This window comes from Miscanthus floridulus, chromosome 2 (assembly GCF_019320115.1).
Source record: "Miscanthus floridulus cultivar M001 chromosome 2, ASM1932011v1, whole genome shotgun sequence".
Classification (NCBI taxonomy): domain Eukaryota; kingdom Viridiplantae; phylum Streptophyta; class Magnoliopsida; order Poales; family Poaceae; genus Miscanthus; species Miscanthus floridulus.
In genome coordinates this window covers 173,357,400-173,426,824 of record NC_089581.1, presented here as the reverse complement: position 1 = coordinate 173,426,824, position 69,425 = coordinate 173,357,400, and the positions used below count along the sequence as shown (strand labels likewise).

Below are 69,425 nucleotides of genomic sequence, written 5' to 3'. Positions count from 1 at the left end.
CAAGTAAAGTTAATTTGCCTTATATCTAAAAGTGTACTTATTTTAGATAAATTTTAAACTCTAAAAATGTACTCGTTACGGGACGGAGGAGTATCTTGAATCCACGATGAAGTAACCATGATTGCTTTAAAAATAGCGTCCTTACTGACTTTTTTCCACTTGACGCTCGACAAGCGGGTGGTGGCCTATTGGCTGATGGATACACGGACCGGGAGTTTTGCAATCATGACGCGTTCGTTCGTTCGCCTCGCGTGCGGCGTCTGCTCGGTCCGTAGGTCTCGTACTTGGCGTCTTTCCCGTGCCCGTAAGGATTTTTTTTATACTTTTAACATTTTTTGAAACTATTTTTAAATATAACACTGTTTATTTTTTTCTTAAAAATAACACTTTTGGCCACGCCTACTCGTATGGTACGGTGAAATCACGTTGACGCGCCATGTATGGGGGTGCGGTAGGAGCGATGACGTGGCAGCGACCAGAACCGCTGAACACTGACGTGATCGGGGCTGCCTAGGCGCGGCAATGATGATTTCGCATCATTTTATACCGCACACCCATGCATAGCGCGCCAACATAATTTCATCGCGCCATATAAATAGGTACGGCTAAAAGTGTTAGTTAAAAAATGTTAAAAAATCCATATGAGCCGTACCGTAGTGCCGTGGTTGTGGTGGCCCTGGCGGCCGCTGTTGTGCCCATCAATCAATCAATCAATCAACGGAACACGATGCTTCCCATCATCGCATCGTCGTACGCAGTACTCTAGGATCAGAACAGGCGTGGCAGGAAGCAGGTAAACTCGGTTGCATTGGGAGGAAGACCGCAAGGGGAGGAAATGGCCTCGGAAACACTGTTGAATTTGGATCCGAGCCAAGACACAGGAGAAACGTTTCGAGGAGAAGCAAAGGCGGTCGTTGGCTTGCACGTCACTTGTCTGCCGGACGGAGCTGTTTCTTTTTCCCCCGACTGAGAGAGCGAGAGCCCCAGAGATAACGTGGCGGAGCAAGCGGTCGGCGGCTCAACCCCTCTCAAATACCTGTTTTCGAACGAGATAATATGCTGATCATACAGTACAATATCATTTACGTCGGAGCTAGAGGCCTATGAGAAGCTCTTCAGCAATGATCTGACTGTGTCTGAGGCCGAAGCGCTTGACGAGCTCTTCCAGGCTGTTCGGCCTAGGCAACCGTGAAGACGTAAGGCCACGTCCTATGTCGCACCGTTGTGTAGGTATTGGTTGCTTCTTTTAATGTAATATCGAATCTGAAGGTCTCTTGTTAGGACGGTCCAGCTATGACTGTGTTAGGTTGACCTCATGTGACGCTTAATATAAGTATATTGTATATTTGTCTAAATTCTCCTACTTAATATAATGATACGTAAATTTTTTGTGTATTCAAAAGAAAAGGAAAAAGTCAGAGAGGAGCCAAGTCGATAGGGAGGGGTCTTCGTCGGGGCTAAGCGGCTAGCATTGTCGTGTACTAAGGCCCTGTTTAGTTTTTAAAAAATTTTGTCTCCTACAGTAAAAGAGTATGTTTGGACACATGCATGGAGTACTAAACGTAGACGAAAAAAACTAATTACATAGTTCTCGGTAAAATCGCGAGACAAATCTTTTAAGCCTAATTAGTCCATGAAAAGCCTTAAGTGCTACAGTACCCACATGTGCTAATGACCGATTAATTAGTATCATTAGATTCATGTCGTAGTTTTCTGATGGGTTCTATAATTTATTTTTTTATTAGTATTCAAAAACCTTTCCCAACATCCTTTCAACATATCTGATATGACACGTAAAAGTGTTCACCTCACCAGCTAAACGCACCCTAATCATGTGGGCCGTGGGCGTACGTAAAGAAGTTCGGAGCATCCCGTAACCTGCACTGCTTTTTTCTCGGCTAACAGTGATCGTCTTCTAGACTTGATCACTGATGGACAGGCACTACTACTTGGCTAATCCTTTGCGAACTTTCCTGAAAGCTTTTCATGGGACGAATGATTATGCTACGCAAGGTACAGATGCTGGTGTAGCAGTAAATACATAGGATCATGTCCCATGGGAGATAGGATTGGGGGTGGGGGGGACGCATGAATTGGACATGAACGCATATGCAAACCGAAGAAATAAAAAACATATGAATTTTGCAGGAATATGCTTTTGTATGAGCAGTAGGAAAAACATAGAAGCAGAAACAAAAATGAGGTTGGAATCAGTGGCGGATGCAGTATGGAAACAAAAAGGGCTAAATAATGATGATTTAGGGCTAGTACTAAAAATTAATAGTGATTTAAAACTAAGTAACCGTGGTCTAATGAAGAAATCAGGCTCACTAGGAGAGGCCGTAGCCCCAGCAGTCCCCTTTGGATTCGCCCCAGGTTGGAATGGATCAAATCAAACACAAGAGAAGTTTTCTAGCTTTTTCCTACAAGTGATTCCTACGAACCAAAGATAGATACAAAGGACACCACGATTCGATTCTTATATAGGCCCGTTCGCTTTACTGAAAAAACAAGCCGAAACATTGTTCTAGCTGATATGTTGTGAGAAGAAAACATTATTTCGGTTGAAAAAACAAACTGAAAAAAACATATTATAAGAGAAGCAAACAGGGTCATAAACCAAAACACACTACAGAAACTCAATCATAGAATTGTGACCGGTACATTTTTCCTTTGTTTTTTCCTATAATCCAAGTGGAGGATTAAAATTTGAACCTAGTACCATGCACTTGGTAAAGCAAAGGGTAGGTCTCAAAAAAAGTGAAGGAAAGCAAAAACTATTATTCTCTTCACCAAATCAAGATCCCACATCACAGGGTTTCGTTGTAGGTCACGAAAAGAGAACCAACAAACCGCTTATTGTTGCTCTTTACATGTGGTCCCAAAGCTTCGTGAGTGCAAGCAGTGTAATCCTGCCAAAAGGCAAACCCTGTCCAGTCTAAAAAATGTGAAGCAAGCACCTCTTTAGCATCAAACCTAGCTGAGCTCCACAAACAAGTATTACTCACTATCTTAGCGACAGTTACAGGTGCAAATGCACCACTGAACAGGGTATCTAAAGCAATTCTCAGCTAAAACTTTTCCAACTAAGGATTCACACATTCAGTCCAAAAGATGAAGGTTTCCTGTGATATTGTTATCAAATGCAAAATTTAGTCAGCTCAGAAGGATTACAGTGATTATCATGTTACATGGTCATTGCAACTTCCAGCCCTCAACTGGGAAACTAAGATGGTTACCGACACAATCTCTGTGTAGTAGATTTCAATATTGGGGTAAACCATAACCCAGCAAAGACCCTAATCGCTAAAGATGTATCACGCCACAGCAGCACTCATTCGCTCAAATCTCACTAATATACTCTAAAAGAGATTCAACCTCCTGCCTCAGGGCAGCAATTTTCTGCTGCTGCGAAGCAATCCTGTTCTCTACATCTTGCCCACGCAGCTTCTTCTCAAAGCAATCGACAACGGTGGAATGCCTTGTCATGAGCTTCTCCTGCATCTCTCTCTCCTTTGCAATCAAGTCCTCTACCTGCATCACCCCAAAGCACAGTAACCAAAATGGAAGATTTGCAATTAATGTAAATGCAGAAAGGAAGTTCAGAACAAGTTTCTCAACTTGCTTTCTTCGTATGCCTGACAGGAGATAGTGTTTGGATGATGATGATGATGATATACAACAACAACAACAACAACAACAAACCTTTGGCCATATCTGATAAGACTGGGGAGATGACTGTAGAGTCGTCAACAGCAGCTTCAGATCTTTCGATAGCTCCTTAAACTGTGCGTCAGCAGCTTTACGAGCTGCCTTGCAAGACTGAATGTCTCCTGTCCTAGACAAATCACGCAACGAGGCCTCCAGTTTATCATGAACTGCTAAGCATTGCTCAAAGATGCCCTGGATTTTCTGAACAGTGGCTTGCACCTACACCATAAAGAGTAAAATGGCCAGCAAAATATTAGCACTATAGAAAATAACAGGTAGTTGCCATAATATCAAAACAACAAGCTTGTACTGCAGCAATTCAAGATTTGTTTTTCAAAACTCAGGCCAAACATGGCTTCCTTAGCAAGGCATGCTTAGTCTAAAATTAATTCATATTTACAATGAGTTGCAATGGTTAACTTAAGCCCTCACTTATGCAAATTCTCTTGTTAGTTTTTAACCAAACTCTGCACGCGTTAGTGCAAGTAGAATAGACAGAATTATTATTTGAGGACATCCAAGGTTTTCCTAGTTAGAATATCCTTCTATAAGTAATTTCAGTCCCAATTGACATATAAAGCAGGGGGGCAGACCCAGTGCCGGAGGCTCCCACATGAGTGGGATCTGGGGAAGGGAAAAACCGATGCAAGCCTTACCCCCGCAAAATCTGCGGAGAGGCTGCTTCGAATTGACATATAAAGCAACAAAGGATAAATGATTCGCCAGTTCATGTTATATATTACATCCGCAGATCTACTCCTGCCAATAAATATCTATTTAAAACCCTGTGTAATTAGGTGCTGAAACTAATCATCAGTATGCCCAGGGCCCCACAATTAATGCGACACGTCATATAGGAAAAATATAATAGTAAAAGATAACAAAAGGGGAAATATTTGCAGGCTTCTAAAACAGTTTTCAGCAAGCCCATTGACTCATGATGTGTGTGTGTGTGTGTGTATTCAAGTAATCGCGTACCTCATCCCATTGCAGCTTGGCCAAGTAGGAAGGAGAGCTCTTGGATATTGACATATCAGTACGCATGTAAACAATACAGGCCACAAACAGGAGGAAGAAACCAGTAATCAGCATCAACGGCTCTCTGAGCAAGGATATGTTGTTGAATTTGTAGTAAACCTGCATATTGCAAATGATTCATCAAATAAGTTTGCTCCAGTTCATATGTATCTATAAACAAACAATTTAACTCACTAGAAGTAGCTCAAGTAAGCATTTCATACTGCAGCTTTTAGTGCTGTTATGTGTGTTGGGAACCAATACTTCATCAAATGATTATTTGGTCCGACCAACAGTTGAAGCACAAATTACCCTTTTTCATAGAACCGTTATCCAAGCAAATTACCCGAAAATGAATTTAGTGACAAACCTGGAAATATAAATTATGCTCTGGAATAACATCAGGTTTCTCCAAGACAACAACTGGCCTTCCAACAATGTCAAGATGTGAATACTTAACCTGCACCAAAAATCACTGCTTTTAGAAACAATGAATAGGATAACTATTTAGCTCACTACACCATAGTGAGAAATAACCTCTTGCCGCTGCTGTGTTGGAAAGGGAGCTGAAACTTCGATATCCTTTGACCCTTCAGGTAGAACAACCTGTTCAACAAAGATACTTATACAAGGAGCAAAGACAACTAATGCAAAGGCATGGAATATGAAAAATAATAGTACATAATACCCTGTCATTATTCTTGCTATCCACATTCCTATGATCACAACAGAAATAAAGAAGGCAGTTTATAATGAATACCAAACACATAATGGCCACATAATCTGCAAATTGTGTCATGTAGGCTTAAACTACAACAACAACAACAAAGTCTTTAAGTCCAAAACAAGTTGGGGTAGGCTCGAGTTGAAACCCAGCAGAAGCAATCAAGGTTCAAGCACGTGAATAGCTGTTTTCCAAGCACTCCTATCTAAGGCTAAGTCTTTGGGTATATTTCATACTTTCAAGTCTCCTTTTATTGCCTCTACCCAAGTCAACTTCAGTCTTCCTCTGCCTCTCTTCACGTTACTATCCTGGCTTAGGATTCCACTATGCACCGGTGCCTCTGGAGGTCTCCGTTGGACATGTCCAAACCATCTCAACCGGTGTTGGACAAGTTTTTCTTCAATTGGTGCTACCCCTAATCTATCACATATATCATCGTTCCAAACTCAATCCCTTCTTGTATGGCCGCAAATCCAATTCCCGCGACACTTATCTGTTAACATGTCGTCTTTTCGTAAGCCAACATTCTGCACCATACAACATAGCAGGTCTAATCGCCGTCCTATTAAACTTGCCTTTTAGCTTCTGTGATACCCTTTTGTCACATAGGACACCAGATGCTTGGCGCCACTTCATCCACCCTGCTTTGATTCTATGGCTGACATCTTCATCAATATCCCCGTCTCTCTGTAGCATTGATCATAAATATCGAAAGATATCCTTCCTAGGCACTATTTGACCTTCCAAACTAATATCTTCCTCTTCCCGGGTAGTAGTGCCGAAGTCACATCTCATATACTCAGTTTTAGTTCTATTGAGTCTAAAACCTTTGGACTCCAAAGTCTCCCGCCATAACTCCAGTTTCTGATTCACTCATGTCCGGCTTTCATCAACTAGCACTACATCGTCCGCGAAAAGCATACACCAAGGGATGTCCCCTTGTATGTCCCTTGTGACCTCATCCATCACTAAGGCAAACAGATAAGGGCTCAAAGCTAACCCTTGATGTAGTCATATTCTAATCGGAAAGTCATCCGTGTCTCCATCACTTGTTCGAACACTAGTCACAGCATTATTGTACATGCCCTTAATAAGCCCGACGTACTTTGTTGGGACTTTATGTTTGTCCAAAGCCCACCACATAACATTCCTTGGTATTTTATCATAAGCCTTCTCCAAGTCAATAAAAACCATATGTAGGTCCTTCTTCTCCCTATACCGCTCCATAACTTGTCTTATTAAGAAAATGGCTTCCATGATTGACCTTCCGGGCATGAAACCAAATTGGTTCATAAAGACCCACGTTATTGCTCTCAAGCGATGCTCGATAACTCTCTCCCATAGCTTCATAGTATGGCTCATCAACTTAATTCTCCGGTAATTAGTACAACTTTGAATCTCCTTTATTCTTGTAGATCGGTACCAATATACTTCTCCACTCGTCAGGCATCTTGTTCGATCGAAAAATATAGTTGAACAGCTTGGTTAGCCATACTATAGCTATGTCCCTGAGGCATCTCCACACCTCGATTGGGATACCATCCAGTCCCATCGTCTTACCTCCTTTCATCCTTTTCAACGCCTCTCTGACCTCAGATTCTTGGATTCTCCGCACAAAGCGCCTATTGGTGTCATGAAAAGAGTCATCCAACTGAAAGGTTGTGTCCGTATTCTCACCATTGAACAATTTGTCAAAATACTCTTGCCATCGATGTCGGATCTCATCCTACTTCACCAAGAGATGCTCCCTTTCATCCTTAATGCACTTAACTTGGTTGAAGTCTCTTGTCTTTCTCTCACGAACCCTAGTCATCCTATAAATGTCCTTCTTTCCTTCCTTTGTACTCAAATGTTGGTAAAGATCCTCATACGCTCTACCCTTTGCCACACAGCTCGCTTTGCAGTTTTCTTTGCCACCTTGTACTTCTCTATGTTGTCCACACTCCTGTCATGGTACAAGCGTCTATAACATTCTTTCTTCTCCTTAATAGCCCTTTAGACTTCCTCGTTCCACCACCAAGTATCTTTAGCCTCGCCTCCACATCCTTTGGTTACTCCACACACCTTCTGAATGTTGGTTGCCATCTTCTCCCACATGTTGTTTATGCCCTCTTCTTCCTTCCAAGAGCCCCATTTGATAACCTTTTTCCTGAATACCTCTAACGTCTCCCCTTTTAGTTTCCACCACTTTGTTCTTTCAATCTTAGCTTGTTTATCCCTACGGGCACGCACCTGAAAACGAAAGACTACCACCAAAAGCTTATGTTGAGAAACAACACACTCCCCTGATATCACCTTGCAACCCAAGCATGCTCGTTTGTCCTTTCTTCCTGTGAGGACAAAGTCAATCTGGCTAGAGTGTTGTCCGCCTGAAGGTCACTAGATGAGATTATCTCTTTCTAAAGAAAGCGTTGGCTATCATCAGGTCAAAAGCTACCGCGAAGTCCAAAACTTCCTCCCCCTCCTGATTCCTACTACCATACCCAAAACCTCCATGAACTGCCTCGAAACCTACGCTTGTAGTACCTACATGCCCATTAAGATCTCCTATAAAAAGCTTCTCACTACTAGGTACAGCTCTAATAAGGTCATTTTAGTCTTTCCAGAACTGTCTCTTAGCACTCTCGTCGAGGCCTACTTGGAGGGCATACGCACTAATTACGTTCAAGACCATATCACCAACGACAAGCTTGACTAAGATAATCCTATCTCCTTGCCTTCTTACTCCCACCACACCATTCTTGAGGCTCTTATCAATCAAAACTCCTACTCAATTTCTATTCGCGACTGTCCCTGTGTACCAAAGCTTGAAACCTGTATTGTCCACCTCCTTCGCCTTCTGACCCTTCCATTTAGTCTCTTGAATGCATAATATATTTACACGCCTCCTAGTCGCGGTATCAACTAATTCTCTTAACTTATAGGCTTAAACTAAAAGAGCAGACCTAGTGCCGGAGGCTCCCACATGAGTGGGGTCTGGGGAAGGGAAAAACCGAGGCAAGCCTTCTCCCCGCAAAATCTGCGGAGAGGCTGCTTCGAACCCGCGATCCGGTAACTTATAGGCTTAAACTAATGAAATATAATTTATTTGTTCGATGCACATTCACACGTACCTTTACAATAAGCTTTTCAATGAGAATTTCCTCCAATGGAGAACCAAATGTGATATTGAGAAATCTCTTTCCAGCAGAATAGAAAACAAAGTCTTTAAGTGGTAAACCATAACCAACAGTGAAGGTTGTTTGCCACCCACCAAACAATGGAAACCTTGGTTCAATTTCCAGTTGGGTCTGAAATAAGAAAGCTTGATCTTTGAAACTGGTGTTGAAACCTTGATGACTGAGACAGCTAACAAGATTACCTTCATAGAATCACTCCACAAATGTGATGTTGAAATATTACCGATCTCATCTCTGTAATAAATAGAGTGTGCCCTTGGGGGCAGTTTTGCAATAAGATGCCTAAAAGATGAAACACCCCTTACATAAGGTCTAGATTGATAATCGATCCTGCAAAGGAGGCAAATAATTAGTTACTTCTGAACATAACTTATCTCTCGAGTTACAAATTTATTTAGCTACTTAAAAATTGCAATCAAAACTCAGAAAGGAGAATAACCTGGAAAATTCACCCTTGAGTCTGGCACCACCATGGGCAATGTTGTAGTGTTCTGTAATCTGTACATTCCCCCAGTGAGATATTTCAATCTCCCTTATAACTTCCTTTGCGACTGCAAAAGGATTGTTGTTCTCAAAATGCACAATCACAGGTAAGTAGGAAAACGGGGGAAGATCGTGAAATGGTCCATATTTCAGTTCTGAATCCACAAGTTTTGCGTTTGGATGCCTTGTGTATGATTCAACCCTCCCGCCAGGCAATCTGATAGCAAGTGTCTGTGCCTTAACAGGGTAAGGTGACAGATAGTGAGCACTATCCTGATAGACAACAAGCTGTGCTTCGGCTTGAGTGATTTCTTCTGGGAATGGTTGAAGAGAGTGCGTGAACACAGTCAGGACATCCAAGTACAGAGTCTTTCCCTTTTCCAAAGGTTTGGGCAACAATGCTGAAAAGAACATCAGCTCCGGGGGAGCTCCAGAAGGTTGAACAACTTCGATTGGCAGAACAGTACCTTGACCCTTCACTTTTCCTTCACTGCCGAATGCTCTAATAGCTGCCAAGTTCTTGGCTTGGATATTGGGAAAAGCCAGTAAAACTTGAGAGACAGGGTCCGGTCCAACATTTTCAACCTAAACAAAGGGGGAACCATGTAACATTTAGAGCAACAAAGCAAGGCTATATTCCACCTAGAGTCCTAGACATGAGCACTTTGAAGAGAGATGTTATTCTATATCAAAAACAAAAAAGTTTCAAAGAATGTTAAGGATTTCAGAGCTGACACATACACTAAAAAGCATAAACATGATTAAAATATGGAAATATAAATACCTATACATAAAACAGAACTCAACAAACATCACTAGAAACTGGTTTAGAAAGCATATGGCTGATTCGTGGGGCAGAGATATATCGAAATTTTGACAGTAGTAATTTGGGCAGTGGTGAATAGATCAGCAGTCAGACATTGCAACTGGATTTCAGACTGATAGTGAGCAGTGCTGATCTAGTGAGATGGGCCAACCCGCTTCATAATTATGTAATATATGGATGTTAGACGCAAAAACTGAGTTCAACAAGCATCATCCACTAGAAATTGGTTCAAACAATGCTGACAAAATTTCACGGGACAGATAATTAGGCATATTTAAATTTTGGGAGCAGCAATTTGACACCGCTGAATAGACCTTTAGCGATGAATTTAGTATAGAAGAATTCACTGTATGAAACTGCTAGCTTCATCGACACATGGCACTATGGCAGAGTTCTAATCAAGCTGACGAGGCAACAGTGACATTTCAGACTACTAAGAGATGCGGAGTTGGACAGGCAGGAACGATTCATAAAAACACGAGAGAGACAGAACCAAGCAGCAAACCTTGAGGGAAGCGAGGACGCGAACGATATGCGAGGTCAGATCAACCTGCGAGGAGAGAGGGGGAAAACGGACACGTTAGATCCGAGAGCGCTGAGGCGGGAGAGGTGGGCGCTGGGCTCCGAGATCTGGGCAGCGAGGACTGTACTGACCCTCCGATCTGCCTTGGAGATGACGAGATCGGCGCGCGCGGTGGAGGCGAGGACGCCGGCGAGGACGACAAGGAGGAGCGCGGCGATGCGGCGGAGGGGCGCTGGCGTAGTTGCCATCTTCCCGCGGCCAGATCGCGTCGGGGACCGCTTGGCTTCGCGGCGGAGATGTGAAGAAGAGCTGGGCTTTAAACCCTCGGGGCCTTTCGGGCGTGTGCGCCTGCCTGCGAAGGCCGAGGAGGAGACGCTGCGCTGCCGCTGCGGCCGGACGGGTCAGGTCAGTCGTTTCGGGGGTTTTGGTGCGACCTGGACTTGTTCCTGCAGTCTTTGCGTCGTGCATTCCGCATTTGGGCAAGTTTTGGGTAGGTTTTGCCAGGTGGTTATTTTCTACGTAGCTGTATGACATGTTAAGAGAACCACGAGGTTAAATCTTTTGCCATTCAAATTTTACATCTTGGTATTTGATACATGGCAAAATAATATGTTCGTTTGGCTGTGGCTTGTCGTAAACGATCGTAAATTTTCAGTCGGAACAGTATTTTTCTCTCACACAAACCAGCTAGCAGTACTTCTTCACGAACCAGCAACGATACGAATCAGCCAACCGAACAGCCTTATTAGCACTATATCAAACAAAGACTGATTTACCTCCATTTAATGCATGATTTGGTTCATTAATTGTCACTCATGCAAAGTCACGCATGCTGTATGCTGGGCTTGTTGCTGCTGCTCGCCCTTCCTGCTGCTACTAGCACTGCTGCTCGCCATTGCTGCTGCTAGCACTTTTGCATGCCCGGCAGTGTTTACAAACAATCAAATATTACACTTTATTGTACAATTATTGAATAGTTCAAGTACACAACTCAATTGTCCCCAACTATACAAATCACTCACACACGTTACATTTGAAGTACACCATTCTAATTGTCATGATTGATTTAACAAACAAAGGGCAATCGAGTCACGGAAAGCATTCATCATTATATATTTGTCCCTTGCCAGCGTTTGACGAGTACGTGGTTGAGAGGTCGATGCTTCAGGTGAAACATAGTTCTCATCACGATCACAACGATCAAAGTCCCTATCCACTATTCCACTCGTTCTAATGAAGTTATAGAGTGCCATGCATGCAACAATAATTTGGCTTTTGCTTATGAGGTGCATAACTTGGCATTTGCAACAAAATCCTTCACTTTATCTTCAAAACTCCAAACGACCTCTCGATGATATTTTCTAAGAGATGAATGCGTGTAGTTAAAGATCTCTTTTTTTATCTTGTGACTCCGGGCCGTTTCGATACTCCGGAAGATGGTACTTGGTTCCCTTGTAGGGCGTAAGGTAACCTGGACAGTTTGGGTAGCCGATGTCCACCAGGTAAATTTTTTCTACACAATGGAACAGTTGTAAATTTCACCCAGTTTAAGTAGAAGCTTCAAATGCAACAGCAGCAAGGTGTTTACCTGTGGGTGGATGTGGAAAGACGTGGTTGTACTTGGTCATAGCATCAGTAAACACTCTCATGTCGTGTACAGAACCAGGCCATTCAGCAAGAACAAATGTGAACCTCATGTCGAAGTCACAAATAGCCAACACATTTTGTGTTGTCATGCCCTTACGGCACATGTGCTGAACCAGTTTATCACTTGGCACCACACATGATATGTGAGTGCCATCTATTGCTCCTATACAATTGTTGAAAAAGGGATGGAACCTAGGGTTTCTCAATTTAGGATGAATTATTTTGAATTCTAGGTCGATTGGCTTAATGATGTCTGCAACTAGCTTAACCATACTTTGCAAAACTTTCTCAAAGTTATTGTGAATTGTGCCTAGTGATCTCTCAAATATATCCTCAGTTTGCCTAACTGACTGTGGTGCTCCAAGCATCCAGAGAAACATTCCTAAAGCCTCAATTGAGGTACTCTTAGTACTAGATTTCAGGCCATACGACTCTACAGGAGATCATGAAGTCGATGGAACATAGTTGGACTCATTATAAACATGTTATAGCAGCTATTTCTATCTCATGGCTTTCTCTCTACCCATTCTAGTTCAGTTAGCATTGGTTTCCTTCTCTTAGTCCTATTGTAGTATTTGTCATGGTGAATAGCATACAGAAGCATACCGTTCATAAAATCGTTGTCATCATCCCCAAGAGCAAGTCTGAATATTTTCTCATCACTTGACTCGTCAGAATTGTCCCCATCCCTTGCTGAATTACCATCCTGACACATAAATACATCACAAACTCAGTTACATATGCCAGTAAAAAGTGAACATGCTCACATCACAATTATAATTGAAATGCATCACACAGTACAACTGACATAGTTTAGACACAACTAACATAGTGCAAATGCCAAACATAGTTCAAATGACATAGTGCAAATACAACAGACATAGTTCAAATGACACCCTTACTACAATGACAGACAAAGTTCACATGACATGAATTGTGAAAAAGGCAGACATAGTTAAGATAAGAGGATCTAGTTGTTGACCTCGGCATAATGCTCAATGAAGGCTAGCCTTCCTGCAGGTGTAGATGTGCCAATGAAGAACTCTATATTGTCCTCATCTCTAGTGATCTTATCCACATCATACCACAACTGTCGGTTTGTCTCCTCTACACCACACTCTCTAGCCAACTGCTGCACATACCTAATCTTTTCATGTCGATAATCTCCTTCTACTAGGCCATCTGCTGCTTGTTTTCCAAATGTTTGTGGATCATCACATTCCTCTCAGCTTGAATCCTGGCATTCTCGCTCATGAACTTGTTCATGCTCCTAACTGCTGGGCTCTTAGGCTGCTTGCGTGGACTAGAGCAAGTGCTGCTTGTGTTGCTTGCTCTCTTGTGGCTAGTGATGCTAAATGGGGTCTGTACATCAGGGTCCTCGGGTGGGTCCTCCTCGTCTTCCTCATCTATAGTCATACTTTCTCTAGCAACAAATGAGGTGGAGCCATCAACAGCTACACCATGGAACATTTGGTCCAATTCATCGATGTAATTTGGCCACCCCCACTTGCATTTCTTCCAGTCTGGGTGGCCCTACAGAACTTATCATTGTGAGTAAGTATACAACTTACTAGATGCAAAACAACAAACAAGCAGTTTGGCAATTATCTCAGTGTTGTCTTCCCACCATTCATTAGTGGCATCAATAGTGCCATTACTTCTATGGCCTAAGCCCATGTCATTGCGTAGTCTTTGTATGAATTGCCAATATCCCTTCAGACGCCTAATCCTATTAGCGATCTGGGTTCTATTATGGACCAAATTGGTTGATGCATAATACCTTCATATGACCTTCCTCATCCATGTCTTGTTCATGACTCCCTTTACGCAGTTACCCTTATTAATTTAGTCAACCCAAATTTCACACAGTTTCCTAGTATTTGGATCCGACCAATTTCCCCTGTCGACTCTAGCCTAATCCATGCAGCAAGAATACGTACATACATTATGAAAACGGAAACAATTGAACACATAACATATTTTTCTAGGTTTAAAAATATACCGGGACTGCGTTCGGAAAGATCTCGTCATCTTTAGCTACATTGTGATTGTTGACATCGAAGTTATCTTTCGCAATAGCTACCGTCGTGGGTCATCAATGTTCACCGTGGCTCCTAGATCCAGCAAGCATGTCGGATGCAGATCCTATGGCAGAACTGCCCGAAATAACACACTTACAAAGGCGCTCATCTTCTACCAGACACTAAGCATCCCGAAAGCAAGCTACAGCGGGCGGTATTCGTCGGGCACACCCCAAGGGAGAGCCTGAAAGATCCACATTTTTCCCAAGGATTCAATAATGAGAACAAGTTATAATACTTAGTACATTTCATACATCTAGAGTGCTTAGAAATTCATTATTACATTGTCAAATTTAGAGTGCGGAATATTAAACAGCGGAATGATAATAAACATCTATTGATAAGAGCAAGGATCCATCTGTGCCCACTAGAAGAATCCTTCACACAACAGTACTCCTCAAGCATTACCTACAACAGGGGTAAATAAACCCTGAGTACACAATGTACTCGCAAGACTTATCCGACTAGTGAGAATAGTTTCCTGACTCCAAGGGATATGCAAAGATTTATGGTTTGTTGTTTCCCTTTTTACAGAAAGCAATACTAATAATGAGTCCGTATTTATGTTATTATTATCAGCCATAATTAATTTATTATCTAGCCATTCTATGTAAGCACCCGTTCTACTTTTAAGCAAGAGTTGAGCAATCAGTTCCATTTCATCACCTTTCATCTTTCAGTTCTTACTACGGTGCTAGACCCCAAATAAGCCGTATCGGATTGCCCGGTGATTCGTGAATCAATGCCCCCAGCTGGGTACCCAAAAACACATGCCCCGCTTGTACCCTAGGCACAAGTAGGACCAACCCATCACCCTCCTGTTATGGGATCTAGGTCCCCATCCAAACTTGGACTTCAAGCCCCCGCTCCTGAGTTCTGGGCTCAGTGCGGTGCAAGGACCTCCACCATCCCTACCTTCGATTAGTTAGTCCGAAAATATCCGGAACACATGACAAGAGAGCAACAAGTCTTCCCTGCGTCTATACCTAAGTATGTGCTCGGGATAATAAATCTGTGACTTGCCTAGAGACTTATGCGACGGCCGGTCCTTAACTGACACAGACAGGGAAAAAGTATAACCAAGCTATGCCCTGTTAGCCGTAGGACAACCTCTTACACCCACCAATACCCAACCATATCCCTGTCCGATCACCATTTTCCTTTTCCACCGTTTTATCATAAGTGATCATAATTATCACCTATTGTGAGTAACGACATGTTACTCATGCTACCAAAATCTTGAGCATAGCAGCTACTCGACCTATACTAGTAGGACTCATAGATAGATATATTTATACATGTAGTTTTCATTAAATGCCTGTAACATAAATGCACATCATATATATATTCAGTAATCCTTCAAAAATAGGGGTTATGCACTAGGGCTTGCTTTGAGCAAGCAGTGGGTCAACAAAGTCAGCATCAAAAGGCTTCGGGGCTCCTTCCTGCATGAGGATCTCCTCCTCGTACTCCTCAATGACCTTCTCATAGTCCTGTTTGTCCACGAGCATGAACTCTACCAACTCATGATCTACATGCATGAAATGATGATGCAACACTTAGTAATACGACAACAATAACTCTTCAAATAAAATACGTCTATCAAGCTACTAAGCGAGTTCTACTGACTAAGGTGCTAAGTTACCTACTGTTACCACTAACAAGCATAAAGCATGACATATATTATCTTAGCAACTAAGGTATTCTTACTCTTAATACAGGTTTACTCTATATATGATTAAACAAGGAGTACTAGCTACTCTATTTATCAATCTACTCTAGGGCTATAAAAATTACAGTGAGTATATAATAATCTAATGAACCTACTGTAAATTTTTTGTGGCTAAAACTATCATCAATTTGCCACAAAAATTCCTACAAATATTAAGCTACATAATACTAAGCTTTCTAAATTGAATTTATGAACCTATCATTATCATAGCTAACTATAAACTAATTACACCAACAGATAGATAGCATTTTTATGAACTTAACAAATTTTGTTTCACTATTTTTGGATACCTACAACATTTACTATTATTTTTCAAAGTTCAACTCAAAACTGAATTGAATAAATATTTGCTAAGTCAGTGGAAAATGAAAAACCAAATTCCTCAGTGCGGCCCCACGAGCGAACGGCTCGGCCCACTCCAGCGCCGCACGCGCGCATGTGCAGCACACCATCGCGGCCCACGTGGCTCGGCCCACACACGATAGCGGCCCAACACGAGTAGACCCACGCGCGCGCTGACAATTATGCAAAATAGACCCCAGCTTCCAACTAAATGAACCCGCAGTCCTTACCACTATTTCACTCTCTCTCTGACGCTTGCACTTAAGCCCCCAATTCACTATGAATTCTCATTTCAAGGTCCCTGGTCGGAATTTAACAGAGGCCACGGCATCTCTGGCCAAACGCCGACAAGCATGGACCTCCTCGGCAGTAATACTCACCACCGTGACACTCCTCATCACAAGCGCAGTTGATAGAGGTAATAAACACCACGATTGGTGCCGCACAGAGGCATAGCCATGCACCACAGCGGGGTTTGGCCGCGGTGACGCCGACGTCAATGAATTAACCTAGCCCAACTGAAAGGTCCTTGTTTGGTTTTGGTAATTGAGTGACAACTTAGGTGGACTAATTATGTTTATGTGAGATACACAGGTGATTAGTCCATAGGTACATGTGTATGAGCAACATATGCCATGGAGGTGAAAATGGCTTGGAGATGTTGCAAAGCTCACACATGTGATGATGAAGGAGCTTATTGCACATGAGACATGACATTGAGTCATGTGATCAAGGTGGAGAAGATCAAGACAAGACTTGGCTTGATGGATCGGTTGCAAGCGTGAAGGGCAAGTCGAAGGCTTTGGAGTGATGGACCGTGTGGCGGTGAAGCTTGAGCAAGACTTGGCACCAATGGACGATGGCAACGGTGAAGAGCAAGTAGAGTTAAGATCGATGAACCAATATGATCATGTGATGATATGAAGTGGATCATATCATTATTGATCGTGTTAGTGCATGTGTTGCATCGACATTAGAGGAGATGGAATGGAATACGCAAGGCAAAGGTATAACCTAGGGCATTTCATTTCACCGGTCATAGATGTGTAGAGAAGTTTATGACCGGGTTTAGGATAAATGGCCGTACTATCAAGAGGGGCAAACTTGTTTGCATATCGGTCATCTAGTGCCACTCGAGTGATCTAACTTTGCATTGTCGCTAGGATCGAGTGGCGTGGCAAGTTGAGTGGCTAACATCCTTTGGGAAATGATTGTGAAAATACTAACACACATACATATGGTGGTGTACACTTGGTGGTGTTGGCACATTTACAAAGGAGGTGGTGTTTATAGGGGTGAGATGGGTTTGGGTCCCGGATGCAAATTCTAACACACATACACATCGGCGCTTTCGAGAAAATGGAATGTCTATTTTCTATTGCGCCGGATGCAAATTCTGGTGGTTAGCACATTGGTGCAAGGGTAAAGAAGTTAGAAGTGAAAACGAGTTGGTTGCGAAGATGCCGGCGTCGGTCAACTAACCGGACGCTGGATCTGAATGCACCGGACGCTGGAAGGCTACGTCCGGTCAGGCTGACGTATGGTGACGTAGTAGCTGGAGTGTGACTGGACGCTGGCTGCGTCCGATCACGTTCGACCAGACGTGTCCGGTCATGCTCGGGAGCTTACTGGAAACGACTGGACGCTGAGGGTCCAGCATTCGGTCAGTTGAGTGCTGCTGCGTCCGGTCAAGTCAAGTGACCGTTGGAACCAGGACACGTGGTCGTCTACGGGTGACCGGACGCTGAGGTCCAGCGTCCGGTCAACACGACCGGAGCGTCCGGTCGGCCCGACCGTTGCCCAGTGAAGGGGTAACGGCTAGTTTAGCCCTTGGGGCTATAAATAGAAGTGGCCTTCGGCCATGGTTGAGGAGGAGCACCTCAAGGGACTTAGTGTCCATGCTTGTGAGTGCTTGGGAGCCCTCCATCACATATATACTTGATAGTGATCATTCGATTGTGTGAGTGAGTGATTCTAGTATGATTGCATCGTGAGGTTGCATCGAGGGGCACTAGGTGATCGAGTTGCAAGCCAGTGGTGCTTGTTACTCTTGGAGGTTGCCACCTCCTAGATGGCTTGGTGGTGGTCTCCGTCGAAGCGCGCAAGAAGCTTGTACGACGCTCCGGAGAAGTGCTTGTGAGGGGCATTGTGCTCGCCCCACGGGAGTCGCGAAGAGCAACTCTAGTAAAGCGTGTCATTGAGCTACCCTCACTCAAGGGGTAGGTTCTTGCGGCGCCCGACGTGCGGGCTTAGCGGGTGATGCTAATTAGCCGCCGAACCACCAAGTGAGCGGTCGACACAATGGGGACTAGCGTGTTGGCAAACACGTGAACCTCGGGAGAAAAAACATCGTGTCAACCTTGTTCTTTCCATTGGTTTGCATCCCCATTACATAAGCTTGCAATTACTTTTATACATATTAAGCTTGTGTAGTTGCTCTTGTAATTAGATAGCTTGTGTAGCTTGCTAATTACCTTCTTGCTTGTGTAGCATAGAAGTAGCTCCCTTGCGTGGCTAATTTGGTTTTAGTAACCTTGTTAGTCACATTGCTTAGTTTGTGTAACTAAGTATTTGCGCTCTCTAATTAGGCATTGGTTGCCTTATTATTGAGCATTGCTAGTGAGCTTAGTTAGCTTTGTGCTTTTGCTTACTAGCATGTGTAGGAGCTCCCTTGTTGTTTAAAGTATTAGTGGCATAGGTTTGTGTAACCTTGCTCCTAGAATTGTTTAGGAGAGCTCTAGCTAGCTCGGCACCTTTATTGCATAATTGTTATCTTTGCAAGGTGCTAGTGAACACATATAGTGGAGTATAGTCTCGGCTAGACCGATAGTCTTAATTCCGCATTTATATCGGTTAGCCAACGCGATTAAGTTTTAGAAAAGACTATTCACCCCCTCCCCTCTCTAGTCGCCATCTTGACCCTTCACCAACGCCTCTACCACTACTCTAGGAGCAAAGGTGCCTCAGCAGATACTATGGCAGAACCTCCTAAGTTATAGGACCCACATACACCTGTCGCTGTCCGACGACCTTTGACATCTATGCATATGTTTCCATTAACTTAAAAAGACTATTGGGTGTCCTCAGGGAACCCCGAATCATCCACGATTTCTGAGCAGGATCACGTTACAGAGTCAATGCAGTATTACAACATTTATTCAAATATCAATACCAGAGTAAAAACAGCGGAAGTCTTACGATAACATAGTTTACAAACCAGTTGTTTCAAACCTTACAAACTAAGTTCGATAATTATTACAAACCATAATAGTAATGGAGTGGCATAATTAACATATACATAACACACAAAATAAACATCCTGCCCAAGGATCACACATTTACTTCTCATCGTTAGAACGAACGATAGTCATGCAGCACGATCCAAAACAGATCTGCTCATGAGGCTCACCTGCAACAAGGGTCAACAAACCCTGAGTACAAAAGTACTCAACAAGACTTAACCAAAATAAGAACTGATAAACTCAAGAATGCAGGCTCAGGGTTTCAAGGTATGGCTTTAGCAATAATCAAAGTTCTTTTGCATAAAAGCTCTTTCAACAAAATTCTTTATATAGAAAACTTCATAAGAATTATATACAAAGCTGACACGATCCGCGCTGAGATCATGAAACTTCATATCTAACACCTTCACAAGCCTTATTCGAGTTCCAGTTATTAGTACTACGATGATGAACAGTGAGTTGAGTCTCCATAACCGAGGAGCAACGATGATTCGAACCGATTATAAACCCAGCTGGGAATTCCAGACCACACGACATATGCAGGTCCCCGACCTACATATACCAACCAACCCTTGGATCCTCTAAAACAAGAACGGGTCCGCGCCACCCGAGAATACAGTACTCCACCAATCCAGCCCATTACCGCGTGGGTACACGCTATTCCCGCCATCTCTCCACTCCTAGTGCACGAGTAGCCCTTCTCGTAATAGAATTGCTAAGCTCAGGCTTACCGGAGTATGTGGTTAGTACTACAAATTCTCACCTCATGCAATTCAACAACGGACGTGCCTTAATCGACACAGGCGGAAAGAACCCGCTCACAAGACCTCCATGTCTGGTGGCTCACACTCACCGAGTCCGCCCGGTCTAGATTTATTACTCCACATTTCCATATCACATGCTAACATAATTAACCAATATTCCATTTAAAACTTGTAGGTGGCAGGTAGTCACCTGACTTTTATCGTTCTACGCATAGCTAAGCAAAACTAGGCATATACGAGTTTAAAACTGGTAATTTGGTAAATATGGAATAACAAGGGTGGTAATGCACCAATTAGGCTCTTACTTAACTCCTAACCACTTAATGCAGTAACGGAAAGCAAAAGCAAAATTAATTTATAAAACATAAGGTAGGGTTGTATGCATCCGGGGCTTACCTTCGTTGACAGAAAAATCCGGCTCCTGCGACGTTTCACAAGTATTCGATCTGACCTCAACAAACGGATTAACCTCCTCAACAACTTGATTAACTACAACGTGTTCACCTTCATTCACTACACGTAATAACAATACCATATTTAACATGATGTGGAATACGAAATATAATGCTCGATAATGGATGCAAAAATTAACAATTTGAATACAACTTTCCTTCGCGGTACAGTTGCAAGTCAAACAACTAAATCTTTTTCATAACACATACATCAATTGCCAAGGATCATTATCAACTAATGACCCAAGGTCATCACTCAATCCAAAATTTCAAACAAAACCTAAATCATCAAAGGTTGATATTTGCTTTTATGAATTAATTATTTAATTCACAATTATGAAATAAATCAACTTGTTCTAATTGACCTCAAAATTTTTGTAAACATTCATCACATGATAACTAAGTGGTAAAACAAATCTCATAATTTTTGGATAATTAATTGAGCCTAGAAAAATCATGGAAATCCATTTATTAATTAATTGAGCAATTTTTATTACATTCAAAAAGTTCTGTAAATCAATATTTCATATTTTTACTAAATAATATTCATCACAGAGAGGTCACACAAAAATTTTCATAATTTTTGGAGCTATAAATAAATCTACACAAAAATAACAAATTACAGCACTATTCAATCATTTCTGAAAAAGGACAAATTCATTTTCAAATCACCCGCTCACACAAACAACTCGGGAAGAACCAGGAGCTCACACAAACAACTCGAAAAGAACCAGAAGCTCACACAAACAACTCGGAAAGAACCAGAAGCTCACACAAACAACTCGGAAAGAACCAGGAGCTCACACAAACAACTCGGAAAGAATCAGGAGCTCATACAAACAACTCGGAAAGAACCAGGAGCTCACATAAACAACTCGAAAAGAATTAGGAGCTCACACAAACAACTCGGAAAGAACTAGGAGCTCACATAAACAACTCAGAAAGAATCAGGAGCTCACATAAACAACTCGGAAAGAATCAGGAGCTCACACAAACAACTCGGAAAGAATCAGGAGCTCACCCCGAACGCACTGGAGCATAAAGTTGGATCAGAAGAGCAATGGATGAGTGGTTCGACGTGCACAGGAAGCACTAGTAGCTCACCCCGAACTCGATGGAGCAAAGAATGGGGCTGGAGAAGCAACGGTGAAGCAGGTCAACGACCCGAGCAACCACGGCGGAGCAAAACGTCGACAGTGGTGGTGCTCCAGCGACTACGGTGGACAAAACTATCAAGCAACAAGGTATTAAGCACCACGGCATCAAGGCGAAGCTAGAGGTACACTGAGCAAGAGCAACGGCTCACTGGAAAGTGCTGGCCACGACGGCGCAAGCACGACGGTGAGGTTGCCGGCCAAGAGGAAGAAAGGCGCGCACAACGGGTTCCCGGTGGAATTAGGCACCAAGACTCAGTTGGCTAGGTGCGCTAGGAGTAGGTGGAGCTGGAACAAGCTTTGCTGAAACGGTGGAGGCACTACAGCGATGGCAAACGCACGACGGAGCAGCGGCAATGACGACTGGAAAACAGAGGAGGATAGTGGAGAAAAACGGCGACGGTGAAGTCCTTATAGAGCGGCTCAGAAGCAAGGGGAAGCCACGCAGGAGCCTTTCCCGTGCCAGCGCGAAGCCAAGGGCGGCCACCGTCGCGTCTGGAAGCAGAAGGAAGACCGTAGACGGTGAGTTGGCTTCCATGGTTACTGTTCATCAAAATTACCAAACTGCCATTCGATTTAAAAATCTAAATTACTCCCAAATTTATGTAACAACTCAAAAATCTCCAAAAATAAAAGTTGTTCAAAATCAAAAGTTCTACAACTTTGCTTTTATAACCACCCCCTAATTCGGTCTATATTTTGAAATGCAAATTTGGATTCAAAAAGGAAACATTTAAAGAATTATGCCTTTTCAAATTACTTCAAATTTTACATAACAACTTTAAAAACTCTAAAAACAAACTTTGTATAACTTGACAAGCTCTACACTTTTGCTTTTAGGCTCAACCCCAAAATATACTTAGATTTTGAAATGGGTTTTCAGGGTAGAATTTAAATACTGAAAATCAGAGTTTTCAGAAATTCAATTCAATACAAAGAATTTTAACTCAATTCAAGCCATACAAGTCAACACATGTAACATAAAGGTAAACTTGTTTTAGTGTATGCATATCAAAAATTTTACTAACACATAAATGATGTACTATGCATATGATGACATGGCATGTTTTAGTATTTAAACACCCGAGGTGTTACAGATACGCGAAGGACAGCATGGATGAAGTTGCAGGACTCGACAAGGTGGTTGGCCACGAGCGTGAGGTTGTTTTGGTTCACGGCAAGCACGGCGACGGCGTCCCCGGTGGCCTGCTGCTCCGCTGATGAGACTGTTACACGGGTGAGGCAACCAAGTCAACACGACGCAAGGCACCGCTCAATTGAGACAAAGAATCAAGGAGCGATGCCCTGGCTGAGCACCCACCTCGATGGCCATGGCAGACTGCCGTGGGGAAAACGCTTTGCATTACCTCACTTGAGGATGACGGCACGTCGGAACGACTCTAATCATGAGCTAACTACCAGAGCTAGTTGAGTGCTCGGTTAATTGGATGGAGGTGGACTACGCAAGGCTAATTAGATGGACGACGACGTTTGGACTTAAGGGGGTCGTCGGCGGGGGAAAACTCCAATTGAAGCCCTGACACCATACGACTACAACAGTAGCAAGCTTGGCACGAAGCTGGACTCCAACTCGACCTCTAGACGCGCGCAATTATAAGGATGGGGCCTGCTTTGTGGGTTTTGCCTTGACGCGGCTCAGCCGGTGCGATGCCATTGAAGGCGATGTGATGGAGGGTTTGATGTGGAGCAATTACTAATTGGGAGAGGACAGTAGCGCGACGGTGATGGCTCCATGTGAGCGTATGAGTCCGGCACGACGATGTGCGACCGTAGCGCCACGACTCACAAGGCGACGATGGCTCGGTACTGCGCACTATAGAAGCTGACACCGGTCTGGGGAGGCAATAGCGTGGCAACGCACGAACGTGAATGTGATGGCGAAGGTAGACGGGTAGGCCTACACGTGTGCAGCCATGAAGGGTCAACGACAGCAGTGACTGGGCGAGCGGCAGTCGGAGCACAACGCGACCGAGGGCGCAGCTCGACACGACGGCGAGCAGCGTGGCCTAGGTAGATGCGATGGTGGGTAGAGCAGCCAAGCTCGCTGGACCCGGCATGTGCGTGTACGTGCTAGTTGTGTGCCAGGGCACGGTAATGACGGTACAGACCCATGCGGCGGTGCGCGTGTGCACGCCAGTGCAGCGCGCCAAGCCAAACCAAAGCCTAGTGGCCATGGTCAGATGCTGGCACCATTCAAAAACGTGACTTGCACGCTTTTTAAAGCTACTTAAAAATCCAACTCGATGATCCAGTAGCTACACCGCCTATTTTACGCTCGAGATAGTATGTCAAACTACTAAAACCAACCATGAAATTATGCTACTTCTTAATCCAATCCGCCTACAAAAATTCCGAAACCTAGCTTCGTCAAAGCGTTGCCCAACTTAGGAATTTCAGCTAAGTCTTAAACGGTTTCGCGTCGAATGCGATTTTCAAGCTATTAAGTAAGCTATCTAGCGAATCCCATTCACGACCGTCAGTATTTCACCGTCACCTACAAAGTTTGTACTACAACTTTATTAAAGTCCCGCATGTGTGTTCTATAGTATTCTTGCTCAATAAAAATTAGTTGAGAACCCTAAGTAATAAAACGTGACATGAAATGTAACATTCGTTTCACGTTTCCAATGAACGTTTCAAGTTATGTGGATTACTTCGCACCCTATATTACACACATTTACACATAAGTATGATGCTCATGCAGTGTTTTAGCAAAAGACTGTATAGTGTAACACCGAGAGTGTTATAGATCCACGCGAGCTGCGCACGCCGACGATCACAAGAGGCAAGGGAGGGCCACGGCCACCACCGGAGGATGATGACAAGGCACGAGCAGCCGTGGCGCCTCCACCGCCACTGCGAGCCACGCATAAGTCGAAGGTATGGCTACCTAGTTTTTGCCTAATTTTGGGCCTCTTGTCTCCCAAATTCCAAAAGTTTTGCAGCCCAAGTTTTACTATTTTTTGTCTATGGTGTTTAGATCCATTTTGTCAAAAGATGGGATAAAACAACAAAAGTTTTGGCAAAAGTGGAGAACTAAACATGCCCTAATTTTGATGATAAAGGTCTGTTTGAATGCCTCCTTAGCTCTTTATACACGCTCCCACAGTGCAATTCGTCCCTGTTTGGTTACTGCACACGGTGCTCAAAGCAACCCGAGCTTGCATCCCATAATTCAGCCAAATTCTGCGTATCTAGCTATGCACCTTTTCTCCTGCACCCGCTCTGCAGTTAAGTCATAGTCTAGCCACTTATGCAAGAAACCAGTCACACGCATAACACTGCATAGCTTCCTATCCAGGCGAACCAAACAACAACAAATTGCATTGCTTGTCCAGGTTAAGAGTATATTGCATAACCTCTAATGCAATGTAATACTAATGCGAGTAACCAATCAGACCTAAAGTGTAGACAGGTAGTGTCATTTAGATAAGTCAAACTCTCCTGTTGGCTAGCCTATCCATCTTGATATTATTTTTAGTTATTAGTAAGACGTATCCTGTGTTTTAATATAATTGAAGTATTGAACTACATATGTTCTTCAAATAGTTATGCACATGCTTTTGATGCTATACAATTTTTTCATTATAGAAGTTCCTCTCCTATACAGGTCGTTTTTTCTATAGAGAAGTGTTACATTTTTCTTCCGAGAGAGGAACTTGAAGAATATAGCATCAGTTTTCATCTTGATGCTTTTTAGCTTTACTCTATAGGAAGAAAACAACCCTCAATACAAGAAAAATGTATAACACATGCTATACATTTTTTGGTTATAGAAAAATGTAACACTTCTCTATGAGAGAAATTATCTGTATGGCCCTATGAAACTCAGTTATTCCTTGTATGGCCCTACAAACTTCGAAATTCTTTGTATGGTCCTGTCTTCGAATTTTAATGACCCATATGACACTACCGTCAGTTTTAGACCCTAACACCGTTAAGTGCCATGCGAATTGTCCATAATACCCCTGTTGTAGAAAAATGCGCTGATTCCTTGTATGGACCTGCTTCATCTGATGTTTACAATATTACCTCTATGACACTGAGTATTTGTATGGTTTGTTTTGACATTAAAATTCATCCACATTATATTATAATTTAGAAATATTTTTGTTATGATAATATGCATTATCTAAGCTTTGTAATTCATCTATATTATCTCTTATCTACCGTGGTTCATACATCTTAAAGGGGTCACAATATGCAACGAACATATGCACAACCTTTGTCTTATGGTGTTTTTCAAACATAAACATTAAATCTTGGTCACATTTCACTTCTGGGAAGGTTTTCAAAGCATCATCATAATACTGGACATGTGCAACTTCTAAATAGCCAGGAGGATACTGTTGAACAATTGATTCAACTAAATCCATATAATTTGTCAAGTTTGAATCAAGAACCTTAAAGTTAAAACATCTAACATCTTTTCTTGCTTTTTTGGGTTACCAAGCAACTTAATTTTGAGACAAAAAGTTGAATTTGGATCCAACCTATACATGAAGTCAGGAACGTACATTTAGCATAAGGCGCATAGGTACTGCAAAAATTTGGTACTATTAGCTTTGGCGAACTAGAGCACAGGCATGTAAAACTCACCCTTCCTGCGATTTGTTGCTTCTTCCTAGGATGTTGCCTCCATCGGACCTTCTCCAATTTGAGGGCTGTCGTTCGCAGCCTTAGCCTGTACGTCGACCATGGTTGTGTCCCACCCGGTGCCCTACGGTGGGAGGCCGCGCGCCCCTACCGTGGCAGCCAGCAGGAGGCGGTGCGCCCCTGCCCTGGTCCGACCGCAGGAGGGCCGGCTGCCCTGGAGCAGCGCGCCCTCAGCCGCGCGAGCCACGTGCCCTCACCTCTCTCTCCTGCCACGTCCTGGAGTTGGGCCGTTCCCTCCCACGCCTCACCTCTCTCCCGTGCTGGAAGCGCCTCTAGCCCCTCTCCCCTGCTTGTCGCGTCCCTGCGAAGCCGATCTAGTGTTTGGGTAGGGAAGACGACGCCATGGATGCATAGCAGGGTCAGAACTCGAAGAGGATTCACGGAGTCGAGTTTCTACCGTCTTTCAACGAGAGGGGTATTTTGGTCACTTGCGGATTGGTCTAACAAGGACGACCCACATTTTTTGCGGTGATCTCTAATAGAAGTGATGGTAGTGTCATGTAGCCATGTAGGTCGCTGGAAAACGAACACAGCGCCATACAAGGAATTTCAAATTTTATAGGGGCATACAAAAAATAACTGAGTTTCGCAGAGCCATACAGATAATTTTCTCCTTCTCTATAGGGAGAAAACAACCCTCTATCCGAGAGGAGCTTGAAGATCAAAAGAACTTCTTTTCTTTATAACATATGAAAATGTCAAAACTTAAGTGCTTTGTTCACTTGGCTGATAAGTCATGGCTAAAAGTACTGTTTGTTGATTTGTTGTGAAAGAAAATTACTGTTCGTTGACTGAAAAAATATAACTTATAAGTCAAGCGAACATGATATCTTTAATCACTTATATGAAACCAATTTTCAAGTTACGAGATGTTGCCGCGGTGATCTCTTACTTCTTGTAAATATATTGTCTATTCCTATGAATAAATAAATCTCAGTGAACTGAAAAACGGTTGCCGTTGTTTTTTTCCTAAAAAACTTGGTGGGAGGATCTGCATCCGACCCAAACCGGCTGCATCAAGCTCCACCAGTGGAGACAGGGCCGCCGGCGGCCGCGGACGCGCGACTACACCACCGCGGTTTCCACCTCAGGGCGCCTTCCCGTAACCTACCCAAGCGCGGCCCCGCCATGCGCGCGGAGTCCACCCAGATCGGCGCCTTAACCGCCGGGGCCGCGCACCTGCTCTGCTTTGCGGGCCTCGCTGCCGCCCACGCCCTCGCTGGCCGCGGCGCGCTCGTCTCCGACCCCGCGCTCGCCCTCCGCCTTCTCGTGGTATTTTCACTCACCTCGCCGCCGCGGGTGCCGGTGTAAACGTATCTTCGGTCTCCCCCTTCTCTCTTCCGATCCGAACTGAGTATTTTTCTCCTTCACTTAGGTCTGTGAAGCGCCCATAGTCATCGCAGTGTTCAGCTACCTCCGGCGTGATGCCAAAAGCTGCTCGGTATGGCGCGAGTGCAACCTGTTCGATGAATTGTCGCTTTAAATTTTTGGTTCAGCGATGGAGTCATCGGGTTCTCCTTACTTTCAGTTTTTCAAGGCTGTTGCGAGAGGATTGATCGGCTTGCCCGTGGGTTGGTTCTATACCTTGACTTGGATTGCATTCTTACTTTGATACATTGCTGTATGAATATGAAGCCCAAAACGAACAGCTCCATGCTGCAGATCTGAACCGGCAGTTAGTATTATCAGCCCGTTGGACTAACTGTAAAAATGCTGGTTCGGTTTCATGGAACAAGAACTACAGTCAAACTGTTAGTTATGAATTATTCAGCACTACTTTTCAGTTTCAGCATAAGCGAACAGGGTGTAGGATCTGTTTATTTAACACGTTTCATTTCTTTGATCTTACTGCACATCTTTTCCTCACCCATGCCAGGAGCTTTCCTTAATGCATTTGGGGCAATCGTTCTTGGTGCACCTGTTGGAATCAAGTAAGTTAGATTCAGAAAGGATTTAGCCTGTCTTTTAATGGATGAGTAGGAATCATGACTAGGATTGGTGTCTTTAGTGCTTTGCACTATATTCTGTCTTGCATCTGATTTTAGTAAAGTAAACCATGATATTTCAATTTACAAGTACTAACAGTTCCTTATTTGATTGAATTATGCATTTGCAGATATTGGATAGCTACTCTATATTGGTCACTTGTCATGTCCCTGTTCACAGTAAGTGCCATTTTTCGCTGATTTTCTGGTATAAAACTGAGCAACTGAGCACTTGACACTTGAGTACTGTTGAGACTGGCAACAACCAGCAATGTCTTGTGCTGATAATCCTGTACTCATAAGTTACCACTTTGCATTTACTGCATAACTTCAGCAACTGAGGTGAGACTAATTTTATTATCTTTCAGTTTGTTCCCGCGGCATGTGTCTTTGGAGCATCCAAGATTGATTGGCTGAATGTGCTTTCTCACTCCATGTAAGTTCCGGACTCGTAAACTTTTGAATGGTAGAGGTTCATCCAGTGGACATATTTCTTTCTTTTGTATCATCCAGCAACTGTGCCATGATATTTCATTGTCTTTGTACATGTCAGTTATTTCACGCCAACTGATGTTGAGAACTACATGATATCTGCACCTTGTCATGGAGCTGTGCTAGGAGCATGGCTCAGTGCTTGGCCTATGCCCCTTGACTGGGAGAGACCCTGGCAGGTACCATCTTTGAATCTTAAGTATGTTGCCAAATTCTAGGCATGGGAAAGCTGGATCATATGGATATGTTTGTGCACACTTGGTGGTTAACATGACACTAAATAGCTCTATGGAACATACTTATGTTTATGGTCTAACTGGGGTAAACATATGGGGATCACAGACATGGCCAGACATTAAAATAGGGGAAGTACCTGCCACAATTCGTTTATTCCCATGGGAGTTGGGTGATTTATGATCCTCATTTCCTGACTGAATTTTTTGAGAGCTACAGGGCCACCACATGAAATTCATTGGTTTGCCTGATGTTCTGTTGAGTGTTTTTGCTTTTGAAACTCTCAATATCCTGATGCCCCTTTTATCCCATCTCATATACTTAATGATAGATCTTACCTTCAAGTGTCACATTAATGATGATTCCTTTGCTGGGCCTTATGACTGATTACTATTATTCTGTTTCTTTGATCTTTCGTAGGAATGGCCAATCTGTGTCACTTACGGTGCAGTTGCTGGGTATATGGTTGGAATGGTGGTGTCATTGGTCCTAATAGCTGTTCACAAGAGAAGGGTTCGTGCAAAAGCTGACTAGCCTGTGGATGATGAGTGCACCAGTGCTTTTCTCTCTCCATTTTTCCTGGTTAGATATGACTATTGACTAATCCAAGAGTCCTGTAGTGTTCGACTGTTCTTCCCACAAAGCAATGCATTTTCTGATGTCCTTTCTTGTTAGTGTGAGTACTGATTGTTTTCAATAGCTTCATCCAGGTTCACATTGTTCTATTCTTTCGAAGCCTTTTTTGCAGCTGTACATTGTTTTGTTGAATGTAATGAGAAGGATTGCAGTACAGTTTTTCCATAGAGAGGAGGGAGGTTTATTATTACTGTAAAATGCTCGTTTGCACGTTTGTTCAGAGAGGGTCTGTTGCACAAAGTTACCCACTTTATTGCGTATTCTATCTTATGATGAATAAACGAAACTTCCCTAACGTGCCATTGTATTCTTCATCTATGTTTTTCCCTATACAAAAGTAAACACAAAACACGCTGCACAAAATTCGTTCAAAATCACCGCATGCTAAACGAAAAATCGGCATCAGCGATGTCAATGTCGATGGCGGTGGACGAGGCGGTCCTCTTCCTCTCGGTGGGCGAGGCGGCCCTGTGCAGCCGCTGCTGGTCGGGCACCGGGTACATGTCCCCGAGCTCCCGCCCCTGACCCCTTCCCGGAGACGACGGGGCGCTCTGCGGCTCCTCCGACCGGCCCTTGTACTTGTGGAGCAGGTGCACCGGCGAGTTGCCCCGGCTCGGCGACGTCGCGCGGCTGTGGCTCGGCGTCGTGTCGGCGCTCATCAGCCCGTCGAGGTAGCCTCCCGCCTCCCGCTGCCTCACCTTGTCCTTGGCCGTCTTGCGCCACTTCATCACCGCCTTGGCCGTCTGCTCCTCGAAGATGGTCTTCTTCATGTGAGACCCCATCTGCAAACGCGAGGTTGGGTTTGGACGACGTTACCCCATTGTCCATGCATGGAGGGTTTTTTTTTTCTTTCAACGAGTTCATGCAAGTTTTTCTTATTCTTCTTCATATATGTGGTTCTCTTTATTTAGTACGTACCTGTGTGACGAGCGCGTAGAGCGGGAAGGTGATGTAGCTGCAGATGAACTGAAGAGCCACTCCCACTACAACTTTCATGATGCTCAGGCCCATCCGCTGATGGTAGCATTTCTTCAATTCTGGGGTGAGCTGTGCGTGCAACAGCCAAAAGGAGTCGTTAGACAGTTAGCCTCTGCTCATTCTGCTGCAGTGACAGGATGAACAAAACACTCGAGGATCTTTAAACAAAGGAAAGGCAAGGCAACCCTACCAGTGTCCAAACGAAATGCGCCATCTGGAAGGCGTTCTGGAAGAGCGTGAGGTGGATGAGGAAGAGGACCCAGCCAGGGCGGTTGAACCAGAAGAACCTGTCACTTGGCTCCACCGCAGGCGCCCCCTTGATCACCGTCGCCTTGTCCTGTATCTCGCTGGCCATCTCCATGATGACAACCTCCAGCTTGGTCCCAACCAACAAGAGTATCTGAAACAGCGACGTGTTCGCTTATATACTGTACGTAGTATATTCAAAGGCAGTTTCAATTGGCTCTTTGTTTATTTTTTTGGAATGACCAAGTGGCTCTTTGTTGCTCCAACTGAAAGGGAGGGAATTTGCTCTAAAAAAACAACAGAGAGGGAGTCAACACTTACAACGAGCGGGACAAAAGAGATCCAGATAAGCGTGCCGATTCCTGCGCATATGACAAGATGTTTTAAATTTGCAGAATGATGGTGGTTATTACAAGACCAAATCAAAGCCTGTGGTTTGAACATAACAACTATGATTAGGATGACAAGTACCGTCGATATCGAGGAAGAGTGTGAAGATGGCGACGAACCACAGCGGGAGACTGCACATAGAGGAAGCCAGCCAAATGTCAAGGTCACCCAGGGACGAACATCATAACATGCAGAAGCAGAACCCTACACGAATTAGGTAGTATTCCCTCGTTCTAAATTGTAAGTTCATTGCTTTGGCTTTTCTATAAGTATAGTTATGTATCTAGACATACAAACTACCCTATGTAACTACAAAAAGCCAAAACGACTTGTAATTTGGAACAGGGAGAATACCAAAGAGGCATGCATACCTGATGCCAACGACGACTTTGAAGTCGTCCTCCAAGGACCGCTTGATGTACTGCTGGAAATTGAACTTAGCGTTGGGAGACAGATGATACTGCAGACAAGGAAACATCACCATGTCAAAGAATAACTCTAACATCAAAAGCTTACAACACTAACAAATCACCACGTAGCAGCAGCTGCAATGGGGGAGATGTTCAGTACATTGATGAATCCATGCCGCATGCTCAGGTAATCCACCTTGGTCACCGACGCGAAGAACTGCCTGAAGAATCCCACCTGCAGCGAAGAATATTCAGGTTAACAAAACCTGCTGCAACTGCAATGCAAGAACTGACGATCCAGAGCTCAGGTGCGTGATTGAACTCACAATCCATCTGACTCCGGGAGTGCTCGAGAGGCCCAGGTGCCGCTTCACGAACGACGTCTGGTGCGTGAATCGGAATCGCGAAGGATCTGCAATGAAAGAACCTCAGCTTCACTCTGCTCACACTGACACGCATGCTTCAATCATCCGAGGAAGAGAAACACACGATGGTTCTTCTTACCGGTTGCGAATTGATATTCCAGCGAGTTGGTCTCCTCTTCCCATTTCTTCCATTTTTTCATCTGCACGCGACAAGATGTGATTAGTATTTTTTATAACTGCGGTAAATGCCTATTTTTTACTGCAATGGAGTCATCAGATGGTTGATAAACATGCTTCCTTTTTAAATCCTCAAAAAAAACATGCTTCCTTTTTTTTGAACGAAATGTCCGTCATAAATACTTGACACCGTTGATTTTTTTATGGTCTAGCACTAAGTTTGACTACTTTTTATTTTTTTATCCGAAATATAGTTATAATATCTAATCTAATAAGAGTAAGATTATGGAACTACTTCTAGAGAGAAAAAGAAAAATCAGATTTTGATTAAAGCCTTCAAGGGCAAATACGTGTGACCAGATCGATCGGAGGGAGCAGGTGAATGTTGTTGTTTTTTCTCCGAAAGACATATGCCACATATATATGCACCGTTAGATGCACATAGGAATACAGGTGCAATAGTCTCCTGCTGCATACGCATTCCACGTGCATCTAAACGGCGATGCACATGGGGCACACGCCCTTAGGGGCAAATTTTAAGGGTTCGATGAAGTAGCAATTAATAACATGGTTCGGATGCTTGGCCTGCGCTTACTTTCAGACGCCCTAACGCCATGGTGGCGACGCTGTAAGAGATATGGAACACCGCAAGCACAAAGATGAAGATGTGCAGCTGGTGGACGCCAGTCGTGGAGATGAGGGACACCTTGCCCTGCACGCGGAAATAAACCAGAAGCGTTACTCATCTCATCTCATGGCTCCATCACCAAGCAGCTTAATTAGCTTGTTATGCGTTGCAATTTCAATGGTGACTGGGCCCTCACTTGTTTGGTACAGTACTCGTCGTCCGTAGCCGCGCCGGCCAAGAACCGACGATGGTCGGATTCATATCCATGGTACCAGAGGAGCCTCCGGCGGCTATCGCCGCCTTTACTGCCGCCGTCGTCTTTCTGCGCCTTGCACGGCAGCATGATGCTGCCGGCCTTGGTGGGGATACATATCTTGGAGATGGGCGTCTGCCCCACGGCGAGGAGCAGCGAGATGAAGCCCATCAGCATCAACTCTGCACGCAACGCAACCAAACCATTTTCTTTTTTTAGGAAAAAAAAAAGAATCGGCAAAAGGACAAGAGGTGCCGGCAGCCCGGCACAAGAACTAAGCTAACCTAAGGTTGTGTGTTCTGATTTTTTTGTATCTAAATTTTATTGCCATATAAGGCTAATACAAGTAGCATTATTGAACTAGCTACTCATACAAAAGGTCTTTGTTTATGCATGCGCAGGCAGGTACCATCTGAATTCTGAAAGTCAGATATGGAAAACTGGTAAGGAGCGGATTCTGGTGACGACCGACCATGAAGTCAACCAATCATGTTCCGCGACATGGCAATAATAGAGTGGTGTGGACTTTGGCTGTGGGTGATGATGGGAGCAGCTCACCTGCTTTGATCTTCTCCAGCGCCTCCCGCATGGCCTTCTTCTGCCTCGTATGGAACCACTGCACGCATCCAAGGCGACAGGCAGCAGTCAGGCGCATGTACAAATCAAAGCTCGGCTCCTGCTCAACGTTAAGCAGGCACGCATGCGAAATGAACGTGGGGTCGGCCAGCAGGCCCTGCGGGAACGAGTGACGTACGTGGCCGAGCTTGTGGAGGCCGTGCTCCATGGCGACGGAGACGAGCACGATCACGCAGCACACGACCGCCACCGCCCACGTCGGCGTCGTCGTCACGTCCCGGCCGCCCGCGCCCCCCGCCATGCCGTCCCTAGCTTCTCCAAGCGAACCGACCAGCAGGCCGCGGAGGAGCTCGAGTAGTTGGCTGCTGCAGGTGGCACGCACGCACGCAGGTATCGTCTGGTCTCTCGGTGGCGGGCGAGCGAGGACGAGAAGCGAGCGGCGGAACAAACGAGTGCGCGCTGCAGGCGGTTTTATCGGCGCGCGCGCCAGGGGCGGGGCGGCCGCGTCAAAGCGCGTGGCCGGCCGGCCACGCACGGCCAGATAACGGAGTGGCGGGGAGGATCAGGAGTTGAGGAGCGTGCGCGCGCGGCCCCGGACCCGGAGGCTTTTGGCTCGGGAGCACCGGAGGAACCGGGCGTCTTTTTTTTTTTTTGTAGCGCTAGCGCCCCTGCGCCCGTTGTGGGGTCGGCAGTGGACCACGTACGGGGTGGTTGGTTGGTCGGCTTGCCTGGAGCCTGGGCGACCACGTACGCGACGCGAGCTATGCTGCTGTGATTATTTGCGAGTGCTCGGCCGGCAGGCACACGTGGGTCCCAACTGGTCTTCCTTAGCGATAATTGTTAGGGAGTGTTTAGTAACTCACTAAACTTGAGTCGCTCTGCCGTCGAATATTTGATACATATATGGAGTATTAAATATAGATTAATTATAAAATTAATTACATAGTATGTGACTAATTTGCGAGACGATCTTTTAAGTCTAATTAGTTCATGATTTGACAATGTGGTGCTACAGTAAACATGCGCTAATAATAGATTAATTATGCTTCATAAATTCGTCTCGTGGATTACTGACAGATTCTGTAATTTGTTTTTTTATTAGTATCCGAACACCCCATGCGACATCTCCTAAATTTTAGTCACCGGATCCAAACACCCCCTTAGCTAGTTGCAGCCTCATGGGCAGCGGCGACTAGCTAGCTTAGCAGGACAAAAATAACAAGAAAATGGCGAGGGCCGGGACGTATGCCAACGTCGACGAGGTAAATTAAAGGATTAAGTTCACTTTTGGTCTCTCAACTATTGTGTCGATCTAATTTTAACCCACAACTACAAAACCGTCTAGTACCGGTATCTTAACTGTCAAAACCATTCACTTTTAATACATGAGCGGGGGCAAGGCTGTTTTGACTGACGTTGAGCGGTTTTGACACGCAACCTCCATCTTAGTGACATGTGGGGCCCACGCGTCATCGACTCAATCCCTCCCTCTCCATCCTCACGGCCATGGCTCGCCGGCAACCGACCAGCTGTGCTACTCGCGTCGCCGCCCTGCTCGCGCGTCACGCGCATCGTGCTGCTCGAGCGCCATCGCCCTGCTTGCGCACCGCTGCCGCAGCCTGCTCGCGTGCCGCCGCTGCAACTTGGCATCGGCGCCTCGGCGCGGACGTGGGCACGTCTGGCTCGAGGAGCAGCCGGTGAGCCTGTGGCCGGCGGCGGCATGCCCGCCTTACCACGTCTTGGCAGATGCGTCCCGGTGATGCCACAGCAGCCCCCATGAGCGAGCCCGGCAGCAGCTCGGCTGGCCCCACGGCATGTACGCCCGACAGCCTTGGCGCGCTCGGCGTGGTGCCGCGGCTGGTCCACGTGCTCAGGGTCAGGTCCATTGGCGCACAGCAGGCTGCTAGGACCGCCGAGCCTTGGATCAATTCCGGCGAAGGGAGCTCTGTGTGTTTTGCTCGTGTATGGCGACGGCTATGCAAAAAACACCCGCAACAGCCTTTACCTTGGACGAAACTCAGCGAGGCTAGGCCTAGGATATAGAGAGGCTCAAGGTGAAGCTACGATTACGACTAATTTGTGGATGGTGCAGTGGAGCTCGCGAATTTTAGCCGCCGTCGGCTGCTGCTCTCCATAGAAGCGACTAACAGAGAGAGAGAGAGCAGGCAGGGAGAATGAGCGACTGATCAGATCGATGGATCCACGTCTACGTGTGCGTTGTCGACGGTACGCCTCGGCCTCTAGCACGCGCGTTCAGGTACTTTTGTGCCCTGCACAGTAAAATTAAATAACCACGCACCACTCCCCTCGACCGGGAGAGACAGTAGCATGAGGAGAGGCCCGACGAGTCTCCACTCTCCACGCGTGGTGGAATTAGTCCGTCCGTGTAAAAGAAAATAATATTCAACAGCATACTAGTAGTTCCGTTTTACAGTTCAAAAAAATAGTAATATAAACCGCATGCTTTCTAGCATGCTCTCATTTGCAAAAAAATAATGCTTGTAGTAATATAAACCGCTAATATCAATCTAGGAGTTAAATGAACCATAGGCCCTCAAATCTTTAAATGTGTGTTGTATAATTCAATATACTTTAAAAATACATTTATGAGTCTCTAAACTTGTTAAGTAGTAGACCTACCACATCGGCATCTTTCGATGACCTGAGATACTAGTGTGGCATGTAATTTTTCATTTGACCCTTCATCTCCCTTAGAAAATAGACCATGGGCAGCGACAAATGCAACTCCAGGAACCATACGAACTTCTGTAGCAGTAGCAGGGAAGAGAGGAGCAGGAAAGAGAGGAAGGAGAAAGCAGTGTCTATTTTCAAAGGTAAAATAAAACAAAAGGGGTCAAATTCAAAATATACATGTGCCACTCTAGCATGCCACGTCACTTAACAATTTTAGAGGTCTAGAAATACATTTTAAAAACTCGTGGATCTATATGACACACCTTAAAAGTTCGAGGGTCATCGGTGTATTTAACTCTAAATCTAAGCTTACACGGGTTGTTGTTAACAGCTTGTTATGCTCTTAATAAAAAATGGGTTTGTGAAAAAGCATCAATATTTATGATATCAACTCTGTTTTCTTCGCTGAATATATTTAAATATATCATACTGAGTAAACTTTAAATAATCTAACTAAGAAGAGCATTAGAATCGTGCTGTAACATTTTGAGGACGGAGACGGTAGTCAGTAGTCACCAGACCTATCGCATCGCCGCTGACTGCCGAAGCTGACATAATCAGTCAGGATGCGTGGTAGAATTTTACCACGTGCCTATTTAGTTCCCAAAATTTTACAAAATTTTGAGAAATTTTCTATCACATTAAATCTTTGGACGTATGCATGAAGCATTAAATATAAATAAAAAATAAAACTAATTACACAGTTTAGACGAAATTCACGAGACGAATCTTTTAAGCCTAATTAGACTATGATTGATACTAATTATCAAATAACAACGAAAGTGCTACAGTACCATTTTTCAAAAAATTTCACGAACTAAACCAGGCCCACGTCTCTCGAACGTTTGACTGCCCAAGGCGACTCTGTGTGTGATCCGAAGCTTCCGCTGTGTGAACGGCCAGGGTCCAGACTCCAGTGCCCGCCCCCCGACGGCATACACGCCGGTACGCGACGAGGAGCTCCACGTCGTGCGCCTGTTTGCACTGACCTAGCTGACGACCACGTGGAGGGGAGGTGGAGCCCTTAATAGCTGCGCGCAATAAGAAGCCAGAACCTGCCCGGCGGATGCGCCCGTGGTGCTCGTTCGTTCGTGAACGCGGCGGGTTGCGGGCAGGACCACACACGCCGGTGGCGAGCTCTGAACCGTTCCAGGTAGCCGATGATGAGGAGTCGTCGCGCGAGATATTTCGCAAGTGACAAGTCAATGGCGGGCTGCACTGCATGTGCACGTCCGTCCGTCCAGCTCTGCCGGGGCCCGGCCCGGGCCGCCAAAGTCGCCGCACGTACGCATCGGCATCGTCCTCGCTGTCCTTTTTTTACTTCTCAACGGAGCGGCGTTCGGTATCAACACTCTCCGTGCTTGCTTACCTCTCTCTACCTCTGGCGTGCGGATTACTACCTGATTGGGAAAGCTCAGCGCCGCCCGTAACCGTAATGGGGAGCTAGGGACTCGCCGCCTGCTCTGATGGCGAGGCCAGTCGGCAGGCTTACTTGCAGTTGTAGGGTGGTGCACAGGCGCCAAGAAAAAGAAATAAAATAAAATAAAACAAAGCATGACGTGCCTCTGAATTTGACCTAGTGGCCACAACTACCACTTCCTCTGTCTAAAAAGAAATGTAAATCTCTATCAAAAAGAAATATAAATCTGGCTTCACGAGGAGTTAAAGAATTTTAAGTTTAACTAAGTTTACAAAAGATATTATCTACATTTGGATTTTCAATTAGGTTTGTTATAAAAATATATTTCATGATTAACCTAATAATATTTACTACGCATCATAAACATCAATATTTTTATATATTTGATCAAAATTAAGAATCTTTGACTTCTCATGAAGTGAGATTTATATATATTTTTTTAAACAGAGGGAGTATTGTACTTCGTGATCTGCGAATGCATTCGCTGCATTTGACCCATTTTTGACACCGGAAAAAAACTTGACACGATCCAATGCTTAACTGTTCTAGTCAAAGCTTGCAGAAACACTGATGCTTGACTGCAGGCTGGCTTTTCCCATGCGCTCGCAGCGCTCTGTTCTCGCTGCGCTACGGAAACAGCAGCATCAGGTTCAGCCGCCGCAAGGTTAACAACGAGTACGACGCGCCAACTGCCAATGCATCCATGAATTGAGTTGGTCGTTTTAGAAAATTCTACTCAACGTGTTATAATATTCCAACTCCGCGGGGCCCCGCGGCAAATCGATGTACACAAGATTTATTTGATTGGGAATTTAACGTGGTATTTGCGACGTCCTGTGACGGTGAGACGCGTGTCGTGATCCGTACTTTTAATATTCAGATTTTTTTTCTTGACTCAGTTTTATGATGATGGTCATAGAGATAGTGACAGAGCACATTTTGGCCATTTCAACATGCTTTTCTGAATTCTCTGTATATGCTATTGTCTCCATTCTTATTTCTAAAATAAATCGACTCCTAAAATCTCTCTATGTCACTATCCTTAATTTGACCAAATTTATAGTAAACACAACAAATAAATATGTTTTAAAATATATTGGTCTTGTTTCTATAAATTTAGTTAAACTTAAAATAACTTGCTTAAAAGAATTATTTTACGAGGGAGCAGTCGTGCACACTTATCCGTTCCTTCGCCTGGCACGGGCCCAAACTCCAAACGATCATGCAGGACTTATACTGTTCGTTCTCTGGGCCACACACGCAAAGAGCCCACGGGGGCCCTTTTACTTTACTGGAGGAGGCTTTCTCCTGTGGCCTGTGGGCCTAGCTCTTAGCATGCCGAACAGGAGGATGAGTACGTGGACGCCATCCAGGAAGTGTCGCACGGCAGCGTGATATGCGACGCCGCCGCATAAAATTGTTTTCCAGCCACCATCATCTTAGGCGGCTGCGCCGCAACTCGCAACAGCACATTTCGTCGTCTTCCATACGACCACACCTCTCCAGACCGCAGGCAATTCAGATCCTTCGTCACATTTCATTTTTTTTTCATTTCTTACTGCAAATATAATTGCCCATTGGAGACAATACAGACACCTAGAAGGTACTACTAGGTTTCCTTTCTAATTGTCGCCATCCTCTTCCGCTTCGTTGGAGTGTCTTCACTGCGATCCTGAATTTCAGGCAACTCCGAATGTTCTTGGCAGGCGAAATCTGAGGCTGCCAGCCAAAGCCACGATGACGTTCTGGTCTCTGCTCGTCGTAGCATGGCTCCCAGTTCTGCAGGTCCTCCTCGTAGGATTGCTCGGAGCTCTTCTCGCGTCCAGCCGTCTCGACGTTCTCACGGCCGATGCTCGGAGGAATATCAATAAGGTAGTAACATTCAGTCGTTTTAATTAGTTGGATAATACTACGCTGAACGACTGAATGTGTGTGCTTCTCGCTGCCTTTTTACTGATTCGATCGCAGGTTGTTTACATCGTCTTCGTTCCGTCGCTCGTCTTCTCCAGCTTGTCGAGTACTGTCACACTCAAGGACATCGTTTCCTGGTTCGAGTTCGCCTGCATGGGCTCTCTCATTTACACGCTTCGATGAATGTTTTGGGATTTGATCGGTTGTTTCTGAACCTGAACTTAATGGTTTAAGGTGGTTCATGCCAGTGAACATGGGCATCGTGTTCCTGATCGGAGTAGTTCTAGGCTGGGTGTCTGTCAAGGCCTTCAGACCGGAAAAACATCTTCAGGGACTTGTCATTGCTTGCTGCTCATCAGGCAAGATGTGTATATAGACGTATAAGTCACAGGGAGAAGAAGTTTCTCTTGCGAGGATGTAGAGTTTCTTTTTTTTTCTTTTTTTGGTCATCACTGCTGCATGTGTTCAGATAAGGTTTATGTGTTTATAAATTGCATATTTTTCAGGTAACTGGGGAAACATTCCTCTAATGATTGTTCCAGCGATTTGCAATGAGGAGGGCAGCCCTTTTGGAGACGCCAGCACCTGCAACTCTCTTGGTCTCTCTTATGTGTCCTTGTCAATGGCGGTAAGATCATGTTCTACTTAGTACATCTTTCAATCAAAGACCAAGAAGGGTTTTAGTTTGGACTCAGAATGTTAGCTGTTCCTCACGCAGCTCGGGAATTTCTTTATATGGACGCACAGCTACAGTGTCATGAAGAGATCCGCTACACTGTACAAGGCAAAACGGCGTAAGAAACACGCTCTGACTGGCACGAGCAAAGAACACTTTGGGCAGGATGCAGGTGGTGATTACGTCGCTTTTCTTCCTTCTGAAGATTTATCCGACGAAGATGGAAGCAACTCGGTGAGTGAAATATTTCATTGCCCTACTGTACTGAGATCAGTGGTGTACGAACTCTAGCTATCTTTTGGATGGATTTGGTCAGCAGGTTAGTTCTCCTCCCTTGCCTCCAAACGATCCTAGAGCTAGCTTCTTGAGTTACTACTTGAGAAGAGCACAAGAGTTGCTGCTAGAAATACTGAAAGAACTGTGTTCACCGCCAAGTGCAGCTGCGGTATGCCATATGCTTTTCTCTACCCTAGTAGTAGTACTACTACGATGCCATTACAGAAGGTGAGCAGTACAACTCAAAACTAACTGCTACTATCATCGTGTAATGTTATAATTGTGGTAGGTCGTAGGATTCAGTGTTGGTGCAACAGACAAGGTGAAATCACTTATTACTGAAGAAGGTTCTCCTCTCCGGGTAATCCAGGATTCTGCCAAATTATTAGGGTGAGTTTGATCGTCAGCACTACTTTTCGTACTCCCCATAGACATCTGTTACCGCAGATGACATGAAAACCTTTGGAGCAGGGGCGCTACAATTCCATGCACGGTGCTGATTCTCGGTGGAAATCTAACCAAAGGTAACATCTCATCGCCATGGCCTCATGCAGTACCATGGCGCCCACTGTTTCTGTTTCTGTTTCCAATGGTGGATTGCTGGGTGACCAGGTATAGGCAAGACGGTGACCAAGCCCATTGTGGTCATATCAATAATTGTCATACGTTTTGTTCTCCTCCCAACCTGCGGAATCGGCATCGTCACAGCAGCCACCAAGCTTGGGTTGCTACCGAATTCTCCCCTGTACCGCTACGTGCTCCTGCTGCAATCCACAGTTCCTCCAGCCATGAGCATTGGTAATGGGAATTCTATTGACGCAACATGTCAGCATCAGAGATGCGGATGCCCTTGTGTCTCTCAGGTGACCATTTCTTTCTCCATTGCATTGCAGGCACAATAGCTCAGCTGTTCGATGTGGGGGAAGAGGAGTGCTCTATCATCTTCCTGTGGACGCACCTAGTTGCTGCCCTTGCTCTCACGCTTTGGTCGACGGTGTTCATGTCACTCGTACTGTGACCTACCAGTACTCAAATCTAGCTGAATGGGAGATGATATATAGCATAGACAAATGAGGAACTTGAAATGTATCAGCGCCATTTTAATGGTAAACATTAGCAAGATTTGGCCATGCAAAATAATGTTTTCTTTCCATATAAATGAATGTTGCGTAAAATAACAACCCTGTCACATTAGCATACAACAGCTCTTTCACACTAACAGAATATAGTGCTATGTATTTTCTCCGCTCTGAGTAGCATTCAGAAACTAAGTTACCATCTATAGAGAGAAACTATCTGATACTACAGATCCTGACCATGTGGTTAGTGTTACAAATCGAAAATCACACCAATGTCGGATTAAAGAATGGGCTGTGTAAGAGGCTGGGAAAACACTGATGTTACAGTTCAGCTGTACATTTCTCATATGAGGGTGAGTTGCAGCTTTGGGCGATGTGGCTGAGGTTCTACTACTTCCATATGAATCCTAACTGTCTGGAGGACAGCATAGCTGATGTTTGTTCCGGGCTTGGTTACTCTCTGGTGCACCTCGTCAACTACCCAATCACCACCTTTGTCTCCCTTCGGAGTTAGGTAGATGGGCCCTTCTATGCCGAACCTGATTAGAGAAAGGAGTAAAAACAACGAATCCATAACATTGAGTTCACAAAGAAATTTGGAAGGGACAGAACCGTACTTTGGGACAAAGACTATGAAACCATTTGCCTTGATCTTTACTATCCTAGCTTCAGTGTCAGTTGGCCTGCACGGTTAAGAGTTAGGCAGTCAGAAAACAATGTACAGAGTCCTGAAGGCCTGAACAGACTTGATGTCGTTACTTTTTGCCACCATCCTTATCACATTTCAATATTATCTACTTCTAACCTATCACACACTTATGTCATCTACAATCAAGATATGTACCTTGTCTTGAAATATATGTGGGTGTGGAGTTCCACTGATGCTCTGCTTGCCATCTGGGCATTTCGATGTCTGTAATTCAGGTCTGGCACAATAACGGTATCAGTAACAAACAGCGACACTTATATAAAATAAATGCTCAAGTATTGGATTTGATTTCTCATTTCTTACTGTCAGCGATTCCTGTAAGTTGTGGACTATCCTGAAAGATTGGTGGGAGCTTTGCAATACCTAGGGCTGCAGCTAGCAGTCTATGAACAACAACATCTGCAACAAAAGGATGTAGAATCAAGATCATCCTCACAATTTAATATGTGCTGCAACACTTCTACAGGCTACATTTCTTTCAGAAACTTCTACAGGCTACAGCCTAGAACCCACACAATGCTACGACACCCCGTGTCATACACGTGCCAAAGGTCAATTGATCCGGATTCGCAGTCCCAAGGTATTAATAGCAGGCTATTCATGCTATCAACTACAGGACCAAAGCTAACATGTCCCTTGCCATTAATTCCATTTCCTTACAGCACTCAAAAACACAAAGTAAGCTTACTGGCATGCATTATTGGTTTTATTCCAGGCATACACCAATAGCAAAAAAGAATGATGTAACGATACATAAACTACACCAAATTGCTATCTTCTTTAGATATTATTATTTAGTATTTGTACCGCAAGGCGCAAGATCCAGCATGTCATCCCTGGGATTATTATGGAAGTAAAAAAAAAATCTCGTCAAAGGGAAAAGGACTATCACTATCATCAATGGCAAACATCACTATGTCTTCATAGTCAGCTAATGTGTAGAAAATCACAGTAACCTTTTTCCAACAGTTTCACTCATGCTACGCACAGGCAACAAAAAGAAAGGTTAAGGTTCAGACCCATATAATTATCCTAAAAGGCTAATTAGCTAGAAAGGCCAGGCAAAGAAAATAACCAACAGGCCTTGAATGGCATCAGATTCCCAATTACATTCAACCCATCAAAGAGATTATTTTCATGCATCAGAGCATCTAAGGATGGAAAACAAACCTGCATATCTGCGAATGGGAGAAGTGAAATGAGTGTAAAGAGAAGCTGCAAGCCCGTAATGGTAATACTCAGAAAAGGTCAAATCTCCACTGCAGAAATAAACTGCCTGTGTTGCGACAGGGAAAGTTATATGGATTCTTTGAAATCAGTAAATTAGAATAAGGACTTCATTTCCTAATCTTACCTGTGTCATGCATCTAGTCGCCAAAATTCTAATAAGCTTGTTGAAGTATGGGTCATTGCTCTGCATGTCATGCAGTAATAAAGGGTCAGCATAAGAGTCTATTATCATATATAATGATATTAATGAAGCATCCAAAGAGTAAAATAATACATAATGGTCCCACCTGTGCGTTGTCAAGTGATTCAGCTAATGCCTTTGAGGATGATACATCCAGATTGAGGCCAACAGAAGAGGCGGTACGGAGTAATGGCTCAAGCATCTCTTTTGTTGGGCTAGGATGGCGCCTGTTACCAACAAAATGAAAATTTGCAGTCTTAAAAAAGATCAAAAAGTAAAAATGGTAATGTTCAATGAGAACACAACTATTAAAGATTGATTTGCATGATAACAGACATCAACAGATTAGCAGAAGCAGCATGCAGACAAACAGTGCGAAACAGCCAACAATCGACAAACTTTTCAATTTAGAAACACACAATTGCATGATGTCGAATACACTTTTTAGACCGGAATGATGATATTACATTGATGTGTTCTCAGGTAGTACCTTCTAGCCTAGTCACAAATGAACTTTTGAACTGGTGGTTTTAGCTTTTAAGAAAGAAGAACGGTACACAAACTTGAATTGGTTTACGTGATTGCCAAAATATCGGTATTGCTACTGAGTGCCGAAGTGATCATATTTATGCAATATGTTTAGAAGCAGCACGATAATTTTACAGCTCGTTTCAGTGTGTAACAAGACTCTTCAGAGATATACAGCCTTAAGGTCTGTTGTGACAGTGATGATAATTTTGGAATTCTACCTCATGTTTAGACCAACTTGTGATATTAAGTATAGTATGGTTACATGTAACTTTAAAGGGTTGAAAAGAAAGGTCACAGATAAGAAGTTGGCAAATGGCAGATCCTCACTGACTCTATTCATTTTAATGGACACTGTGGTTCCATGGGCTTTTCCAATATCTTTGGATGTGCACAACTTCAACCTGATCTAGAATGTGACAAGATAAAAAATTGAACAATATGTACCTTAGCAATGAACATAAGGGGAAGTGCTTCAAAATCTTCTCAGCAACAGAAACATTCGCAGCCAACATAAACTCTTCAATCATTTGATTTGCCTCGCGGATTTGATAAATTCCTATTGAATTTGATGTAACTATATTAAGTACTGTATGGCGAATTCTGAAATATAACACCGATAAGCATTCCAGAACCTCATACCTATGTCAAGAGGATCATGAGTTTCACTATCAATCTCAAATTTTACTTCTGCAGAAGCAAGAGTCAGAGCTCCTCTTTCACAACGTCGTTGTCGCATGATCTGCATAAGCAATCAGAGCATGAATATATAAGGTGATGTTGGCATTAAATACTAGATGGTAGCAGACATACACCCATTACAGTGTGATAAGAGTGAAACACGATAGCTGACCTTTGCCAATGAATTTAAGTTCCGCAAGTCTACAGTAAGTGGATCAACTAAACGGCTGAAAAATAAACAAAAGAAAGTAATCAAGTTCACTGGTGCATTTTTGGCTAATTAGACCAACTTAGAGTTTGACTTAAATGTATAGTAATGTTCTGAGAAGATGCAATGCAGAAGGCACCTGTCATCCATTCTTGCCTGGGCTTCGACATAAGACATTGCAGCACAAGATTTGATAACACTCTTTGTATATCTTGTGGATATGACATCAGCATCAGGAGTCATTTCCTGGAAACATAATGTTCCAAATACCAAACGTCATAAAAATAATACTCTCCTCATATAGCAGAACAATACTGTGGGGAAAGCCATAAAAGGTGATGTTATTAATAAATAATGGTTCAGAACAGTAGACATGGGGCAGCAAGCGCAACAAGTAATATCATGTCGCAAAACCAAAAGGTCAAAGCACCATTTTTGCAAGCAATATTGTTCTGCTATGAGGGGAAACCATGTGGTGGTCAGTATAATATGGAATACCAGGGGAGGATCCAAGATCAAGCTAGGCCCCGGGCTGAGATACACATGGAATTGCTACAAATAGACTCCTAGAGCCTAATCCTTCATTGTTTAGGTGATTTACCATGATTTGCTTGGCCAAGGACCCGAGCTGCAGCACAGCCAGCCTTGGGCCTGTGTCCTCCACTATGGACTACCTGAGTTCATTCATAGTTCTAGGAGGAGGGCACTGTGGACTTGCCCCATATGCAAACATATATAGATAACAGTTGAAAATCAAAATATCCTATGCAACGCATATCTAACTTGTGCTAATCAAAATAACAAGTTGTCATGAAATAGACTTACCCAAATGACAGAGAATGCCAACCTTTCAACATCAGCACGAAGTGAACAAACATCTGGAAACCAAAATAAGAGAGATCGCTAGTCAATCCAGATACTACAAACTGGCAGTTTTTTCTTCAAATACAACAGCAACATTTAATTTCAGATTTTAGTTAATTCAATAATCGATATGCATGCCACATAAGAAGCATCAGCACCTTCAGTCAGGGGCTTCGGAAGCATATCAATCCGCTGCCCAACAAGATAAACAGAAGTGCCCCTCTGCGCAGCTTCCTCATCAAGAGGGGTACCAGGGTGAACAAAATTAGTGACATCAGCGATATCTGGTCAGCTCAGGTCAAGAAATGCAGTCTGTGTATCCGTAACACAGAGTGAATGACCATGATAAATCACATATCCAGGACAGAGAGGTTGTGACCGAGGCGAAGTAAATTGGTTGAATATAACAAATTTCAAGAACCAAAGGTACAACATAGATAATCACATATTTGCAAGTCTGTTTGGACCCACTTTTAATATATCAATTTAATTCATTTTTATGTCATTATACGTTTTATGTCCTGGAAGATGGGCATTCCAATTGAAAACCAGTAGTGCCCACTGCCCAATCAGATGAGGCAAAATGATTTTATGCCACATGTAGAAAATAGATTTTATCAAGAAAAAGGATTTCTAAACAGAGTCTACACCAAGTAGAGACCATGAGTTAACTTAAAACCTCTTGCATAACACTTCTTTTCCGATATGACACAGACTTGTGCAGATGTGTATATGCTGCATGTTTAGGAGAATACAATTGCATTATTTGCATAATAACCAATTCCATTTAATACTAGACAATCAATTTTATGTGATACACATACACTCCCAGCCAGGTAGAATGGTAGATGCTAAAGAGCCTAGTCACAATTTGCAAAATGAACTACCATCAACTGAAACAAAGTTAAGTAGGTAAATATTAACTCAAAGATCACCAAGGAAGAAAATTTGCTCGTAAATTTGAACTAAACAGAAGAATTTACAGGAGAAATTGTTTAAGGATACGGACTCCAACTTCAAAATTCCCATTTGGAAGTAGCGTGCAATGTAGTGCATCATCAATGTCTCGACAACCTATAAAGCAGCTGAAGCATAAGGGCTTGGCCCAGATACATAAAATAGCAATAGATTGCAGGTATCCTGATTAAATTACCTGGTGGGTCCACACTAAAGACTCTCACTTGGCGCAAGTCTTGTCTATTAGGATTAGCCAGATCCTCTGGTGATAATGTCCAAGGTAAAGGTGGCAAACAAGCAAGGACTTGAGTAGAGAAAGGCCTGGTGTTGATATCATTCTCTATTAAGACAACCTGCTTCATGCATAAACACCATTAACATGTACCATCAAGAATATGCCCTTACATGCAAGTATTTTTAAAATGCACTTGATGCAACTCCAAATTTAGGTACACTTGCCTCTGTTTCAGTTTCTTTGTCACCAATATCTCCAATGGTGCGAACATAGTGTCCTGATGGATAACGAGACAAAACATCCCATGAATCAACCGCAACAACAATTCTTTTGTTCACGAGATTCTCAAGCTGCCTGGTTTGAATTCGGATCTTAGGAACTCTTCGATCTTTTGAAACAAATAAAGCATGAGCAACGCCCCCACTACCAGCAGGCATAGGCATCGGCTCCAAGGACCCACAGTACCTGCAGAACACCAGCACTTTATCATATGATCCCGAGACCAGGAGTATACACATTAGAAATCTCACTCAGAACATATAGAAACTCACGAATTCCAATTTCGCTTGATTATACCAACAACACGTCCAACTGGACGACTAGAGACAGAAGGAGCTGACAATCCAACTGTTGATTGTGTGGAATTGGTGTTCCGAGGAGCATCATCAGCACTATTGGGGACCAGATGAACATCTTCTTCTTCTGAAAAAACAGCAACATTCACCAAATAAGAAAATAAAATGAGATGTGTTTCATCTTGTTATTTCAGTGCTAAGAAAATACCATCATCATCTGCTATAAAAGACTTCGACTCATGCCATTGATCTTGTGGCAAGAGCTCAACAGCAACTATATCACCATCAAAGGCCCTGTTCATATTTGAGCGGCCACGGATAACAATCTCATCGCCAATGCTCTCGCTCCCAACATAAGCTTCAAATGGATTGTAACGATTAACTCGAAGCTTCCCTTGATGATAGATTCCACACCGCAAACCAGTTGTAATTTCTGACATTGGCTTGTGCTGTAATAATACCAAGTAAACAGAGGAGTACATTTCACACAAGAGCATATATGTCAGCAACACAACAAAGCACTACTGTATAATTACCATACCTCATTATAGATTACTTTCTTCTTGGATGGTCTATGGTCTTCTACATCTTCCATGGTAACATCTCCACTAGATGGAACAACCACCAAATCAAGCAAACCAGGCTGCGCAAGCGATCTTACATATGACTCAACTGGAACAAGAGATATTTTATTGAGATTGTGGCTACCATAATATCATTTCGCAGTATTAAAAAAACATTGAGCTATATAGGAATCAGTTGCAGTATGCTATCCACCTGTCTCAGCGTTAAGGCCTTCTTCAATAGCTTTCCTTTTGTTATCTCTGTCATTTGTAATCAGTAGAACCTTCACGCTCTCACCAAGATGGCTTTGGTACCAATGAGCAGCAACACGAATTGCTGAATAAGAAAACAATCAGTGGCACAACTGTCCTATATATGATAGGAAATGAATGTGTGTGGAATCAGATAACCAGGTTAACAAAATCATTCCATACCTCTGTCATTACGATCATTAGAGCTCTCCCCAACCATGTCTTTGACATAAGTATCCCTGTTTTTTGAGTAAATGAGAAACACATAATGGCAAATGAAAGAGAAGGCTGCCGTCAAGACGCAAGTCTTGATATAAACAACAACAACAACAAGGCCTTTAAGTCCCAAACAAGTTGGCGTAGGCTAGAGTTGAAACCCAGCAGAAGCAATCAAGGTTCAGGCACGTGAATAGCTGTCTTCCAAGCACTCCTATCTAAGGCTAAGTCTTTGGGTATATTCCATCCTTTCAAGTCTCCTTTTATTGCCTCTACCCAAGTCAACTTCGGTCTTCCTCTGCCTCTCTTCACGTTACTATCCTGGCTTAGGATTCCACTACGCACCAGTGCCTCTGGAGGTCTCCGTTGGACATGTCCAAACCATCTCAACCGGTGTTGGACAAGCTTTTCTTCAATTGGTGCTACCCCTAATCTATCACGTATATCATCGTTCCGAACTCGATCCCTTCTTGTATGACCGCAAATCCAACGCAACATACGCATTTCCGCAACACTTATCTGTTGAACATGTCGTCTTTTCGTAGGCAAGTCTTGATATAAACAGCTTACACAATTTACAGGGGTACACAACTAGAATCTGAAGTGCGTGCAATTAGATTTCAAAATTCCCCATTGACAGGTAATTGCATCATAAAAGGGACTGAGAACATTTTCAATGCCAACATAGATTGCTGTGATTGACCTAGTTCTGTAGAAAGTGGACTTTCATCGCCTTTTTTATCATGCAGTTCATCCACTATATCACTTCGAAAGATGCAATGCCAGGAAGAGTCTAGGCTTGTAAGAGATTGACACACATTGACAATTTTCCATTATGAAAGATGTAGCCCTCTCAGACCATGGGCATCTACTGATACCTGTGATATCGCTTCGAAAGATGCAATGACAATTTTATATGCAGTACATCCACTTTGATATCGCTTCTAAAGATGCAATGTCAGGAAGAGCCTAGGTTTGTAAGAGACTGATGCACACATTGACAATTTTGCATTATGAAAGCTTAGCCCTCTCAGACCATGGGCATCTACCAAAAGCTATTAATTCTTCCCATGAAACTATTTGATATGTAATGGTGCAGTTATGGCGCTTGCATAAAGACATTTCATCAATACAATCATGCTGAAACTGCGAAAAATGGGGTTCAATACTCAGGCTGCATGTTAAATGAGTGTGTGGCTTCAAGCAAACATCATTTGAACAAAATTTTTAAAAAGACAGCATCAATTTCACCTAATGTACATAAATCCTCAAAGCTAACTCTAAAAAGAATTGACCACAGTATCATATGTCAAAAGTGATCTTGGGTTAACCCTTAAGTTTTCCTCTATTTTTCCAATGCTAACAACTCCAATACTAGCAGCTTTATCAGCAATATCAATTGACTACAAAACTGAACCTGGAACCTTTTGGTTCAAATAGGAAGAGAGCAATGCAAACTGAATCAAAACTACAAATTATGATATCGTGGTAGAACACGAGCCCACCTATGCTGCTCGTTGGCGAAAACATAGAACCTCCGTGCTTTGTTGGTACACAGTGCCTTGATCCTGTTGAAAACCGAAAGGTTCTTATTCTTCACCTCGTCCAGCACCACTGACAGCAGGACGACATCCTCAATCGCGGGGTTCTCCAGCAAATCGATCTGCCGCAATATCTCAACTCATCATCCCAGCGCACCCTCAACCCTAGGCCAAGCTAAGCGGGAGACGGATGAACGTTTCCGTTACCTGGTGCAGCACGACGTTGGTGTCGACGACGAGGATGGCAGCAGCGGCGGCGGCGAGTTTGCGCTCCGCGGCGGCATCGCAGGAGGAGCAGGGGACGAAGCCGCAGTAGACGTCGTCGCGGAGGTAGTGCTCCCTGACGACCTGCGGAGAGGTGACGACGGCGTCAGGTAGGGTTTGGGGGGGCAGCTCGAGAGTCGAGAGATGGTGGCGTTTGCCCGAGCACTGGCCTTTTGGATGCGGCCTTGCTTCGTCTTCTTCACGAATGACTTGCTCTGCAGCATGGTGGTGAGTTAAACAGCGTGCCGCGAGGCGGCGGCGGCGAGGAGCGCGGAGGAGACGTGTACCAGCCGGCGGCGGCGAGGAGCGCGGAGGCGTCGGTTGAGCTAGCCTGAGTGCCTGACTGAGGTCTGGGTGTGGGTGGGTTCGACCGCGTCCGGGAAGGCATCGGTTGGACACGTGAGACGTGAAGTCGTGACTGGAGCCCCAGAGGCCACCTCGGAACCATCAAACTAGAGGCCGGCACGGCGCCACGGCGCACGGCAGAACACCGTTTTCAGTCGACTCTCACCTTATTAGACGCATACATTCACTTTATTGGAACTGTAGTTACTGCTGAAAATTAGTTAGCTGAAATATGAACACCCGTGTAAATTGGAGATTCAAATCTAGATAAGCTGCAATTTCCACCACAAAGAATAATAAATTACGCCACGCCAGTTCGTATCTTAGTGGTTATTTTAGTTCTTATATAACAATATATAATTATTACAATGTCTATTATAGCAGTGAGCATCAAAAATAAAAATAAAATGGATTTATAATTACATTAATTTTAAGTTGCAACATAAATGCATATTATAGAGGTTATGAGATAAAGTTAGTGTAAATAAATACACATAATGCTCTATGGTTAACACTACACAACAAAGAAAAAGCATAATAAGACATTACGCCTACTATATGTCGATCTTTAGAACATCTCTACCAAATATCATATTCTAGCATTTTAGGAGAGAAATATGTTGCGTTAAGATCTTCTAAACACAACCTCTCTCTCCTAAGTAGAGGAGAGGCCATCTTTCCGTATCCGTAAAGAAAGAGCTACCCCACCGGATCTATTATATTACATCTTCTACGAAAACTATTTCAACATATAGAAGAGGTGTGCCCCTGATTTTTCATCCTATTGTGTTCATTGCTTCAGCAATCCTTTCCTTTAAACCTATTTCTATATTGCACACCGACAAAATTCAGCCTTGCTCCACTCATTTTTTAACACTACTTATACTTTTTCCCCTAGTAAAGGAGGCTTCATTAACTAGATAGAGATTAGTCTTGTTTATATGAGATTAAAAAAAAGAACATCGGCGCCTATCTCGACCACACTTTTGGATGTGTTGTCCATAAAGAATGAATCTCTTTTGCAATTGAACACATGTAGTTGAGTCACTAACAGCTGGAGACCCACCCGCTAGTGACTTCACGGCTGAGGAATTGGTTATATTTTTTTGGAATGTAGGAATTAGTTGTATTCTAAAATGTGCTAATTCATTGGCAAATTCACTATACTCTTTTTTACCTTGTGTGTTTTCCGCTCCACCACTAGCCTGGTCATCTTCTTTTCAAAGTGATCACTGATTTATTCGCTGTGCTATCTTATATAGTACAATTACCGCACTCCCAAATAATTGCTTTCGCACCACTACAACACGAGACAGGTACATTCAATGTAGGCGTTAGCTTTGGCTTCTGCTACATTCATGCGCCCGAATATAACATATTAACATGCCATGCAGAATGCAGGACTGGTGTTGCAATCTCATAGCCTGTTCGGCTGGGGCTGAAACGATCGTATAGGATCGTGGATTATTACTGTTGACGAGTTTGGTGTGAGAGAAAAATACTGTTCTGGCTAGAAATTTACGATCGTTTACGACCAAACGAACAGGCCGTGACGAATGTTGTTACTAGAAAAAAAAACACCCACATTCACCTTGACCTAGCCCTTTGGTAGAAGTTCACATCCCACTACTAGAATTTCTTTCACACTACGTAGGTGTGTAAGAGTTAAGAAGTACGTTTGTTCCGTACACTTTGCATGGTCGCTTTGACCTTAAGAAAAAAAAATCCTTTGCTAAACTTGTAGCATAGACTCCTGTAAGTTCAGAAGATACATAGTTTGAGATGCTTATTGGCTAGAATTATGGGCGAGGTTATTGTGGACTGTCCAGGCTCTCGAGAACACTAATATGATTAAGTCTGATTGCTTTTGTGTGCACAATTACCTTAGCCACCAACATCATAACAGAAGAAATGGTATAGAGATTATCAATGGTGTATGTAGTGCTTCTCCTCTCCTAATTTCAATTTATCAATTTATTGTAACTTCAAAGTGTTACAACGATGAGAAATGAAAACGAGGTTTCTTTTTTTAATGATTAGCCATGAGACGATGTCTATTTCATTGATAAAGAAGAGATTTTATAAGCCAGAAAGTCGGGAAAGCAACACAAGGGGTTATCATCACGCCATTAGGGAAAGCAACACAAGGGGGCACCCACTTTCGGGTCTCATCCTTGTTTTTCGCTTTCAAATCAATCATTATTGCCCTTTAGGTTGTATCACTCCCACATTCCTTTCTTTCCACAACTCTCATGTAACGAACAAAGACTGTTGATGGATTTTCGTGGAGCAAACCTTGTGGAGATGAGGTTTGTCCACCATTCATGCACCCCTGTGTAAGGTTACCATTTTGATGGCTGGACTTTTAGTTAGGCAAGCCAGGTCGCAATAAGGTTCCACATCCTCTTCGTATACTGGCGTTCAACAAGTAGGTGGTGCAATGTTTTCATCACTTGGTGACATAGATTACATGACATGCTATATGACCATCCACACTACCGGAAACGCCTAAGTTGCCGAGTGTCAGGCGCTTTACCGAGTGTTTTTTTTCGGGCACTCGGCAAAGACGCCTTTACCGAGTGTTTTTTTTGACACTCGGCAAAGAGGCTATATGCCGAGTGTTTTTTTAACACTCGGCAAAGAGCTTCTTTGCCGAGTGTTTTTTTTTTGACACTCGGCAAAGAGCTTCTTTGCCGAGTGTTTTTTTTTGACACTCGGCAAAGAAATTTCAAAGCACATTTTGAAGCAGTAAATTAATTCAAATGAAAAAGTTTTCAACTACAAAGTTGTATAACTCATCAAGATGTACAATGTTTGTTTTGGTCTTTTCTTCATACGACAAAGTAAAAATAAATTTGTTCACAAATCTAACATATCTCTCTTGTAGTTTATGAAACTACAAGAGAGATATATAAGATTTGTGAACAATGTTAGAACGATCATGTCGGATGAACAGATGATCAAACAACCAAAATAAACTTTGTATATCTCGAAAAGTTATGAAACATTGTAGTTGACAACTTTTTGATTTGAAAACATCTTGTCATGCAAAACTGTGTTTGAATTTCAAAATTTTAAAATTCAAATTTTGTAAACGACCTTGGATGGAAAAACTTCCTAAACTAAAAGCGTAGATCTCGAAAAGTTATGAAACTTTGTAGTTTACAATTTTTTGATTTGAAAACATCTTGTCATGCAAAACTATGTTTGAATTTCAAAATTTTAAATTTAAATTTTGTAAACGACCTCGGATGGAAAAACTTCCTAAACTAAAAGTGTAGATCTCGAAAAGTTATGAAACTTTGTAGTTTACAACTTTTTGATTTGAAAACATCTTGTCATGCAAAACTGTGTTTGAATTTCAAAATTTTAAAATTCAAATTTTGTAAACGACCTCGGATGGAAAAACTTCCTAAACGAAAAGTGTAGATCTCGAAAAGTTATGAAACTTTGTAGTTTACAACTTTTTTATTTGAATTCGTTTAGGGCCTCAAACATGCAATTTACACTCGATTTAGTATAATATATTGGGAACTAAAACGGAATCCAGACACAAGTGAGAGTGTGGTGTAGTGGTAGATGAGGTACGTGCATAGCGGGAGGTCTCGGGTTTGAATCGCGTCGGCCGCGTAGCCATGAAATTCACGCGAAAAATGTCGTAGATGGGTGAGCGCTGGCCGGTGGGGGCCTCCATCGATAAAAAAAATTCCTATTTTTTCGGGTTTTTTTTCGGTTTCAACTTTGCTGAGTGTCGGGCACTCGACATTTGCCGAGTGTTTTATGCCTTTTGTCGAGTGTTTCGGACACTCGGCAAACTCAAGGAGTCCGGTAGTGCCACCCTGGGTAAGCTGATTATTGTAGGATTATCCATGCAAATAATTTGCATTCCAGCACTACCCAAGCCTTCAAAATGTCGCTCGAGTGATTTGCTTTGGGAGCAGGTGAATGGGGCTTGTATGCAAAGGTTGCCGTGTATATGCTATTTGTAGTTAGCCTCCAAACAATATAATGTCATCATAGTGGTCTAGATGAGGGTTATTTGACAAACTTTTTGAGGAGTTTTTTTATGCCATTTTGGATATTGAGGTCTTGGGTCTAGTCTCGTTTTGTAAGGCATAGACTGCAATACATTTGTTTGAACCTTAAAATTACATAAAATCGCAGTACGAAGTCCTTTGATCGTGTAGCATATTAGAATGCTAGAAACACAGTTATGTGATGGAGCAGTTTGTCTGGTTAATTTCGTTGGCGAAAATGAGGGCTAAGTGCCATGTGGAGTCATTCCTCGACAAGTTGCTTCTTAGAGAGACCATGACTTGCCTTGGGTGAGAAACTAGGTATTTTTTTGGGGGTGGGGGTGGGGTTGAGGTTTCTAATAAAAGTGAAAAAAGGATAAAGATAATAACTTCCTTCATTATATGGGAGAAAACAGAAATTGGAGCAAGAGTTCAAGCTGCACTAGAGAAAAGGAGGGTTATGACCAATCATCCAAAGAAGGGTAAAGTACAATTTTCACCCTCAAAGAATATCAGGAGGGTTGTGAGCAATGGCACAAACTATATCAGGAGGGTTGTGAGCAATGGCACAAACTAGTCCCTGCCTCTCATGTACAAATATTGATCACTCGATCGAACATATCTGCGTACTGATGGCCCCAGAATTACAGATCACACAGGTCACACAAAAAAGAGAGGCGTACATCGTTCCGATCAATCAACATGGCAAAAAAGACAAGAAACTATCAACCAGGAACAGCGACGCACAGTGAGCATATTTGCCCGCTCTCCTACCGCCGGGCAGGCCGCGACACATCGGATATCGCCCCGCCCGAACGGGTGGCTGCGGCGCATGCAATCGCCTTATCCCCCCGCCGCCCCGAGGCCACAAGCGCAAGCAGTGATCAAGGGCTCACGGCGCCTCCTCCGCGGCCACGACGCTCCAGCAGGAAGGCAGGTAGCACATAAATACGGAGCACCACCGCCCGGCTCGGTTCCGTCTGGCTACCATCCCTCGGCATCCGGCAGCAGCGCGCCATGGCCACCCACGCAGCTCTCGCGGCCTCGCGCATCCCCACCAGCGCCCGGCTGCACAGCAGGGCGGCGTCCAGGCAGGTACGTCGTGCGCGCGCTTGTTCTAGCTTGCTATGCCGTGGACCGTACGTGGTAATAAGCGGCCGGAGATGAACATTTTTTTTTGTCTTCCTGATGATGGGTAATGTTGGTGTGCAGAGGGTGGACTTCGCCGACTTCTCCGGGCTCAGGCCGGGATCTTGCTCCGTGAGCACTGCCGCGAGGGAGGCGTCCTTCTCCGAAGTCCTTGGCGCGCAGCTCGTCGCCAAGGTATGCATACGTACGCTGCTAACAAGACATGCATCCTGCAGTTTCTTCTGTGTACCCAAAGCGCGTTTATGTAGTACTCTACACTGCTTTGCAGCTATACGTGCTTTGCAGCTGCAGCGTATATACTAGTATCTCCTTACGGTAAAAACGTAGTGTACACACAGATCATGGAACCGCTGAATATCTGACCGTTAATGCGTACTCACAAAAAAATACATCAGGCAGACAGATAGTTTTGTTATGTGTGGCTCGTCTGCTCTGTCGATGGCAAGGAAGAGTAGATCCGGGCAAAGTAGTAGTGCTAGATTCACCAATCATCATGGATGATATGCTAATAATCTTCTACACTGGTTCATATGTACAGCTTACAGTCGAAATAACTAGCGTGAGCTCCTAATATACACTAATACACCATGTTTGAGTTCTTGATATGCTGGATGGATGCATGATAGGTTGATCTGTTCCTGTTCGGTTGGCTGGTTCGTATCGTTGCTGGTTCGTGAAGAAGTACTGCTGGCTAGTTTGTCAGAGAGAAAAATACTGTTACGGATGGAAATTTATGATCGTTTACGACAAGCCACAGCCAAACGAACAGGCTGACTCCAAGTCTCCAACTGTGGCCTCCAAGGCCATATATAATGACCACAAAAAAGACAACACACTACTTGTCATGCTAATTGCACATCAATTAACCAACAGTTAGTATTAAAAAAAGCAACACCAATTGGACAACCAACGCATCTCCTAGTTTTTCACTGCAGTATTGTACAGTCAAGAGATACACCCTCCCAGTTTTGATTTGTGCAAGATTTGACTTCATTCAGCTTATAGAAGTATGCGACTGTACAGTGTACATAGTACACGCTGGCTATAGAAATGGTCCTGAATGATTCCTGCTTGCTGGTTAACCTGTGACAGGCCACCGGAGAGAACGCCGTGAGGGTGCCCGCTGAGGCGAAGCTGAAGGTCGCCATCAACGGCTTCGGCCGCATTGGCCGGAACTTCCTCCGGTGCTGGCACGGCCGTGAGGACTCCCCGCTCGACGTCGTCGTCGTGAACGACAGCGGAGGCGTCAGGAACGTACGTGAAGATCGATGCCAACTGAAGCCGCCGCACTATTCAGAATTTCAGACCCTTGCCACGAATTCTGACAGAAACTTGCATTATATTGGTGCGTTTCTTCTTCTTCTTGATTTCAGGCGTCTCACCTTCTCAAGTACGACTCCATGCTCGGAACCTTCAAGGCTGACGTCAAGATCCTCGACGACACGACCATCAGCGTCGACGGCAAGCCCATCACTGTCGTCTCCTGCAGGGACCCTCTCAAGCTCCCATGGGCTGAGCTCGGCATTGACATCGTCATCGAGGTACAGAAACACAGGATCCCCACTCCCCAGTGCAGAATGTGCGCCGCCGACGCAGAAAGACTGACAGTGTTAAGAAAACTGTTTCGTGAAGGGCACCGGAGTCTTTGTCGACGGCCCCGGCGCCGGCAAGCACATCCAGGCTGGCGCAAAGAAGGTCATCATCACTGCTCCGGCCAAGGGCGCCGACATCCCGACCTATGTCGTCGGTGTCAACGAGGGCGACTACGACCACGGCGTGGCCGACATCATCAGCAACGCTTCCTGCACGACCAACTGCCTCGCGCCATTCGTCAAGGTCTTGGACGAGGAGTTCGGTGAGAGCTTGGTTCCCTGGCCACCACTGTCTTCTGGTGTACATGTGCAGGAGGGAGAGAGAGAGGTAGCTGACTGTTTTTTATATATATATGAATACGATGCAGGAATCGTGAAGGGGACCATGACGACAACGCACTCGTACACCGGTGACCAGAGGCTGCTGGACGCGTCCCACCGTGACCTCCGGAGGGCCCGCGCGGCGGCGCTGAACATCGTGCCGACGAGCACGGGCGCCGCCAAGGCCGTGGCGCTGGTGCTGCCCCAGCTGAAGGGGAAGCTGAACGGCATCGCGCTCCGGGTGCCGACCCCGAACGTGTCCGTGGTGGACCTGGTGATCAACACCGTGAAGACGGGCATCACGGCGGACGACGTGAACGCGGCGTTCCGCAAGGCCGCCGACGGCCCGCTGAAGGGCGTCCTGTCGGTCTGCGACGTGCCGCTCGTGTCCGTGGACTTCAGGTGCTCCGACGTGTCCTCCACCATCGACGCATCGCTCACCATGGTCATGGGCGACGACATGGTCAAGGTCGTCGCCTGGTACGACAACGAGTGGGGGTACAGGTAAGAAGCGATCGATTTTCTACACAGCTGAACATATATATGCATGCGTGGATGGCACATTGTTGCTGACGACGGGCTTGTTGGGTGCGTGCGTGCAGCCAACGCGTGGTTGATCTGGCGCACCTGGTGGCGGCCAAGTGGCCCGGCGCGGCGGCGGCTGGCAGCGGCGACCCTCTGGAGGACTTCTGCAAGGACAACCCCGAGACCGACGAGTGCAAGGTGTACGAAGCATGAGGCCCCGTTGTTGTAGGCCAGGGGCCGCCGGCCGTGTGCTCACAATTTCACTAGCTTGCCCCGTGTTCTTCGATAGAGAATACTATATACAGATTCGCCGAAAGAGACGTAGAAGAAAATGTGCCGTTTTCTGTGAGTTGTATGTAATCACTGAACTCGTACAGGCTCCCGCTTTTCATTTCCTGTTGGGACTCCTGTAATTCTCGGGGGGGGGGGGGGGGGGGGGGGTTATTTCATCAATCATGCCGATATGTGAAGATTTTTCATCAAATAAAAAAAAGTATATGTGAAGATTTCGTGTCACCAGCATTATCTGGTTTGGGTATAATCGCTTTGTTTGCAGTTGCAATCAGCACTCCCTGAAAAAAGATATGGGAGTTCCAAGGTACCCTGATTGTTGTAACTGAAACCGCAATCACAAGTGAACTCGACGAAAAAGCTAGCCACGAACAAACGCATGCCGATAACCCAGCCAAGAAACCAATCGAACCGATTGCAATGCAACGGGAGGTTGCGTCGGCGCGGTAAAACCTCGCAAAAACCGGCAGAAAAGCCCGGTGTCCTGGTATGTAACCGCGGCACGACTCCACCGAACACAATCCGCGCACCGCGCCGAAAGACAGTGTGGCGTCACGAGTTGCGCGCCCCTGCGCCTCGGCTCGGTCCCCGTGCCTTGGTCGCGGCTCCCGTCCGCAGTTCCGCACCGCACGCCCCGCGCCCGCGCGCGGCCGGCCCAGAAAGGCGACTAGCCGAGCGAGCCGTCTCCCCGGTGCCGCGTCCGGTCTGGCTCCCCCACCGTTACACGTCTGCATCACGACGACGCCCCGTTTGTCCCCTTCGCTCCTTTTTCTCTCGCCCCGTTCGACAGCAAAGCGGCCGGCGTCCTTCCCCAACCACCGTGCGGCGGCGACAGTTCCCCAGTAAGTCGGTCCGGCGATGGTGTTTGTAAATACGGAGTACGTCTTTAGCTTTTCTAGTTCCGTTCATATGGTTCTTCAGCTAACTTATTAATCCATGGTTCTGTGATGCAGGACCCTGTTCGTTGAGAATCTTACTGTTGATGCAGTGGAACTATCAAGAGACCATAAACCAGATTGCAAGAGTGAGTTGCGAATCTAATTGTTGATGCAGTGGAACAAAAGGACATGTTTGGCTGATCCCATATTCGGTTTGTTCGTTTTTTTTTTCAACCGGAACAGTATTTTTCTTTTACAATAATTCAGCTAGAACCGTGTTTTTCAGCCAAGTTTCAGACCAACGAACAGGACCTAAGAGACCATAAACCAAATTGCAAGAGTGACAAGATTAAAATTGAAAAACTAAGCGGTACTGTTTTTTATGGCTATCTTAACGGTCAGCAAGCAGTAGCAAGGGCGCTTGGAGACTAGCACATGAAAGGCCCCCAAAGGCTCAATTAGCCCTCTGACTGCAAAACCTGAGCTACAGGAGACTGTACTTTCTAAAGAAGACGAGTTCTTAGGGCTTCCCGGTTCTTATGGCTCCCGAAGCAGCAGGTGAAGTTCACGTTGTTATGGAGAGAGCATAGGTGGAACCAAGCGATTTTGATTAAGGTGAGCTGACAAATATGATCGTATTTTTAGCGTGATAAAATATACATAATTATATGTTTCAACAAGTTTAAAAAAGTTTTACACTGTTTATAAGCAAAATCATAATATTTTAATACAAAATGAGTGAAAATCGATATTTTTTGTACTATAAATTCAAATATTTATATAGGTATTATATGAAATGTACTGTGCTGGGGGCCACGGCCCTGCCTGCCCCCTGGTTCCGCTACTGGAGAAGAGAGACACCAAAAGTTGTTTAGGACCACATCTAGTTGAGAATAAAGAAAGCTGCGATGGAAAAAGACTCTAAAAGTTACCGGACCAGTGTCTCAAACTCACCCTCATCTACTTGCACCATGCCTTTTGATTGAGGCTAACAACGCTGTTAGCATAAGTTGCTGGTGCCCTTAGAACAGGATCAACGCGGGTCAATACTTCTGTTAGCCTCAACTTAGAGCCGCTGTCCACGTAGACGAGGAGAAGGTGAGGCAAACAATCCCATAGTGCAAGTAATAGAAGAAGCTAGGGTCTATTTGGCAGGGCTCCTCTCCGGCTCCGGCTCTGGCTTCTCCAGAGGAGCCCTGTCAAACGTTTTTTTGGAGGAGCCGTTTTTTAGTAAAAAGTAGAGGAGCTGAAGCTGTTTTGAAGGAGCCCTTCAAAACAGCTCTGGCTCCTCCGAAGAAGCCCCCAAAGAGGAGTCCTGTCAAATAGGTCCTTATTTTTATTTTGGGCTCCACATGCATGTAGTTTGCAGCTTTCTCTCTTTACCTTGCTACTTTTCTCTCCTCACACTGCTGGTTTCTGTGGGTGTCAGAGGCATCGTACCCTTTAAAATGCTCACCCCGCTTGGTGGATTGAGGCGATCGGCTCCTCTGGCGTACTGCGAGACTATCATCCGACGTGATGTGGAGAACAGGTGAATACATGTTGATTGAGGCTACAAGACACGGTGTAGCGTCGGGGCTGGCCTTAATAATAGGCTGTGGTGGCCTTTGGGATGTGATGACCAGCCAGTGCGCTACGACAATGGTGAGGAAAGAGCTGATGCAACATAATGACCCAGAAAGCTGTGCGTTCAAGCGAGCTAGTCCAGGAAGCGCTGAAAAGGGATAGTTGTCACAATCTAACTGTTGTGGTTATTTGTTTCTCGTCCAATCCACCCCCTCAAAATGAGATGCCAAGACCCCGGGTACCTAGGCCTTGTTTAGATGCCATCCAAATTTCAATGTTTTTTCACTCTCTCTCTATCACATCAATTTTTAGCTGCTTACATGGAGTATTAAATGTAGGTAAAAAAAATAACTAATTACACAGTTTAGTTGAAAATCACGAGATAAATCTTTTGAGCCTATTGGTCCACGATTGGACAATATTTGCCAAATAAGACGAAAGTGGTACTATTCATCAGGGTTCAAAAAAAAAATTGCAAAGTGAACAAGGCCCTAGAAGCATTTTCTTTGGAACGTTGGGGATTTAACTTCGTTAAGAAAACTCAGACCCTAAAATTTCGGAGTTGAAATTATGATTTTCGTAACAAAGTTTACTTGCAGATAAAAGAAACAAAGCGAAGATAAAAATTTAGCTTCGCCAAAAAGACTTCGTCTTCGCTGAAAAAGAGAAGGAAGCAAGGTTGAGCGAAGACAAGAATTTGACTTCACTTAACAATCGACTTCGCTTGAGAAGAGAAAGAAACAAGATTAGGCGAATATAAAGTTTTGACTTCGCTTAAAAGACAGAAGAAGATCATGCGAGAATCGACTAAGTCCAGAAAGGCGAACATTGAGCTTATTCAACACTACTTTTCAGTCATAGAATATTGTTTTTCTCTCACAACATTTCAGCATAAACATCAGCATAAACCAAATTTCAGCATAAGGCGAACAAGATGTTCAAGAAGATTGATGACTGAAAGTTGAAGAATGAAGGTTTAGAAGAAGAAAAAGACCACTTCATCCTTGCAGTTGAGAAGGGTTGTAATTGTATGAGTTAGGGGTAAAATAGTCATTTTATGTAAAGTACCAAGACTGAGACTCCTATAAATACCCCATCTGACATGAACAGTACGATCATAAAATGAATATAACTTTCAACTTTGATGCTTGTGTGATTTCTTTACCCAACAATGCATTTACTTTTAGGAGCTCTGGACAGTAATGCCTGATCTTATACCATTCTTTTATTGGCCATTTTTCTTCGTCGTCAAATTTTGCTCGAGTAAGTCCGATAGGTTTACAAGAAATTTTTGTCAGAGAGGCTTCAGGCTAATTATTTGCAGAGTTGAGTTTTGTTTGTTTGTTTCGGCAAGCAAGATTTAAATTGTCAAGAATGTAACTATCAACACTCTTTTTTGCCCCTGGTGCATACAAAAGTTGCATTTGTTGTATAGTTGACTAGATGCCCTGTACTGCTTTACATCTCTTCCTGCCTTCTCTCGATCATGTCCTTCGCGCGTTTTTCATTAAACAGAAGTAGAGTTTGTTACATTCTATGCTGTCTACAGTAATTCCAAGATTACCAAGACTAGCGATCGAAAAGCACACATGGTTGTGATTTACACAGAAGTATTTTGTGACATAAAGGCAATGAGCGACCTTCCTAGGCAATCAGTGCACCGACAGGAGCCACTGCCTCTGCCTAAAACCCGTTGTGTACCAGACGTCCTCGACTGAGTTGGCCAACTACAACAGCGCAGTAGCGGCATACAAGAGTCGCCCACTCTTGGGCAACGAACTCCCAAACAATAATGCAACGCGTGCAAGCATTGGTACCTCGCACATTCCAGTCGGAACACGTAGTTGACACCATTGGGAAACCAATTTTGCGACGAACAAGCTAAGCACAAGGATTATATAGTCTCGTCATCAAGCCCGATCAAGTTAAGGTTCCAGGCCACAGGGTTGAAATCACCGTCAAACAGGGCCTGCGGTCCCTCCTCCTTGGAGGGCGACAGAGGGGCCGCAAAAGGTTGCCTAAAACTCTTCAAAGGCCTCGGCGTCCACAGTGTTGGCGTTGGTGTTTACGGTGACACCAAGCTTCTGCAAAAGGATGTTCTGTGCCTGGATCGTGGCGCTGGCAGCACGAGGTTTCCTAGCGAGGCGTTAGCTACGCCTCGGCGTGAACACCAATTTTGGCATCTTGTACTTTCCTGAGCTTGGGGTCGGCACAAATGATGGGGGTTTGTAGAGGGAGGCACACCTGCGACTCAATCACTTCTACGATCGACCTCAATTGCGCTAGGCACGGAGGGGTGCCAAGAGCGTTTCGCGCATTGCCATCATCGGATGCCGGCAGGACGTCAGTAGGAGGGTCATCGACCATATTGATGGCCGTCTCCGTAACATGGCCCCAGCTCAGAGACAGAGCGTTGTACCCGAGGGGATCTTGGATTGCCGCTTCAACCAACGTAGGATCCGGTGTCATTTCTGTTGTCGATGGTAGTTGCCTCAGCCGGCCCCATAGCACCTGGTCCATCTCGGTCTCAAGTCCAACAACCTCGTCATGCTGACACGCTCACACGCAAAGGGACCCCTAAGGTAGGCACAAATGCTGGGCGCAGCCCTCGGACACCTATAACATCGAGGAAAGGTGTGCTTGGAACAGAGGGGCCGCAATAGGAAGGGACGGGGCGTCGGCGTCTGGAGGCCGAACTCCCAAGTCGACGCCAGCGACCTCGATGATCTGGAACCCATCGGCATCGACGATCACATGCACGACCAGTGGGCGTTGACCAGATGTTTTAGGCACTACCGCTCCGCATCGTGTGCTGAGGCAGTGGTGCACAAGCACCCTGGCCGCTGGCTATAGACCAAGGCGATGCTGCGTGGTCATTCGTGCGGTCGACCTATATGGCGCCCCGCGGCCACAAGGCACGCTGGACCGACGCCGAAGGTGATGCTTCATCTTGGTGGCCATCAGGTGGGAACCATCCTGTAGGATCTACAGGAAGATAAAGAAGGCCTAGAGGGGGTGAATAGGCCTATAAAAATTCAAATCAAAACTCTGTTAGAACAGAGGGCGGCACTGCCGGCCTTACAGTGCGGCACTGCCGCTCTACAAAAAATAATCTAACACAGTTAAGATTTAACAGATATGAATCTAACCCCACTAGCTACTTAATCCTGCAATATAACTTCAAGATCCAGTTCAAAGACTGGATACCACAGAAACTTCACACAAATGTGAATCGAGCAACTAAACCCTAACAACAGCTAGCAACAAAGTAAACAGCAAGTATAATAAAGATAAAGCACGCAAGACACAAGATTTATCCCGTGGTTTAGCTCACCACTAAGGTTTGCCTAAGTCCATATTATTGAGGAAGCCACAAAAGGCTTGAGCTTGCCACAAAGGCTTGCCTTACCCTCGTTCTCAAATCAAGAGAATAAACTCTTGAAGCGAGAGGTGATTCCTTAGCTTTCGAATAAGGTTACAAACCTCCCAAGGCTGCCACATAAGTTGGTAAGCATAAGGGCGATGCCTAGCCGGCTAGGAGCAAGCTCCAAGAGTAACAAACCCTAGAACCGTCGGCCAAATATAAACCAAATGCTCTTAGACTTTGGGAATCAGTGGATCTACTCTCCAATCGAGTTTTGCTGCCTTTTCTCTCAAGTTTTGATGGTTGGAATCAAGGATTTGCATGAGGGATGGAGGAGCAACAATGGAGCAGAGAGGGTGAGCTTTGGTTCTATTTTTTTCGAGCAGAATGACTCAGTGGTGAAGATGACCGTTGTGGGCCAGGCCTGAGGGGTATAAATACCCCCTGAGTCCAACGGTTAGTTAAGGGCGGTATTGCCGCTCTTAACAGGGCGGCACTGCCACCTTAGCCAAAACAGGTAACATGATCTAAAATTTGGTTGGCTGTTTTGACTAGGTAAGATGATGTAGATCTATGAATTTGAGCATTTGGTTCAACAGTTGACCAACTGTCCTAAAATCTCTCTTAATAGTACGGCTTTTTCTAAACTTAAATTCAAAACATAAAAGAATTTAAACCTCTTTTGAGCTGGGTCTAGCCACCTTTCATAATTAGGACACCTGTAACCTGTACATCATCCTCATTCTTTGATTCTCTGCTTATCATCTCGATAAACCTTATTAGTTCTCTAATTTGGTGGTCATCAATACCAAAACCCACAATAGGGCTTGATTGCACTTACAATCTCCCCTTTTTTGGTAATTGATGATAACCCAATTAGAGCTTACATATGATATGAAATCTAAACTGAGATTTTCGAATCATGGATGTAGGAGCCTCCTCCTAAATCTGTGAATAGAGATTTGAATTCTTAAACTGGCATAAAAGGCCATGATTCACATTTTAGGTGTGATGGGAACCTCCCCCTACATCCATGCCTATTGTGGGGTGCTGAACAAAGTGTCACATGAATAAACATAATGCATATGATAGGTTATATCAGTTCAAGCACACAAGATTCTGCCTGATACAGCAGCGAGCGGCACTGCCGGCCTGACTATGTCAGTTAGGTAGCAATCAAATTTCTACAGCAGATCATATGAATATAAAACAATTTAAACTTAGAATATGACAAGCTAAAAATGGTAACCATGAATACATGTCCATATCCAAAGCAAATAAAGTCACAAAGTAGTATAATTTCATAAAATAGAGTTTTGAGCGACTCTCAAACTCACAACCTGACAACTACTCTCATCGGATCTGAACATAAGCGTAGCAGCGAAGAAACATATGGCGTCGAAAAACTATTGACCCCTCTAATTTTCTCCCCCTTTGACATCAAGTACCAAAAAGAGAAGAAAAAGAAGAGAGATCACTCGTCACTGTCGGAGTCGACGTGGGCACGTCCGGCGACATGGGTGTGCGAAGTGAAGCGTGCTGAACATCGCGGAGGTACTGCCCCAGCTAATGTAGAAGGCCCTGGCTAATCCATCGAAGGACGCAGTCTCCTGGAATATGTGCGAAGCAAAGCTGCCTGAACCTATGGATCGACCTCTATAGGGTGAATCTCTACACCAAGGTCCTCCTACCTTGGGGGCTCCTCAAAATGTTACCCCTGTGGGTACTCATAGTACTGACTGAATGGCTCATATGAGTGCCCATACTACTAATCTTCTGGCTGCTCATCATGGTGCTCATCTGTCTGATCCTGCTCCTCATCAGAAGAAGAAAGGCGAGGCAAGTTAGAAAACGGAGGTGGTGGCTACACTGGTGGAAGTGGTGGCAGCCCTGCCATCTCCTTAGCATGCCTCACTGCTTCTCTGTTCTCCATTCGATCCTCATAAGCAGTATGTGCAGCATATGTACAATGAGCAAAAATTGCCTTCATCTATGCACTTATCTTTCCCCACTTTGACGTCTTCTTTTGTTCCCTAGCCCTAGACGGCTCAGGAATATCTCTGTGTTTAGCTCTAGAAGGATGAATGCCTGCTGCCCCACTATCTCCAAGTCCTCCAGAACCAGTGTGCTGAGTAGCTGAGCCAGGTCCCCCTAAACCACTATGGGTCTTTTTGATCTTATAAACAGTGTGCTCACAATCCTTAGGGAACCACATGCCAGTCACTCTCTCAATCATAAACATGAGATAAGGAGCATAGGGCAAAGATCTCCTCCCATCATCCATGGCATATGCAAGCTCAACCCAAATAAACCTTGGAACGTTAAATTTCTCACTGTTGGGAAACCTAGACAACACATTAATGATATAGCCATTCAAATCTGTTGCATTGTCTTTAGGGTTGAGAGTGATCCTGAAGAGATTGTTCATGATGTAATAAAAACTCTTGAGCTTTGTTCTTGACCAATCAGGAACTACAAGATTTTGATCCTCCCACATGAAGCTTACTTCTATTGGCTCAAAACGACGCTCATTATGTATCCTCTCATATGCCCTGTGGATATGTCTAAAACCAAGAATTCGATAGAAGGTGACAAAATCAATACGATAATGTCGCCTATCAGTCATCTAATGAAGCTCATCCACTTCCCTGTTCCAATAGTAAGTAGCATGGAATTGAGAAAGAATCTCCCTGTTCCAGTCATACCTGAAACTCATGATGTCTGTCATCTTAAAGCGGTCACAGGTCTTGATTGCTGTAGCAAACTGATGATCATCCCTGCTCTCTAAGTCACCAAAGTCAATGTACTGCATCTTGCTAATCTTGCCCTTGGACTTAGACAGAATGGCTGTAGCATAAAAAATAGATTGGAAAGCATTCCAAAATCTATAATCAATACCATTTGATCTGTCAGAAGAGTAGGGATCAATCTCTCTAGCTTAACCTGTCTTCTTCCAACTCATAGAATAATCAACAACTCTATGATCATCACTGTTTTGGGGAGGAATGAGATCGAACCTATCGGTGTTATCTCTCATATAGCCGCTATCAAACTCTGAAATGTGCAAAGGAGAATCAGGCCACACATGAATAGTTCTTCCCATCCTCTGAATGTTTTCCTCTTCAGCAAGGTCTTCATCAAGATCTCTGTCTCTAGGAGTATAGCTCGCCTGTCCCCTGCCTCTCTTGACCTTTTGCTTGGTTATCAACACCTTCTTTTTACCTTAGTCCATCTATGCAATATAAATGAGACTTGATAAGAAACTGTATAAGATAATGAGTTAGACATAGCTACAAGCAGGTTTTAATAAGAAAAAGAACTTTGAAGATGACATAGGAAACTGTGCTAGATTTGAAATCAGCATGGTAGGGCGGCCCTGCCGCCCCCTGAGGCCGGCACTACCGCCCTCAGTAGCTTTACTATTTCATCTTCAATTTTCTCATTCTGGTTAAATCCTATTTCCAACAGTGTCTATTCATCATCACAATTTCAGAATCACAGAGAACATATGAAACCCTAGCCATGGATTTAAAAGATTGAGTATGAAAAGCTTTTAAAACAATTTTTGATAAGTGAATCCAATCTATTCTGAACTTCATCGGCTATATGAAATTGAGTATAGCAGTTAGAATCTACGAGGGGTGCCATTAATGGTCCTAAGGGCGGCATTGCCGCTCTCCCCAAAATCATCCAACCGGTGAAATCCAAAATCAACTCGATTCAACCATCAAAAACTTTTCTAAATCCTTCATACTCTCCCTAGAAACTGAAATCCATGACTAAAAGCTTCATATTGCATAGATCAAGTAGGGGTTAGGGCTTCACCTTGCTTCCAAACCGTTGGAGTGGAGGGCGAAGAGAAGAAACGGCTCGATCATGAGCCTCCTGCAGTGACCAGCGAAGAAGAGTCTCGATCGACTGTAGGGGCGGCACTGTCGGGGTGGCAGTCCACAAAGAATGGTGGCGACACATGCTTGTGAGAGAGGAAGAGAGAAGCACAGGCGTCAGCGTCGGCTGGGAGAGAAGGAGAGAGTTGCATCGAGGGCCAGAGAAGGAATAAGTAGAAGAAAAGGGGCCCCATGACCTAGCCAAAATTGGCTAAAAACAGCCCAGTTTTCAGAGAGCGACACTGCCGGCCATAATGGGCGGCACTGCCGCCCTACCAATCTTATAGGGATTACGCTGTAACTTTATAACCTCCTTAACCTCAGATATAGGATATATATTCTCTAAATATCATTACTAGTAAGCAATCAACAATACAGACAATGGTCATGACACTTAGTTGGCCTTTTAAAGTGGTTTTGAAACACAATGTAATATCTTTTTAAATCATTTTCCTATATTGCTAGGTTGTCAAACAGAGGTGTGCCATATTTCAAACCATGTTACGA

The 69,425-nt window shown here is 44.3% G+C and overlaps 6 protein-coding genes across 9 annotated transcripts; 3 read left to right on the top strand and 3 right to left on the bottom strand.

The window, feature by feature from the left end:
- Positions 1-3,110: 3,110 nt before the first annotated feature.
- Positions 3,111-10,877, bottom strand: LOC136535740 (dolichyl-diphosphooligosaccharide--protein glycosyltransferase subunit 1A-like). Its single transcript, XM_066528116.1, has 10 exons — positions 10,595-10,877; positions 10,446-10,490; positions 9,071-9,699; positions 8,814-8,961; positions 8,566-8,742; positions 5,266-5,334; positions 5,099-5,188; positions 4,690-4,848; positions 3,706-3,930; positions 3,111-3,534 (listed from the first exon to the last, which is right to left on the bottom strand). Exons 1-10 carry the CDS (start codon positions 10,709-10,711, stop codon positions 3,343-3,345), a joined length of 1,851 nt encoding a protein of 616 aa, XP_066384213.1. The 5' UTR covers positions 10,712-10,877; the 3' UTR covers positions 3,111-3,342.
- Positions 10,878-26,338: 15,461 nt separating this feature from the next.
- LOC136535739 (uncharacterized) lies at positions 26,339-29,939 on the top strand. The gene is made up of 8 exons (XM_066528115.1): positions 26,339-27,826; positions 27,930-27,995; positions 28,083-28,125; positions 28,431-28,485; positions 28,671-28,719; positions 28,908-28,975; positions 29,093-29,210; positions 29,686-29,939. Exons 1-8 carry the CDS (start codon positions 27,683-27,685, stop codon positions 29,797-29,799), a joined length of 657 nt encoding a protein of 218 aa, XP_066384212.1. The 5' UTR covers positions 26,339-27,682; the 3' UTR covers positions 29,800-29,939.
- Positions 29,940-30,130: 191 nt separating this feature from the next.
- LOC136535738 (protein MLO-like) lies at positions 30,131-34,506 on the bottom strand. The gene is made up of 13 exons (XM_066528114.1): positions 34,103-34,506; positions 33,907-33,964; positions 33,292-33,530; positions 33,063-33,179; positions 32,430-32,490; positions 32,252-32,337; positions 32,086-32,160; positions 31,887-31,975; positions 31,597-31,646; positions 31,447-31,487; positions 31,070-31,279; positions 30,820-30,948; positions 30,131-30,683 (listed from the first exon to the last, which is right to left on the bottom strand). Exons 1-13 carry the CDS (start codon positions 34,223-34,225, stop codon positions 30,276-30,278), a joined length of 1,686 nt encoding a protein of 561 aa, XP_066384211.1. The 5' UTR covers positions 34,226-34,506; the 3' UTR covers positions 30,131-30,275.
- Positions 34,507-39,444: 4,938 nt separating this feature from the next.
- Positions 39,445-41,927, top strand: LOC136535737 (protein PIN-LIKES 7-like). 4 transcript variants are annotated; one of them, XM_066528111.1, is made up of 11 exons: positions 39,445-39,551; positions 39,745-39,910; positions 40,007-40,086; positions 40,184-40,308; positions 40,456-40,577; positions 40,668-40,859; positions 40,942-41,070; positions 41,191-41,291; positions 41,373-41,425; positions 41,514-41,699; positions 41,795-41,927. In XM_066528111.1, the coding sequence occupies exons 2-11, from the start codon at positions 39,776-39,778 to the stop codon at positions 41,917-41,919; spliced, it is 1,248 nt and encodes a 415-aa protein (XP_066384208.1). In that variant the 5' UTR covers positions 39,445-39,551; positions 39,745-39,775; the 3' UTR covers positions 41,920-41,927. The 4 variants fall into 4 exon arrangements, with proteins under 4 accessions (XP_066384208.1, XP_066384207.1, XP_066384206.1 ...); XM_066528110.1 differs by having other exon boundaries at positions 39,484-39,641; XM_066528109.1 differs by having other exon boundaries at positions 39,484-39,641; positions 39,722-39,910.
- Positions 41,928-42,043: 116 nt separating this feature from the next.
- On the bottom strand, positions 42,044-51,359 carry LOC136535736 (exosome complex exonuclease RRP44 homolog A-like). Its single transcript, XM_066528108.1, has 24 exons — positions 51,155-51,359; positions 50,928-51,068; positions 50,685-50,842; positions 49,147-49,202; positions 48,926-49,048; positions 48,690-48,820; positions 48,357-48,597; positions 48,125-48,275; positions 47,798-48,038; positions 47,535-47,691; positions 47,387-47,455; positions 46,540-46,665; positions 46,343-46,395; positions 45,657-45,763; positions 45,482-45,536; positions 45,271-45,370; positions 45,076-45,187; positions 44,207-44,327; positions 44,044-44,103; positions 43,860-43,965; positions 42,993-43,088; positions 42,825-42,906; positions 42,598-42,663; positions 42,044-42,519 (listed from the first exon to the last, which is right to left on the bottom strand). Exons 1-24 carry the CDS (start codon positions 51,206-51,208, stop codon positions 42,324-42,326), a joined length of 2,802 nt encoding a protein of 933 aa, XP_066384205.1. The 5' UTR covers positions 51,209-51,359; the 3' UTR covers positions 42,044-42,323.
- A 4,824-nt stretch (positions 51,360-56,183) lies between these two features.
- Positions 56,184-59,328, top strand: LOC136535734 (glyceraldehyde-3-phosphate dehydrogenase B, chloroplastic-like). Its single transcript, XM_066528107.1, has 7 exons — positions 56,184-56,440; positions 56,558-56,668; positions 57,587-57,748; positions 57,868-58,035; positions 58,127-58,349; positions 58,455-58,911; positions 59,010-59,328. The coding sequence occupies exons 1-7, from the start codon at positions 56,363-56,365 to the stop codon at positions 59,143-59,145; spliced, it is 1,335 nt and encodes a 444-aa protein (XP_066384204.1). The 5' UTR covers positions 56,184-56,362; the 3' UTR covers positions 59,146-59,328.
- The last annotated feature ends 10,097 nt before the right edge of the window (positions 59,329-69,425 follow it).

Coding starts and splice junctions, on each gene's coding strand:
- LOC136535740 (XM_066528116.1), bottom strand. CDS start 10,711: ATGGCAACTACGCCAGCGCCCCTCCGCCGCATCGCCGCGCTCCTCCTT. Junction 10,491..10,594: donor TCTCCAAGGCAGATCGGAGG/GTCAGTACAGTC, acceptor CTCTCCTCGCAG/GTTGATCTGACCTCGCATAT. Junction 8,962..9,070: donor CTCAAGGGTGAATTTTCCAG/GTTATTCTCCTT, acceptor CCTCCTTTGCAG/GATCGATTATCAATCTAGAC.
- LOC136535739 (XM_066528115.1), top strand. CDS start 27,683: ATGCGCGCGGAGTCCACCCAGATCGGCGCCTTAACCGCCGGGGCCGCG. Junction 27,827..27,929: donor TCGCCCTCCGCCTTCTCGTG/GTATTTTCACTC, acceptor TCCTTCACTTAG/GTCTGTGAAGCGCCCATAGT. Junction 28,486..28,670: donor GGTGCACCTGTTGGAATCAA/GTAAGTTAGATT, acceptor ATGCATTTGCAG/ATATTGGATAGCTACTCTAT.
- LOC136535738 (XM_066528114.1), bottom strand. CDS start 34,225: ATGGCGGGGGGCGCGGGCGGCCGGGACGTGACGACGACGCCGACGTGG. Junction 33,965..34,102: donor GCCTCCACAAGCTCGGCCAC/GTACGTCACTCG, acceptor GGATGCGTGCAG/TGGTTCCATACGAGGCAGAA. Junction 31,647..31,886: donor AAAGTCGTCGTTGGCATCAG/GTATGCATGCCT, acceptor CTCTATGTGCAG/TCTCCCGCTGTGGTTCGTCG.
- LOC136535737 (XM_066528111.1), top strand. CDS start 39,776: ATGACGTTCTGGTCTCTGCTCGTCGTAGCATGGCTCCCAGTTCTGCAG. Junction 40,087..40,183: donor CTCAAGGACATCGTTTCCTG/GTTCGAGTTCGC, acceptor TAATGGTTTAAG/GTGGTTCATGCCAGTGAACA. Junction 41,071..41,190: donor CACCGCCAAGTGCAGCTGCG/GTATGCCATATG, acceptor TAATTGTGGTAG/GTCGTAGGATTCAGTGTTGG.
- LOC136535736 (XM_066528108.1), bottom strand. CDS start 51,208: ATGCTGCAGAGCAAGTCATTCGTGAAGAAGACGAAGCAAGGCCGCATC. Junction 48,821..48,925: donor AGGCCTTAACGCTGAGACAG/GTGGATAGCATA, acceptor CTCTTGTTCCAG/TTGAGTCATATGTAAGATCG. Junction 48,039..48,124: donor ATCAAGCGAAATTGGAATTC/GTGAGTTTCTAT, acceptor GGTGTTCTGCAG/GTACTGTGGGTCCTTGGAGC.
- LOC136535734 (XM_066528107.1), top strand. CDS start 56,363: ATGGCCACCCACGCAGCTCTCGCGGCCTCGCGCATCCCCACCAGCGCC. Junction 56,441..56,557: donor GCAGGGCGGCGTCCAGGCAG/GTACGTCGTGCG, acceptor GTTGGTGTGCAG/AGGGTGGACTTCGCCGACTT. Junction 58,036..58,126: donor GCATTGACATCGTCATCGAG/GTACAGAAACAC, acceptor TGTTTCGTGAAG/GGCACCGGAGTCTTTGTCGA.